Source organism: Coenobita brevimanus, chromosome 33 (genome assembly GCF_032717465.1).
Source record: "Coenobita brevimanus isolate Jiangsu-jjx chromosome 33, ASM3271746v2, whole genome shotgun sequence".
Lineage (NCBI taxonomy): Eukaryota > Metazoa > Arthropoda > Malacostraca > Decapoda > Coenobitidae > Coenobita > Coenobita brevimanus.
Genome location: NC_136986.1, coordinates 11,243,695 through 11,315,783, shown reverse-complemented (window position 1 = coordinate 11,315,783; position 72,089 = coordinate 11,243,695).

Here is a 72,089-nt window from a genome sequence, read left to right as displayed (position 1 = left end):
TTAATTGTTATCATCATGGTTGGAGTTTCAAGCCTCCTCTTTATGCTGGCAATGTTCCTATCATCAACCTGAGTTCTAGAAGGAATAGCGCCAGTCTCTTTAGCTATCTCCATTTTACCTTTAGATTTTTCTTTTTTTAACCTGAAAGCAGTTTCGCCACTCATTAGTCATGCCTTTAGGGTATTTGGGTCATTACCTGGAGGGCTAGCTTTGCTCTGCCTTCAAGGGCACCCTGCATGTCCCTGACTTTGCCCCTGGGCCAAATAATCGAAACAGCTTCTAGGTGGCAGTTTCCTTGGGCACTGAGAACGGAGGTACTTAATACCATCCTGACACCATCTGCACGGTCAGAGCTTGACTTCTGCCCTTTCTGAACTAGCTACCACTTTGTTAACCAGTGCTTTCATAAAGCTTCTGCCACTTTCGAGTTCCGTCAGAAACTCCTCCGTCATGCCCTTACCTTTACAAATTTTGAGCCTAGCTCTAATTGCCTGTGGGACATTATCCAGAATTATCCCCTTCCACATTTTCTCCTCATTTGAGGGTTCTGCCATGGGGAATGCCGCACAGCTGGCCCTATACTTCACCTTGACCTTACTCACAAACTCCCGGGGATCATCCTCCAGAGAATAGGGCAAGTTACTTTATTCCTGAAAGGCTGAACAGCATTTCATGGTGTACTAGACATTGCAACCAAAACCCTATCCAAGTTCTCAAATGTTCCACCATTAGGACATTTCTGGAGCTCCCCTTCAGCAAACATGTTTAGCTCATCATCCATTCTGTTGAAAGCAATATTCTTACATAACACATCATCGGCTCCTCCCAACTGTTTCACCTGTCGTATAAACATCCGGATGGTAGTCTGTGCCTGAATACCATGCAACTTATTAAGAGACAATTCCTTGATGTCACTACAGTTAAAAGAAGATTTGCTAAGACTTACATTAGAGTTAAGTCCAGTTGCAACAGACTGTTGTACTTGAGGATTATTTACCAATACTGTTGTCTTCCCTGGGGTTGAGGTAACAGGTGGCTTAAATGTTACATTAGTAACTTGGGTTGCACTTGAGGCAGTAACTGCCTGTGACATTGAATCTATTTTGTTGGCCATAGCAAGAACTAAGCTTTCTAGCTTCTTCGTGTTCTCACGTGCCTCAGCCTGCTCCTTAAGATCCTGTGCATGCATAATTGTCACATTTTCAGTAAGCTCTTGGATATCATTGTGCAGGCATCTATTTCTGCTCCTACTGGGTCAACCTGGTTTGCTGTGCACTCTTCCTGAACTTAGTCTGTGCCAGGCTCACCTTGACCTTCCTCACTACGATCATTATCCCGCCGCTGCCACCAGTGTAAAGACCCTTCCTTCTTCTTCCTCATCTATAAAAGTTTTAGTCTTAATTCTCCTCTCATCAATCTCTCCTATCTCAGACTTCAGGTCTTACTAATTAAAAGGGGTAATTGTGCAGTGCATGATCATTGTGAGAAGGTAATTATAAAGGAAACTCAAATTAGGGACTTACATTATTAATACTGGAATGGTACACTAAAAAAAAAATGAGAAAAATATAATGAGTACTAAGTATAACATCCACTTATCCTTAATATAGCACCATGAATCATCCACTTATCACAGCAACATCAGTCATTCACTTATCCCTCCTTGCTTGGACCCGGTTCCCTAGGCTGTCCATGGCCTAGAAACCGTCTCTGACCACTCTGGGGGACCAAATCTCGGTAAATCTCCTCCAGGACTCGAACACTCGAACTTTTGAACACTCGAACCCGTTCATAAACTGGTTCCTTTCTTTATTCTCTTATAAAACTGGAGCCTTCATCCTCGTCACAAAAGACCCCTTTGAATATTCCAAGAAACGGACGCGGCCTACACAGCCAGTCTTTACCGCTACCCAGACAAAGAGCCGCTCAAGGTCATCGCAGACCCAAAACAACCTAAGCCATAGTTCTTTCACATTCCGTATTAGGTTTATGTGTTAGAAAAATTACAGATTCCTTAATAAGTAACTCTTGGACATTTTATCACAAACGGTGGGAAAATCTTCTTAGTTGCTAAAATAGAAAAGGTAAACAAACCCGTTATTCTTCTTGTTAAGCGGGGCAACTAAAATATTCTCTCCTCTCCCATACAGTAATAGATTACTGTGAGTACAGTATTTTGGACTTATTTCCTAATGACATCAGTTTCGGACCAGCAATTAGGGAAAACAGTTACACCATGTTTTCTCAGGCGGATTTCAGTCATAATATCAATGAAAAAACCCTTTGGGTCACTACAAGTGGATAAGGTTAGATGTACAGCTTAGAAGGTCATCGATGAATAAAAGGAAGAGAATTGGTGATAGGACAGAGCCCTGAGGAACACCACTGTTGATAGATCTAGGAGAAGAATGATGGCCGTCTACAACAGCAGCTATAGAACGACCAGAAAGGAAGCTATAGATGAAGGCATAGATAGAAGGATAGAAACTGTAAGAGGGCAGTTCGGAAATTAAAGATTTATGCCAGACTCAATCCCAAGCCTTTGAGATGTCAGGTGCAATGGCAAAGGTTTTGCGAAGTCCCGAAAGGAGGATGACCAGGAGTCTGAAACGAAGGTGAGAAGATCGCCAGTGGAACATCCCTGACGGATCCCATACTGACAATCAGAAAAAGGTTGTTATAAGAAAGATACTTTAAAATTTTGCTGTTAAGAATTGACTCGAAAACTTCTGACACACAGGATGTTAAAGCAATTGGACGATAGTAAGAGGGTTGGGAATGGTCACCCTTCTTTGGGACTGGCTGAATGAGAGCAAACTTCCAGCAAGAAGGAAAGGTACAAGTTGACACAGAAAGGCGAAATAGTTTATCTAGGCAGGGTGTAAGCACTGAAGCACAGTTCTGGAGGCCAACCTGAGGGACTCCATCAGGCCCATATGCCTTATTAGTATTGAGGCCAGTGATGGCAGAAAATACATCAGCTGCAGAAATCTTAATGTCAGTCATGAGGAAGTCTGAGGGGGGAAGTGATGGAGGAACAGCACCGGTATTGTCTAAGGTGGAATTGGAGGAGAAAGTCTGAGTGAGATCTGCTTTATCAGTAGAAGAAATAGCTACGGAGCCATCAGAATAGAAAAGAAGAGGGAAGAGTGATGAGGTTAAGTTGTTAGAGAGGTTTCTTGCAAGGTACCAGAAGGAGTGGGAAGAATTTGAGTTGGAGAGTTGAGAGCATTTAATACAGATGAAATCATTTTTAGCAGAGCGAAGAACAGACTTAGCACAATTCCGGTCAGAGATATAAAAAAGATGTGATTCAGGGGTGGGTTGGCTCTGGTACCTTTTATAGGCCCTGTTCTTGTTGCAGACAGCTTTAGAAAAAGCGTGATTAAACCAAGGCTTTCTTGCATTAGTCAAAGGATATGAGAAGGGAATGTTTGCTTCCATGCCCGAGAGAATGACCTCCGTAATGCGCAAGGCACACTCAGATCTCTCCCGGCCATGGAAGCAATAATCATGCCCTGGAAAATCACAGGAGTACTGCCTGAGGGCCTCCCAATCTGCAGCTGCAAAGTGCCACAGACCACGTTTCTTTTGAGGGTCCGCAGGCCGCACCGGAGCGATAGGACTGGTTAAGGTAATAAGGTTGTGATCAAAGGAGCCCAATGGAGAAGAAAGATTAACAGTGTAAGAAGAAAGATTAACTGTACGGAAGAGGTCAAGTATGTTGGAGCTCTCTCCTGTGAAGAGGCATAAGTCTTCATAACTCCAAAATCCATGCACACCTGCACCTCAGGAAGGCATCATGGTACAATTCTGGGGAGCCGATGAGGGTAGACATGCTGGAGAGAAACCTAATTCCTCCATAATCGACCTGACCCAGTACGCAAAGGAATGTGGAGTGCGAGGATGTGACTTTGAACCATCTTTATATACAGGGAGGGTGCCTCTGTGAATAGACAAATGTTCCAAAAATAGCTGATGGCTGATGAAGTGCCATAGAAGAGAGAGAAAATTTAGTATCCTAAAAATCCATGCTTACCTGCGCCTCAGAAAGGTACCATGGTTCAACACCTTGTAGCTGGACGGGACAGACAGGCTATGCAGAAAGACCTAAATTCCCCATAATCTGCCTGACCCTGTACACAAAGGAATATGGAATGCGAGGATGAGAAATGTGATACTGAAAAAATAACCGTCATGATACACAAACAGCAATAAATGACTCTGGAATATATCTTAAACGATTCCAGCAACGAATGATTAGTGACTTGTGCTGTAGATAAAAGGAAGGAACATCAGCCTCCACAACCTAGGAATCGGGTAGGATCTGAAAGCACCTGTGACAAGACACACAACTGCATGATGCAAAGGACTGAGGACACTAAGCTGCAGTACAGTAGAGAAGTAGACCTCACATTCATAGGCAAGATTATATCCCATTAAGGCTTGATACAAGTGAAGGACTGTACTCTGATCAGCATCCCATGATATATTAGATATAGAGACATTACTTTCAACTTATTCATTGCTTGCTTGCATGGCACTCAGAGAAGTTTCAAAGGTAAAACTCAACAAATCTAACAATCAAACGTTAAGTCTCAAAACTTAGCCTTCTCTGTGCACTGTAGCAGGTGACAGCCCCTTTAATCTATACAAATGGTTAGCTACTCCTATGCTTGAAGAATAATGGAAATCTCTCCAGTCTGCTCAGCTGGCGACCCTTTCCAGCACCAGCTGCATCCTCCTCTCAACAGCACACATCTAGGAACCAGCAAACCAAATCAATAGGTCATCCACATAAAAGGAAGAAGACACCCTCTGTGGCAGGGAATCAAGTATGCTATGGCAACAGCAAGTAAAGGAACACTTAGCACACTCCTCCATGGAACACCTTCTACTTGAACTCGTAGAACAGAGTGAGGACAGCACACGGACCTGAAACCTGCTGTTCAACTAGAAGTCACTAAGGAACAATGGCAAGTGGCCATGCAGCCCAAAACTGTGAAGTTAATTCAGAATGCCATGGTGCCATGCCATATCATATGCCGTTTCTAGGTCAAGTAAGAAAGCTGCAAGATGTCCAGATGTAAAAAATTCGCAGACTGCTGACTCAGATCCGATGAGGTAGTCAATGTACATCTCATCCAATGAAACCCACTTTGTGACTGAGAGAAGAAACATCTTTACTGTAGTTGCTGAACTTGCGTCCTGCTAACCATCTTGTCAGTCAGCATAGAGAAGATGTCAAACAAATGGGGTGATAGTTAGACTCATTAAAAATATAGTTTTTAAGTGGCTTAGGAAATGGAAGAACCATACCTATCCCCCAATTAGTGGATACTTTATCTTCATTCCTTATCCTGTTATAAGTTATTAATAAAAACAGAGAATCGTATGGCAAATGGTAAATCATAGCATAAGGAATGTCATTAGGCCCAAGAGCAGAGTCACTACACTGCTGGAGAGCAGCCTTGAGTTCACAGACAACAAAGGAAACATAAGGACTCCATTCAGTATACATAAATCAAACACCTAACCTTTTCTGTTGAAGCCGGAATAAGCTAAATGGCTTGGAGGGCTCTGAACAAAAAACATTGTAAAAATGTTCTGCCAGGGCTGAAGTAAGAAGATCCATGAATTTTAAGCACCAAGGGAGAAGGTGGTTACTTACCCGTTACTTTCATCACCTTCCAGACCATTGGTAATGAAGTGGATAAAGTGGCTGGTGAGATATAGATTCTCCACAAGGTTTGATGCGACTTCTTCAGAACCCAGTGATAACGGCCACAAACTTTCGTAAAATGAATTTAAAAGAAGACATCTATATTTTTCCTATGGGTCCTACAAGAAGCTTTGTGGTCACACCTACCTAAAGCACACTCCTCATCCCATCACGGCACCGGTCACCTGCAAAACTTTCCAGACGTTCGTGGAATTGAGGAAAGGCCAGCCTGATATGCAATAGTTGTGAAATATTGTTCTGCATCATCAGCCTTTTGAAAGTTGGGAACACCACAGTCGAGACTACAGTGTTCTGCAAACTCTCCTCAGTCAGCCGAACCCAAACACCAGGGAGGGACACACTTCACAAGCACAGAGTTGCATTCTTTAACCACAGTTGGGTAATGATCAATACCATTCAAGTAAGACAAAATGTCACATGAAAAGTTCAGCAAAGAATCACAGGATACCAATGTAAGATCAGTAACAGATAGAACAATCGTTTGTGCATGAAATGCATCAGGACTCTCATGCTCAGAGGAACCAGATCTAAATCCTCAACCAAAGATGCCAGGAGATCACCAAAAGCGTCATATACAGTTTCACCCAACGAAGCATGACGCCCATTTACGTCGCTTAGAACAAATGGCCAAGGAAGCTGACGAATGAAGTAGTCAAGGCACAGAGGAGCATGGAGGGGGGGGGGGAGATAAAGAAAATAGAGTATGTAACTCCTCTCCAGGTGTAATTGAACAGCCACAGCCTGAAGGAGAGATTAGACAGAAAAAAAAGTAAATGGAACATCAGTAGAGCAAAGGAGAGGACAGCCACATTGAGAACCACAGTCCATAAGAGCTGGTGAATGGAGAACCGAATATTCTCATGGAGCAGGAAGAGTCTTGTTTCTGACCATAGTCTCCTGAAGGCAAACACAGAAGGTGAAACAGACATAAGCAGTTGAAGTTCCTCCCATTTTTTTTTTTTTTTTATGTGTCCGACTCTGGGCATAGGCTTCACAGCCTGCTCTCGAGGCCCAGTAGTCCTCCTACATACATTCACCTCTCTACATGTCACCACTTCAGCGCTAACACCCACCGTCCATATTGAATACATGCTAGGGCTGTCTCATACAGGACTGGTGTATTGGTATTAGCGGGGGTATTTTTATGACATGTCGGCGGGTCATCTGGTAGATCAGGAAAGTCTGCTTTTATGAAATTCAAATCCTTAAACTGTTCCCTTCCCCAGCTCAACACCTCAACAGTTCTACTGTGGAGCAACTATTACAGGACGAGGCACGGCAGGTTATCTTCAGGCAAATGATAGCAGAATTTTGCTGCCACTTCTAAAGAATGTAACGAAAGATAGGTTTCATAGTCTGCTGCTACACTTTACCCTCCAAAACCCTGAATTGCTGCAGGTGGGATTTTGTGGGGAAGGTTCTTAGCTTACTACCATTCATCTATCAGGTCATAGTCCCAAAGATCATAGGACCCAACCTGGGGTTCCTTCCTTATTTATATTTTCAAAATGTACCAAACATCACCCCAGGGTGACAATGGTTTCTGCTGGGTTAAACTTAGAAATCTCATTGTGAATTCTGTTTAAACGTTTAGTGAAATGAAAAACAAAAGCAAATGCTAATCACCAGCAAAATATCTTGGCTAAGGTACAAGCTACCAACAAACTTAATTTTAAGAAAATATCTCAATCCATTGCTGAGATATTGGCCAAAATGCTGCTTGATGTACAACGGCTGGTATTCGGTCACCGTTGATCAAATCCTAACCAAAAGTTGATCACTTATGCCCATTCACTTAATTGTTGGTTCGTCATGGTTTGGTGAAAATTCTTCCACAACTTTTAGAGAGATTTCGGGAACACACACACACACACACACACACACACACACACACACACACACACACTTGATATACTTTCAAAGGAAGTATATCAAGTTGTCAGAGCTCTGAGGAGTTTGCTGTGTTAGCAGACGACAGGCACCACGTCTGGTAAACAGATGAGCCCTGGATAAATTCCAACACTGACGGAACAAAGATGCTATACTGTAAGTCGAAATTATATTTCTATAAGATGGCGTACTTTCAAGATGTGCAACTAGGTAAGGGGAAGGGAAACAGTAAAAAGCAAAATGATGACTCCACAGACCTGGTGGAACTGGTTACATTTAATAAATTAACAGAGAAAGTGAACAGATTGGAAGAAACTTTCAAACTGGAATTGGATGAAATAAGGAAGGAACTGTACCAACAAAGGGGATAAAATTACGAACTGGTCGAGAAATTTAACAGATTTTTTTTTTTTTTTTTTTGTGCATAATAATCATGGCGGCGCAACTGCCAGGGTCATATGCCGCCGTATAACAAAGAAAAAGTAAAAACAAAAAACAGAGGATAAACCACACAATCAAAAAGGAGAAATTCTAAATATCCTTAAGAAGTCCTGCCGCCTTCACAAACGAGAGGGTTGCCCCTCCCAAGACACAGGCATCCTCCCCAAGCACGGAGGAAAGATGATACACACCACCATCCGTTTGGTGGTCAGAGAGGAACCGATGACGCAAATCCTCAAGACTAGGGCACTCCACCAAAAGGTGCCGAACAGTCAAGGGAACCAGACAATCATCACAGAATGGAGGAGGAGCCCTCTCCATTAAAAAACGTGAAAGAAACGGGTGTGGCCAATGCGGAGGTGGCACAAAGCAGTCTCCCATTGATGAGGGAAGCCCTGGTAACTGAATGAGCCCACCTTCTGGCAAATCGAGCGCAACTTATTGGCACCTACAGCATCCCAATGCTCCTGCCAACAGCACCAAACTCTGAAGGCAATAAAGGAGCACATATCTGCAGCAGGCAGACGATACAGAGGGGACTGTGCAAGAGGGGGACGAGCCGCTGCCGCCTTAGCCAGCTGATCAGCTCGTTCATTCCCTACCACTCCTACATGAGCTGGAACCCAACAGAAATCTACACGACGTCCACGACGCCCTAAAAGGAAAAGCCACTCTGAAATGGATAAAACCAAAGGATGAGAGGGATTAAAAGACTCCATTGCAGAAAGAGCACTTCGTGAGTCACTAAAAACAATTAAAGCAGTGTGGGGGAGAGTGAAGAGAATCTGAAGGGCAAATAAAATAGCAGTCAGCTCAGCCATAAAAACAGAAGCAGTCACATGGAGGCTCCCACCTCGACAGAAGGTGAGAAACACCACACCAAAGCCCACACCTGCATCAGACTTAGATCCATCAGTATAAACTGGTATGGAGTCCCCATGAGAAGAGGCATGCTCTAAAAACAGAGAAAATAAAACCTGAGAAGGAAGGGAAGCCTTACTGGATGAGAAGAAATGACAAAATGTCACCCTAGGGAGAAGCCAGTAGCCCACCCTCGGGACACGGTGGGGAGTGATCGGCACAGAAGGAACAGAGAAGCTAGACATAACTGACTGCACCCTGAAACCAAAGGACTTTGGAAAGGATGACCGAGTGGCAAAAATAGGTGACCGAGAATCTTGAGAGACCTTGACAAAGGGCACAGAGTCTGGGAGACGAGATAAGTGATACCAACATCGCATCAAAAGGGAAGAGTGGAGCAAGTCTAGAGGAAGGACACCAGCATCAGCCAACAAACTCGAAATCGGGGAAGATCGGAATGCCCCAGTGGCGAGACGAACACCAGCATGACGTATGGAATCTAAAATACGAAGCCGGGCTTCTGAGGCAGAAGAATAAACTTCACATCCATAATGAGGTTTGGATAAAATCAGAGACTGATGCAAGAGGAGGAGGGTCTTGCAATCAGCTCCCCAGTATGTGTGCGCTAAAACTTTCAAGAGACCCAATGCTCTGAGACACACAGCTTTTACGTACCTCAAGTGAGGGACCCAAGTCAACCGGCTGTCAAAAATCAGCCCTAAAAACTGGGTTTCCTTTAAACACGAATTACGACGCCCGTCTAAAAAAAGGTTTGGGTCAGGGTGGACTCCACGAATGCGGCAAAAATGCATGGCAACGGTCTTCTTGAAGGAAAATTGAAAACCTCGGTCATCAGCCCAGCTAGAGACACGGTTGAGAGCCATCTGCATCCTCCTTTCTGCCATTGACATCCGTGAGGCAGTGACAGAGATTGATAAATCGTCAACATAGAGAGAGCCACGAACACTATCAGGGAGCACAGAAATAATGCTGTTAATTGCCACTGCGAAAAGGGTAACACTTAGTATGCTCCCTTGTGGCACACCATCCTCAAGGGGACATGCAGTAGACAGCTCACTCCCGACTCGGACCCGAATAATATGATTAGATAAAAACTCCCGGATAAAAGTGGGGAGTCGCCCACGGAGACCAAACTCATAAAGAGATTATAATATACCATGACGCCAGGAAGTGTCATACGCCTTCTCCAAATCAAAGAACACTGTGATATGATGCTGGTTAGTTGCAAAAGCCTGGCAGATGGAAGATTCTAAAGAAAGGAGAGCATCTGTGGTCGACCGCATCGTCCGAAACCCACACTGGACTGGAGACAAGTAACCACCCTTCTCCAAGTACCACATGAGCCGACTATTCACCATTTTTTCAAGGACCTTACAAAGGCAAGATGTCAGCGAGATAGGGCGATAATTAGTGGCCTGCAAGTGATCCTTACCCGGCTTAAGGATGGGGAGAACCACAGCAACACCCCATGAGGCTGGAAACCCACCAGTGCACCAAATTCTGTTATACAGTGACAACAGAAAATGAAGGGCTGCATCAGGCAAGTGGTGTAAGAAGGCATGTGGGACATCATCCAAGCCTGGAGACGAGTCGCAACACTGCGACAATGCCGTCTGAAATTCAGAAACAGAAAAAGCAACATTATACAACTCCGCAGTAGATGGAAAACTAATCTCCAAAGATTCCAGGTGCCGTCGGCGGCGTGCCGACGGGGATGAGGTGTCCTTCCTAGAGACATTAGCAAAATGAGCTGCAAATATCTCGGCAACAGACGAAGAATGAGCCACCACCACATCTGCATGAGATAAAACAGGGCGAGAGGGAACGGGAAATTTCCCTGAAATCTTCCTCAACCCGTTTCCACACTTTCGTGAGAGGAGTCTGTGAAGAAATTGAAGAAACAAATGACGCCCAAGACTTCCTCCTAGCCTCCTTCATAACCCGCCGGGCATGAGCTCGGGCCCTCCTATATGCCAATAAGTAATCAGGGTCACCTCGGTGACGACGAAGTCGGGAGAAAGCAGCACGTTTAGCCCGAATAGCAGAAGCACACTCATCGGTCCACCAGGGAACTGGACGGCAAGGAAAGTGACCAGCTGTTCTCGGCATACTCTGCAGTGCCGCCGAGTGAAGTAAGTCTGTGATATACTCAACAGCAGCATCAGTGCTGACAAAATCCTTCACACATCGGCTCGGGGAACACAGCTCCTCAAAAACTGGCCAGACTGCCCTATCCAAGCGCCAGCGGGGAAGACGACGCCGAGGCTCACTCTGTGTCGATCTTAATAAAATAGGGAAGTGGTCACTGCCATGTAAGTCCGGTAACACAGCCCATGTAAAATTCAGGGCTACCCCTGCAGAGCACAGAGACAAATCAATAGCAGTAAAAATACCCGTTTGACTATGGAAGTAAGTAACTTCACCAGAATTTAAAATGTACAGATCCACATCCTCCACAATGGAGGCTAACATAGTACCTCTAGCATCAGCTGTGGAGCCACCCCACAGGGGATGATGACTGTTCATGTTGGCCAGCAAGAAATAGGGTGAGGGAAGTGCACGAATAAAATTTTCAAGATCAACCCTCTCAATAGTGGCACTAGGAGGGAGGTACAAAGAGCACACAGTAAAACGACAGGGAAGGAAAATCTGGAGAGCAACAGCCTGCAGTGGAGTGTTAAGACTCACAGCAGTGAAAGGTATGTCACTGCATACTAGAATAGCCACACCCCCACCATGACCCTGTCCAGGAAGAGGATTTGAATAAAAAGCTTGGTAACCAGGTGGACTGGGAGGCACAGCATCACCAACCATTGTCTCTTGTAGGCAAACACACACAGGTGAATACTTAGCCAGAAGCCAACAGAGTTCCTCCCAGTTGGCTCGCAAACCACGGCAGTTCCATTGAATAATATTAGCCATTAAAACTATTGAAATAAAAAGGGGCAGGGGAGAGAGACAAACAGAAAACCATAAAAAAATACTAAAAATATTAAAATGGAGGAACTATATACACAAAAGAAAGAGTCACTTAGTGGAATCCACTGAGCGACCCTGGGAGACAATCTTCTTGGGAATGCGGATACGCCCACGAAGGGGCTTGTCACGGGCAGCAGCATGGCTAGAACGAGGGCCTGGGGTCTGCGAAGTGTTGGGAGACTTCACAGACACCCGTCGCTGCCCAGCAGGAGAGGAAGTGCTACTCCGAACCCTGCCCGGGGTCCCCAGTGAACCAAGAGGTCGAGCAGGAGGGGTTGGGGTCCTGGCCTCCAAACGTGGAGGGGGCAGGACAGGATCCTCCGAGGTAACTGGAGGAGGAACATCCGATACCCCGGAGGAAGAGGTGCCAGACTGACCTGACACCCCAGAAGCCCCCAAAGACCCAGAAGCAGGGTCCGAGGACTGTTGCACAGATGGACTAACTACAGAGGGTGTGGACTCCACGACCGACACCTTGCTTGGAGGATCTTCAAGACTCAAAGACTCTGAGGAACCACGATGACGTTTAGCGAATGAAGAATGTGCACCATGACTAACAGGGGATACCATAGATGTAGGGGTCGAGTCTTGAACTGTAGCGGCAACCGTCTCAAGTGCGGGAGATTGTTGCACTGGCATGGAATCAACAGATGAAGGCATAGGAGCTGACACAACAGGAGGAACTCGAGTCTGCTGCTGGACAGGACGATGAGGAGGCTATGACCGGACAAAACTGACGCATAAGACACTCCGTTATGGAAAACAGATGACATGGCTCTACTCCTGGCCTCAGAAAAGCTTATTTTATCACGATTACGGATGAGAAGGATCTCCTTCTCCAAGCAAAACCGGGCACAGTCTTTAGATGAAGCAGGATGTGCCTCGCCACAATGCAAACAACAAACAGGTCCAGGACAGTCCTGTCCTGCATGAGTGGATTTTCCACAACTGACACACACCACTGGAAGGCCCTGTTGCAAACGACGACAGACTCGCCCAATATGCCCGTACATCTGACAGTGGTAGCAGCGTCGTGGATTTGGTACAAAGGGTTTGACCCTAAGGGACAACCAAGCCACCTTGATGGATGAAGGGAGAACAGTACAGTCGAACGTCAGCAACAAGGATGGAGTTGGGGTAAGAACACCATCAACCTTCTTCCGAAACCTCTCCACTTTAACAACCCTGTGGACCTGGAGTTCTTCAAGCAGCTTCTCTTCACTGTAACGAAGTAAGTCTTTGGAGAAAACAACACCTCGACTATGATTGATAAAAGCATGAGGAACACAAGTAAACAGCGCATCCGGGTCCTTACACTGGGCAGCCAGCCGGGAACCCTCTTCAGGGGATGTAACCTCCACTAGGAGGCTACCATCCCTCTGAGGTGAAATCTTCGGCTCTCTCCCACAGATTGACATAATGCGCCGATGAACAGTAAAAATACCCAAATTCCCAATAGGCTGACCATCCAAAGTACGAATGGTGTAGTACCTTGGGAAATCAACCCTCTTAAAGACACCCGGCAGGACCTCACGGGCATGTCCACAATATGTTGTTGTCTGTTGCCGGCTCTTCTTTGTAGTGGCCACTGACCGCAAACAATTGGAACCAGGCAGGTATGGTTCCAGGGTGGCAATATGGGCCTCACCAGCCAGAGGCACAGGTGGCGCACAGGAGGGAGACTGTAAAGGATGGTCAGGGACGGAACCAGGGTCGTCAGCTGCAAAAATTTTATATGAAGCCATATTCAAAAATAACCACCTTCATTCCCCCACCCCTCCACCCACCATGGAGCCCAACAAGGGGAGGCCATATGCCAGGGAAAGCACCACTGGCGACCTCAGAGGTAGTGGGAAAGTATACGCAGGTAACCACCAAGGGACCTGACAAGAGTGACTCCAGGACGATAGGAGCCACCAGGTCCCCCAGTGCCCGCTTGACCCTAAAGCCACTAGGTGACTAGCCTGGATGGCTAGCCAGTGACCAGCCGATTGACCTGGTCGGGCCCAACCAGGCCACCCGACTAGCCAGAATAAGGGACCAAAGAGGTGTATTGCTAGCTGCAGGGCGCACCATGCAGCATCGCTCAACCTCCAGGACTCCCGTCTCCCAGCATTACGGGACGCCACACATGGCAAACACGTGGGGAGGCAACAGTCCCCCCCTAGATGGCAAATGGGCAGGGACTGACATCACCAGTAGGCCTCCTCTACCAGTGATGTAGGGGGTGCTTGGTCCACAAGGCCGACAAATGCCAAACCCTACAAAAGTAGGCTTGCCTCCCAAGTAGGTGGCACTGCCAACCATGCTTCAAGCCCCACCACCACGTCAAGGTGACCCCCTACAGTGGGGAAAATTTAACAGAAAACATGCACTAATAGGTGAGCTACAAGTTGGGATAGACATTCTGAGGAACGAAATGGGAAATACAGTAGTTACCCATGAAAGACTTTTGAAGGTGTACAATGATGATAAAGACAAACTTAGAGAAGCAGGAAATCTGACAGAGCAAAGTAGAGACACTGATGTGAAGATAACTCGGACAAATGAAATGGTGAGAAACTACACAGAGGAAGTACAAAATACATGGGCAGAAGTAACCAAAACAAGTCAAGATCTAAAAAAAACAAGGCTGAAGCATAAGACATGACAAGAGAGGTGAAAAACATCATAAGGAAGAATCCTGAGCTGATAAATGAAACAGCTGGGATTAAGAGATCTATAGTCATCACTGGTAGAGATGAAGAAGGAATAAGGAATAGAATCACCAGAGATAGCAAAGAGATGGTAAACATAATGACCATATTGAATGTAGTATCATACATAATCTGTGAGAAAGATGTAGAGGAAATTAAGAGATTAGGGAAACATGAGAGAAACAGGTCAAGGGCCCTGAAAGTAACATTCCAAATTGTGAACACTACAGAAGAGGTATCATAAAATGCTAACGAACTTAAGGAATCAGAGGAGTACAAAGAAGTGTGGATAAAAACGTGCCTAACTCAAGAGGAATGGGGATTGCTAAAGGAAAAGAGGGAAGAAGCAAAAAGAAAGAATGATGCAAGATCAGGTGAAGAGAGAAATATCTTTTGTGTAAAGTAGTAGGACTGCAAGTAATAAAATGGCAAATAAACAGTAGAGACTAAATAAAAGAAAGATAGTAGACTCAGCTAATGTCAAATATGTGGACAATATGGCTAAGTTAATGTACTCAAATGTAGATGGAATAGTATCCAAATAATTAGAGATGAAAGACTGTATCATAGAAAATGAGCCCTATATTATTTGTCTAACAAAAACCAAATTAACCCCAAGGATATATATAAAAAAAAAAAAAACTCTTTAAATCTGGATGAGTACAATATTTGCCAAAGAGACAGAAATTTACAAAAAGGGGAGGAGTTATGATAGTAACAGAGAAAATACTCCAAGTAAAAGAGATTGAAACAGACATACCTTCACAAGAAGAATTAGTTGCAGTAGATTTAGTACATCAGAAGGGATAACAGCTGTGGCAATTTTATATATATGCCACCCAAGATGAACACAGGGGATAGAGGTGAATATGAAGACCTGGCAGAAAAGACAGTTCAGAGTTTAAGAACCCTACTATACAGAATGGAAGAAAAAAAAGAAAGAATTATATTAACGGGAGATTTTAACACAAATATAAACTGGAATACTGTAGATGTAAAAGCCATGAAAGTTGTTTGAATCAAAAGCATTTGGATCTTATACAGGATTATTTTCTAACCAGAATACCCCTCATTATTAGATCTCATATTTACTACGGGAGAAAATGAAATTTACAATATAATCTGTTACCCCTCATTCGGCAAAAGCAACCATGCAGTACTAGATTAGAGTTTCAAGATAGCATATGGTAGAGGTAATGGAAATTACAAAAAGAGGCTAAACTATAAAAAGGGCAACTATCATGACCTAAAGAAGTACTTCAACGATATTGATTGGGAAAAGGAGCTAAGAGGACAAGATAAAAATGTTATATATAAAAAAATTGTGGATTTTACGAAACAGGAGTCCATAATTATGTCCCATTGCACAAAGACACAGAAATAAAGATAAAGAACTTGTTTAATACTGACTGTAAAAATGCAAAAGAGAAATGAGATTTGCTGTGGATCAGATACAGACGACATAAGAGTGAGAGATCATATAACAACTACAAGCAGGCTAGGAATGATTATACAAGGATAAGGAAAGAAGCTCAAAGGCAGTTTTGGGAAGTTATTTGCAAATTAAAGTGTGAAGCAGCCGAAGTTGTTTTACAGCTACATACGAAGCAAAGCAAAAGTTAAAGATAAAATACAATCCATCATGGATAAGAGGAAAATCTGTATCAGTGAAGATAATTGTGAAGTAAGAAACAAAAATTTCCAGACAGTTTGTGCTAAAGAAAGTAGATTTGTGAGAGATGCAAAACGAACAAGCATGCCTACACATATAAACAGATATACGTTTAAGAAAACAAGAGGTCGAGGAAGAGATGAGGAGATTAGACAAGGGGAAAAGTAAGTGGTCCTGACGAGGTTTTGTGTTTGGTATTACAGGAACTTGCAAAAGAGCTAAGCAGGCCATTACAATTAATATTCAGAGAATCCATAAGCAGAGAAAACTACCCGATATTTGCATGAAAGCAAATATTGTGACCCTTTTCAAGAAAGGGAATGACAAAATCCACTTAACCACCAACCAATATCACTGACCAGAGTCGTAAGCAAGATACTAGAAAAACTGATACGGAGAATTTGGGTAAATCACCTGGAAAAACACAATTTGGTAACAGAAAGACAATTTTGTTTTACAAAGGGAAAATCATGTGTTACCAACCTATTAAGCTACTATGGGAGTTGCAGAAATAATACAGAGGAGATGGCTAGGTAGACAGCATGTACAATATTTGGATTTCAAGAAGGCATTTGATAGAGTACCACACAAAAGCTTTATGGAAACTTTATAATCAAGGAGGAATCCAAGTTACTCTGTACGAGTGGATGCAAGATTTTCTCAGTAAAAGAGAAATGAGAACAGTGCTAAGGAGAAATTACTCGTCATGAAGAGTAGTGACAAGTGAAGTTTCACAGGGCTCGGTGCTGGCACCATTTAGGTTTTTAGTATATATAAATGACATAGACAGCAACATTGGAAATGGAAGCATCCTGAAGATGCAAAAATTCTAAGGGAATTTACAAACACAGACTCTTGTGCAGAGCGACAAGAGGAATTCAATAAGCTTCACGATTGGAGCAATAGATGGCAAATGGAATTCAGTATGGACTAATGTCCTGTAATAAAATTTAGTAAAAGTGAAAAAGACCAGACTTGGACTATAAGTTAGGAAGTTCAAACCCTACACACATCAGAAATGGAAAAGGATTTAAGAGTGATTATCAATAACAGACTATCCCCAGCTGACAACATTAATGAAAAAGTAAGGAACATGTACACACTGCTTGCTAATATGAGGGTAGCATTCAGATATATGAATGAATGAATGAAGACATGCTGAGAAAGATGATAACATCATTTATCAGACCAATTTTGGAGTATGCTTCAGTAGTCTGGAATCCACATCTCAAAAAATACAGTAAGACTGAAATGGTACAAAGGGCCGCTAAAGATGGGCACCAAGTTTAAGGAACCTAAGTTATGAAGAAAGACTCGAAAAATTAAAGCTACCAACATTATAGGAGAGAAGGAAATGAGAAGACATTATGTTACGTAAATGAATCATAGGAAAAGGGAAAATAGACGTAAATGACTTTATAATCTATGGGGAGGCAACATTAAGAGGACACTGTAGAAAACTGTACCAAAAGAGAGGGGATAAAAGAGGTAAGGATATTTCGTTTCCCAAACAAAGCAGTTGATCAGTGGAATGCACTGCCGAACGAAATAGTGTGTGCCAAAAAAAATTATAAATTTAAAGACACGTATGATAAAAATGGTTCAAAACACGGGATGGTACACACTTGACTCATTCCTGAAAAGATACCACTAGGTAAGAACACACACACACACACACACACACACACACACACACACACACACACACACTGTATTGCCTCGCCTTGCTAAAACCGGACGATAAAAGACTCTGTAGCATCCAAGTTCTGTTTATGGGTCTGGTAACAGTGTGTGTTATGAAGAAGTATGAATGTCAACCTCTAATACCATAATTATGTTAAATAACCAGCATGTAATGAGAAAATCATAATGTAAAACGGATATATAACTGTAATGCTGAGTAGAATTTGGCTCGACTTCTCGTTCCAAATCAACTCAACACTGAGCGGGGTCCTCTTTCGAGACCGGAGCTAGTGCAATGAAGAGAGGCAGGACATAAAAACTTTCGGCAACACCATACACGTATATTATTTCAGTTAGACACAAGACATTTCAGTAGACATTACATCACAATATAGAGGAATACAAAACCTTATCTAAAATATTGTGTATCTCGCAGGATACTAGCTTCCTAGATATTAATGACAATACAACAAATCTTAGTACTAGGAGTACAGTAAATACCCGTGCGCGCGGAGCGCGTGAGGGGAGAGAGGGGGGTTTGTGAGTTACCAGGAAGGGGGGGGGAGGTAGGGAGACACGGAGAGTGACTTAGAACGGCGAGGGAGAAGTTATGATAATATTTAATGAGGCCCGATATTAACAAGGGAGTTTAGGTGTTTTCTATTGGCAAGAATTCTTTGATAATTAACTCTGGTTCTTATTTGGACTTTAAGAGCGGGGGTGAGGAGTGGGGAGGGTTTTCAGGGATAGCGTGCGGAACAGGGGAGTACAGTTATCACTCGCGGTCCTCGTAGTTTTGGTAACACTAGATTTCCGTCAGCACAACTTATATACTACACATCTCCCGGGTAGGTTATGTCGACTCGCACTTCCCAACGCGTAACAAAGTCGGAACCCTCGTAAATTCTATTCCACTGTATTACTCAGAGTTTAACCAATAGCACTCCAATAATGTATTATCCTTTCTTTGGGCTCTAGAGAGAAGTCCTTAGTAAACTCGGGATGACACTTGCACGTATCTTCACTTGGGGTCTCCACCCGTATTCTCGCCCGTTAATGTAGCATTATGTCCTGGGTTACCGCAATGGAAATTACATGAAATCACTGCACTAGTCTTATTCTAAGAAAAAAGGAGTCACACTTAACCTACTTCACAATTGCAGGATCCTCGTATCTCTCGTGGAGAGAAACACGGTTACCTCAGTGATGATCCGGTCGGACTGAGGGCGTCGCCAGGGTAGGGCGAGTCGGGAGGGCACGGGGCGACTCACTAGGGCGTCCTCTCACGTCCGGGGGCTTCCGGACTGGGCTCCGGACTGGGGCCGAAGAGGCCTAGGAACCTCTGGGTCAGGTCCCGGCGTCGCGGGGGCGTGGTGAGGTCTCGCCCGGGTGTCCTGGGGCGGGCCGGAAGAGGCGACGGACTGCGGTCTCCTATGGGCAGGGGCGCCGGCAGGGAAGGACTGCGGCAGCGGCTGTCACGGAGGCCCGACAGATGGGTCTTCTCAAGGGCCTCGCGCAGGGAACAGAGGCCGGGGGAGACAGGGAGGTCTTTCCTCCTCACTATACCCTGGGAGCGACCATCGATCGTCTCCACCGGGGTGCTGAGGGAGCGACCGTGGATCGTCTCTACCTGAGCTTTCAGGGAGCGACCATTGATCGTCTCTTCCTGATTTTTGTGTGAGCGACCATAGATCGTCTCTATCTTTTTACCATTGATCGTCTCTACCGGTGTGCTGAGGGAGTGACCGTTGATCGTCTCTACCTTAGCTTTCAGGGAGCGACCATTGATCGTCTCTACCTGATTTTGTTGTGAGCGACCATAGATCGTCTCTGTCTTTTTTTTATGGGAGCGACCATTGATCGTCTCTACCGGGTTGTGGAGGGAGCGACCGTTGATCGTCTCTACCTTGCCACTATTAGAGCGACCATAGATCGTCTCTACCTTAGGGGTGCTGTCTGGAGTACAGTTTCTGACTCCACCCCTAGCTAACTCGGTGATTCCGCCACACGAAGGTAGTGTCTTTTGCCTACGGTGGCGGCGGCGCGGTGGTTGCGTCTCACAAGGGCGCACGGCCCGGGCTGACGTACGCCGCTGTTGCCCGGAGTGGTGGTGGCTGGCGGCGGCTACCCCGGGGAGTCCGAGTGGGGGTGTCGGCATTCTTGAGGGCAGACTCCACTGCTCCTGGTCCGCCTTGATGTCGGGGAGACTGCGGTATTCTCCGGAATATTCTGGAGAATCGATGCGGTCAAAACCACGCATTTCACCACCGTGTTCTTGAAAAAAGTCACGTCCCTGTGGCTGGAGGTGGAACGCTAGAGTGTTGGAGGTGGTGGAGATGGGCTGGAGGTGGCTGAGTGTGTGCTGCCAGGCGGTAGTATAAGAATTCTCCTCTTGTGTTTGGTCATAGGTGAGGAAGAGGGCGGAGGGGGTGGTGGTGTGCTTGAGGATACTTAACAGGTGGTGGGGTCCGCGGAGCCGGTGGTTCTTGGCAAAGGAAGGGGCCCATACAGCTCGCTTAATCCTCATGTTGTTTGGTGTGGTTGTCGGCGTGGTTGGAGGTGGAATGCCGGACAGAGTGGGTGAAGGCCGGGTTTTGTATGGTAGTAATGCGGCGTTAAGTCTCTGGGGAGTACAGATAGGAGGGATTTGGGCCTGATGTAGCTTGACGGTGTGTGTGTATCGGGTGGGTGGGCATAAGAGTCGGCCGGAGGGGGTGGTGGTGGTGGTTCTGAGGGTGGGTGTGGGTGGGGAAGCAGGCGTGCGGGGTGGGCAGGGTCGGTTAGCGCAGGCCGTCGCGCGAGTTGGGGACGCGGAAGAAGGTGAGAGCGTCGGAGTGGGCGTGCGTGGGTGTGGAGCCGATAGGGCGGTGGTAGTGGGTTGTCCTGCGGGGGTGGCGGGGTGGGCGGGGCACGTGGGCTTGGGTGGAAAGGGTGTGGCGGCGGAGGGAAGGGGTGAGGGTGAGCGAGGCGTGGCGGGTGAGATGTCAGGTGTGGTGCAGGGGGTGGTGGAGGCGATGGAGGCTGAGGTGGTAGGGGAGGTGGAGGGGGATGACGAGGAGGAACCATTGCACTCGTATGTGGAAGTGACAGGCGGTGCAGGAGCAGGGGGGGGGTTGGGGTTGTGAGGTCGGTAGTGGTGGTGAGGTGATGGCGGTGGGTGGTGCGGGGTGGGAGGTGGAAGGCAGTAGACGGGGGAAGGTGGTTTTAGGAAGTAGGTTAGGGGAAGATGTGGAGAGGGTCCTAGGAGGCCTGTGAAGAGGGAGGCCGGTTTTGTGTTGCGGGAGTATAGTGGTGTGTGGGGTGGGAAGGTTAGAACTAGGGGCAGGAATAGGGGAAGGTAGAACAGAAGAGATAGTGAGAGGGGGGGAAAAGGAAAGATAACGTTCTCCCCTGTCGTAGACTAGGGGAGAGGTCAGGTGGCCCCCGCCATTACGGTGGGATGCGGGGGCAGGGGGGCCCTTTTTATTTTTCCCTTTTTGTTTTTTTCTTCCCCTGGGGCTTAGGGGAATTTGCGTAAGGTGGGGAGGTTTGTAAGCGCCCTCATGTCATTTGGCTGCACTGGGCAGCTTCTAGCTGCTCACGGATGTCGTGGATCGGACATCCGTGGTAGCACGGAGAAAATTCCCACGGGTTGATGGTGATGAGGTCAACGGGGAATTGATTTCTTTCGCCGATGCGTTGAGGGGTGGCATGGACGGCTAAAAGGCGCCTCATTAAACTGATATCTTTATCCATGTCTCCTGTTGGATCATGGATAGTGAAGTGTTGTCTTACAACACTTGGGAGTACTCTGAGCAGAGTATTAAATGTGTGTTGATCCCGGGTTTCTTCATCTGCCTCCGGGTAGGCAGCAGTAACCAGGCGTCTTGCCTGTAACAGGGTATTATCTAAATCCCCGTCATAAGTAAAGCTATCCAATTTGGATAGAGCCACCACTTTCCCTAATGATGGGGTGATGGCTTGGACTGCAAACTTGGTAAAGTTCTGCCAGGTGAGTTCTGGGACAATTTTTGGCGCAATGTTAGCTGCGGCTTTACCCAGTAGTGGAAGTGTGACTGCAATTTTTTGTTGGTCATTATCGAAGCCAATATCCAATAAGGGTTTAACTATTGCAAGATATGTATGTATGTCATACTGGTCAGGGTCAAACTTGGATAACTGGACGTGCGGTTTAGTTGCCATTTTTCCAAATATTTCCTATTTACCTCTCTTCTACGCTCGGATCTAGAACCACCGCTGGCCACCAGTGTAATGCTGAGTAGAATTTGGCTCGACTTCTCGTTCCAAATCAACTCAACACTGAGCGGGGTCCTCTTTCGAGACCAGAGCTAGTGCAATGAAGAGAGGCAGGACATAAAAACTTTCGGCAACACCATACACATATATTATTTCAGTTAGACACAAGACATTTCAGTAGACATTACATCACAATATAGAGCAATACAAAACCTTATCTAAAATATTGTGTATCTCGCAGGATACTAGCTTCCTAGATATTAATGACAATACAACAAATCTTAGTACTAGGAGTACAGTAAATACCCGTGCGCACGGAGCGCGTGAGGGGAGAGACGGGGGGGGTTTGTGATTTACCAGGAAGGGGAGGGGGAGGTAGGGAGACACGGAGAGTGACTTAGAACCGCGAGGGAGAAGTTATGATAATATTTAATGAGGCCCGATATTAACAAGGGAGTTTAGGTGTTTTCTATTGGCAAGAATTCTTTGATAATTAACTCTGGTTCTTATTTGGACTTTAAGAGCGGGCGTGAGTAGTGGGGAGGGTTTTCAGGGATAGCGTGCGGAACAGGGGAGTACAGTTATCACTCGCGGTCCTTGTAGTTTTGGTAACACTAGATTTCCGTCAGCACAACTTATATACTACACATCTCCCGGGTAGGTTATGTAGACTCGCACTTCCCAACGCGTAACAAAGTCGGAACCCTCGTAAATTCTATTCCACTGTATTACTCAGAGTTTAACCAATAGCACTCCAATAATGTATAATCCTTTCTTTGGGCTCTAGAGAGAAGTCCTTAGTAAACTCGGGATGACACTCGCACGTATCTTCACTTGGGGTCTCTACCTGTATTCTCGCCCGTTAATGTAGCATTATGTCCTGGGTTACCCCAATGGAAATTACATGAAATCACTGCACTAGTCTTATTCTAAGAAAAAAGGAGTCACACTTAACCTACTTCACAATTGCAGGATCCTCATATCTCTCGTGGAGAGAAACACGGTTACCTCAGTGATGATCCGGTCGGACTGAGGGCGTCGCCAGGGTAGGGCGAGTCGGGAGGGCACGGAGCGACTCACTAGGGCGTCCTCTCACGTCCGGGGGCTTCCGGACTGGGCTCCGGACTGGGGCTGAAGAGGGCTAGGAACCTCTGGGTCAGGTCCCGGCGTCGCGGGGGCGTGGTGAGGTCTCGCCCGGGTGTCCTGGGGCGGGCCGGAAGAGGCGACGGACTGCGGTCTCCTATGGGCAGGGGCGCCGGCAGGGAAGGACTGCGGCAGCGGCTGTCATGGGGGCCCGACAGGTGGGTCTTCTCAAGGGCCTCGCGCAGGGAACAGAGGCTGGGGGAGACAGGGAGGTCTTTCCTCCTCACTATACCCTGGGAGCGACCATCGATCGTCTCCACCGGGGTGCTGAGGGAGCGACCGTGGATCGTCTCTACCTGAGTTTTCAGGGAGCGACCATTGATCGTCTCTTCCTGATTTTTGTGTGAGCGACCATAGATCGTCTCTATCTTTTTACCATTGATCGTCTCTACCGGTGTGCTGAGGGAGTGACCGTTGATCGTCTCTACCTTAGCTTTCAGGGAGCGACCATTGATCGTCTCTACCTGATTTTGTTGTGAGCGACCATAGATCGTCTCTGTCTTTTTTTTATGGGAGCGACCATTGATCATCTCTACCAGTGTGCTGAGGGAGCGACCGTTGATCGTCTCTACCTTAGCTTTCAGGGAGCGACCATTGATCGTCTCTACCTGATTTTGTTGTGAGCGACCATAGATCGTCTCTGTCTTTTTTTTATGGGAGCGACCATTGATCGTCTCTACCGGGTTGTGGAGGGAGCGACCATTGATTGTCTCTACCTTGCCACTATTAGAGCGACCATAGATCGTCTCTACCTTAGGGGTGCTGTCTGGAGTACAGTTTCTGACTCCACCCCTAGCTAACTCGGTGATTCCGCCACACGAAGGTAGTGTCTTTTGTCTACGGTGGCGGCGGCGCGGTGGTTGCGTCTCACAAGGGCGCACGGCCCGGGCTGACGTATGCCGCTGTTGCCCGGAGTGGTGGTGGCTGGCGGCGGCTACCCCGGGGAGTCCGAGTGGGGGTGTCGGCATTTTTGAGGGCAGACTCCACTGCTCCTGGTCCGCCTTGATGTCGGGGAGACTGCGGTATTCTCCGGAATATTCCGGAGAATCGATGCGGTCAAAACCACGCATTTCAATAACTGACATATTTATTGTTATTTTCCTCTCAATACTGCCTAGTGGTTAAGTGTCTTTTATTATAATGGCGTTGTTACTCCATTTGAATCGATTGTTGATACCCCTCCGGTGACGATTCCACATGATGCATTAGGCAGTTTTTTTTTTTTTTTGCGTATAAGATCTGTTGTATCTGGAAATATCTACCAGTACAGGGAGTTGACATTTCGTTGACAGAGCAGTTCAGGGTTATGCCAGACCTGACTTTATGGTAGATTGAATATTTCTACCAATTTCATAGCCTATCTTTCTTCCCTCTGGTTAGGTGTCCTTCCTTTCACGTGCTCGTTTCGCTGGTGGAGGGGGTGGGTGGAGAGAGCCTTCATCTCTGCTCTACTTTCCTCTCACTAGTTGAGTAACAACTTGTTTCTGGTAAATTCATTCATAGTACCTCTGAGGTACAGATTGCAAGACCTTCTAAAGTACTCCTCCTTGGAAAGCCCTCCCCTCTCTCCCCACTGAGAGGGGTCACCTTGACGCTGTGGGTGGGCTTGAAGCGTGACTGACAATGCCTCCTGCTCTGGAGGAATGCCTAGCTTTGTAGGGTTCGGCATCTGTTGGCCTCGTGGACCAAGCACCCCCTACATCACTAATGGAGGAGGCCTGCTGGTGATGTTAGTCCCTGCCCATTTGCCATCTAGGGCGGGACTGTTGCCTCCCCACGTGTTTGCCGTGCGTGGCGTCCCTTAACCCCTAAATCGCGGGGTTGTTTTGGTGCTCCTTGCGTGTCCCGCGAGGATATTCGGGCTCCGACGGACTTTGTAAAAAATATTTGCCAAAAATTAGTTATTAGTCCTAAAATATTATAATTACATTTGCTTATGGCACATACCATCAGCTTTCTCCTGGGATGTTTGCTGAGCCTTCGTCGAGTACCATAGGACTTGTGGAGACTTCTGAAGTTGGGTAACGAAGTCTCCACTTTACGCTTCCCGACACCCCGTAATATGATTACCACAGCCTGATATTATCACTAGAAACAATATTCTATGATTTTCAAATAGTTTGGAATCCATACTCCCCCCAAAAAAAACACACTCTGAAAGCAATGAAAATTACAAGCGCATACAAGCTTCCCACCTGCGCTCGTTCCCCGCTGGTGTTCTGTTATTTATTATTCATAAAAACACTCACACTTTATATTTCTATTACTATATAACACTTATATATAACTGCAGTCTTTATCCATAAGTTTCCTTCAGTAATAGTAGTTTATTGTCACTGTAGGCATTCAATATCTCTTTCAGTAAAATACGTAGCATTCACTTTCTCGTCCTGTATACTAGCGTGGAGAACGAATCTGTCACTTTCACTTTCATAACTCCCAGTATTCATACATGCTAGAGTGAAACTTTCACTTTCATTACTTCTAGTATATATACTCGTATTCTTATATTAACACTCATTTACATTTCTATTTACATTCTCTATAATTATTATTTACATTATTTACATTTCTATTTTATTTACACTATGTTTTGCTCTGTCATTTGCAGTAACTTATAAAACTATTTTCTACTGTTCAGTTATATTTACATTCATTGCTTTCACTTGCTGTTTACACATTATTTACACATTATTTACATTTCGACTTGCACTGTTTTAGAGTCACCAGAAAGATCGTAGTCACTGTCCATCATTATCATTGATAAATTAGCCAGTTGACACTCCACAGTAGTCACTTAGCCCTTTACCCCTTTCCACACGAGGTTTAGTAGGGGTAGACGTCACAGGGCCCTTTGGATGGGGCTATAAAGCGGCGGAATTGGACAGGCGCGAATCGGACGAGGTTTTGCCTTGAAAGACGACAGTAAACTGAATGCTGTTGCCTAGGGGCAGTGAAGGGCTGCCAATGCCAGCTTGGTGACAGCTGCTAATATATACGCTATGAAATGATTGGCAGGAAATCTAGACAATACATAATAAATTAAGTAGTTCCAGGTGAATGTAAATATCACTTAGGCTTCTCCCTTCCTTCCTTATATATAATTTTATTATGAGAACTGGTCATATGGCATATTTCAAGGGTAAATAAACAGGGAAAATTAGCGAACGTGTGTTCGTGAGGTGTTGCCAGGTGATAATTGGCCCATTCCAGAAGTATGGTGGTATCAATTACCTTTTCTCTTTCTTTTATATATTATTTTGTATAAGAATAGGGCAAAGGGCACATTTCACTGGATAAAATGAGTGGAATAATCTGTCCAGTATTTGTGTAGAGCAACACAGGTGGTCAGGTGGGAGGAGAGGGTAATGGAGGGGAGGTAAGGAGGGGGGGAGTCAGGGACAGGAGAAAAATGGCTAAATTGTCAACAGTGGATGGGAGTACAAGTGACATTAGCAGAACTGAGTATAGCTGGACACGGGTAGTACTGATAGGTGATACAAGCCACCACTTGAAAGCCCGGGCGAATTCAAAATAACACAGAATCACAAATGTGATGCCCCGCAGTATGATCCCTTGGTCTCGAGTGTCACGAAAGTGACACCCCACGGTTAAGGGGTTAATGATGGGAGACAGGAGTCCTGGGAGTTGAGTGATGCTGCACGATGCACTTTGCAGCTGGCAATACGCCTCTTTGGTTCCCTGTTCAGGTGGCCTAGTTGGGCCCGAGCAGGTCGGTCAGCTGATCACGCATTGGCTAGGGTCAAGTGGACACTGCAGTCCTGATGGCTCCAACCATCCTGGAGTCACCCTTGCCCAGGTCCCCCAGGTGGTTACCCAAGTATACTCTCCTGCTGCCTCTGGGGTTGCCAGTGGTGTTGTCACTGACATAAGACCTTCTCTTGCTGGGCTCCATGGTGAATGGAAGAGTGGGGGAAGGAAGTTTTTTTGGTAATACACTTGGATTCCTTAAATAAAAATGTTGTTGATGACACGGTCTCTGTCCCTGGACTTTCTTTAGGATCCTCCACTCTCATAGCCACTCTGGAGCCTTGCCAGACCCCTGGAGACTTTTCTCCTTTGCCACAGTGTCCTACTGGGACTAGGAGGGGGTCACGTCAGGTTGATTTGGCTCTGGGGTTCTGCCCAAAAGACAAGGTGGCAGAATCCTATGCAAAGTATCTGATAATGAAGAACCATGTGGGTGGCTCAATACTAGATATTGACATTTTCCATCTCCACTGTGGTATAGTCTCAGCTTGCGATAGGGAACCCAAGATCTGTTCCCGAGGGGATGGAAGCATCCTCACTGAGGTGTCCTCCCCAGAAGAGAGTGCCTGTTTACAAGCTTTGACTTCAGTTTCTGGTGCCACAGTTGCCTGTGCTCCGCATCCAGTTTTTAACAGATGCAAAAGTGTAGCTTTTTCACGTGACCTTTCCTACCCAGAGGCACAGCTTTTGGAGGAACTGAGATCTTCTGGTGTGGTAGTTGTTGAGCACCTGCAGAAGAAAATTGACGGTGTCCTGACCCTGACTCCTACGTTGTTCCTAACTTTCGACAGTTTGACCTTACCTACCTTTGTGAAGCTGGCTTGGCTGTCTCTTCCTGTGAAGCCATACGTGCACACCCTAAAGAGATGTTTCCACTGTAAAGGATATGGACATGTCTGCCAATTTTGCCGCCATGCACAGGCTGGCCTTCCTGGTGTCTGTGTCTCCTGTGGCGGACCACGCCATACCAGTGACTGTCCAGGACCCCTTAAATGCTATCACAGTGAGGGTCCTCATGCTGTAAGTGCTAGAAACTGTCCTTGCTACTGCCTGGAAAAGGAGACTTTGTTAATTCGAACACTTGAAAGTGTTTCATTTCCTGAGGCTAAAAAAAGAGCTCAGACTCGCCTTTTCCAGCCCAGGGTTACTTATGCTGCTGTCCATTCTGGAATGCCAGTGGACTGCCCTGTGTCTCACACACGGCCACAATCCAATGTAGTGACCACTCATCACCTGGTGCTTTGTGGGATGCTGTCCCCATGGCTGGTACTCTTTGTGAAACTGATGTTTGCCTGCCTGCTACTCCAACTGCTTCCGCTCCCATTTCGGTGACTGACGGTTTCTGCACTCCCGTGTGGTACATGTTGACGGGACTCCTTCTGCCTTGTACCATATTGCTGAGGCTCCATCTGTATCCAGGAAATGTCACTGTGGCTCTTCACAGTCCTTTGAGCCTGAAGACCAGCCACCAAAGGTCTCTGCCGTAGAACCTTGTGCTGACCTCTCTTCTGTTCCCTCTGTCCTGGAGGTGGAGGGGTCTAGCCAGGTGGAAGCTGCACCTGATTGTTTGATCTCCATTGTTGAACATTGTCTCGACCTCTTTCCTGTTCCCTCTGCCCTGGAGGCTCAGGGGTCTAGCCAGGTGGAAGCTGAAGCTTCCTGTGGTCAGGTCCCCACCTGGGAATGGTGTTGGGCAAACAATTGGTGCTTCAGTTCTGAAACATACAATGTCATTCATACAGGGTTCTAATCCTGTGGACACTCCTTCCACTTCTGGGGCTTCTGATGTTGGCACTGGCCATCCTACATCACCCAGGGCGGCTTCCAAGCCACTTTCCAAGCCAAGTATTATTCCACCTCAGAGGAAGAGTATTGTAAAACTTTCGTCTTCTTCGTCCTCGCGTTTTTCCATGGATGTTCAACATAGAGTGCGGTTTCCTGTTGCTGGACAGTCTCTTCCCAACAGCCTTCCTAACCATCAATCCAAACCCACTCCCTTGTCAGGTGTACAGTTCCGCAGTTAATCATCATCCCTCCACTATGGATTCTATTGTCCAGTGGAACTGTTGGGGTTTACATGCTAGGCATGAGGAACTGTGTCATCTTGTTTCTCAATTTACTCTTCTGTTCATGTGCATCCAGGAGACCATGGTAGGAGATGCTGGTCCTTCCGGTCCTTCTGGCTACCATGATTTTTATTCTGATCCTGTGCCAGGCCAAGGTCATCATGGATATGTTGCTACCTTCCTTTGCTAGGATATTCCATACAGTCATCTGGACATCTGCTCTCCCCTGCAGGCTGTTGCTGTCTGGATGTTTTTATATCGGCAGTACACAGTTTGCAGTCATTATCTTCCTCTTAGTGCTACTATTGAAAGGACGGGTCTGGAATGCCTTATTCATGGCTTTCCTTCTTCCTTTCTGTTACTAGGACATATGAATGGCCACCATCCACTATGGGGAAACATCGAGGCCAACCCTTGGGGTATTATGTTGGCCTCTTTAGTGGATAATGAGGAGTTGGGCATTTTAAACTTCAATAAAATGACTTGTTTCCATTGCTAGACTAGAAATTTTGCTGCCATTGATTTGTCCATATGTTCAACAGATGCTGTTTTAGATTTTACCTGGGATGTTGCCAGACCTGTATGGCAGCAACCATTTTCCAATACTCTTGACTGCTAGTGCAGGAGAACCTCAGCCTCTTCTTCCTCACTGGCTTCTGGTTAAGGCTGACTGGCCACATTTCAGGGAATTAGGTTCCATTGCCCTTTTTGTCAATGAGTTTTGCTGTCTTACTGAGGCGGTGTCATATTTCACTTACGTGTTGCACTCAGCAGGCCTATCATCTCTTCCAAGAATGAGTGGTCAATTTCCTGATTGTAGTTCTGCAGTGACAGCCAGACGAGTCGCCTTCTTTCAACTTTGTCATCACTGTGGGGATCCTCAGTGTTTGGTGGCGTATCAGAGGGCATGGCTCATATGATGCAGGTTTTAAAGGAATCCAGGCATTCATCCTAGAAGGAGTGTTTCCTCTATCAGTTCTAGGACTTCCCTCACTCAGGTGTGGAACTGGGTAAGGAAAATTTCAGGAGAATTTACTGTTCCCTCCCATCCTGTTCTGTCTGCAGCAGATGGAACAGTGCCTGATCATTTGCTGCTGCGGAGTTGTTTGTTGATCATTTTGCTAGTGTGTCAGAGAAGGATGCAGATACGCCTTCAGCTTGCCACCATCAGGTCTTGAGTCTCGTGGCCACAGCTTTGCCTCTTCTGGGGAAGTCTTATAATGTTCCCTAATCTGTTCCTGAACTCCAGGTGGCTCTGTTGCAGTGGCATGATTCCTCTCCTGGTTGTGATGATATTCCTTATGCCTTTTTACATCAGCTCTCTGATGGATCCCTTTCGTTTTTGCTTTTATTATTTAATAAGATCTGGTGTTCTGGTGAGTTTCTGGCTTGGTGGGGTGTTGTAGTCATCCCCATCCCCAGACCAGGTAAGGACCACCTACAGGCAACGAATTACTGGCCTATTTCTCTGACTTCTTGTATAGGTAATGTTATGGAAAAGATGTTCAATATAAGGCATGTGTGGTTATTGGAGAGAGGTGACTTCTTATCCCTGCCCAGTATGGCTTTCGAAAAATGCATTCTACCTCTGATGCACTACTGTCCTTAGAATCTGTCTGTGAGGCTTTCTCCACTTACCAACACCAGTTCAACTTAATCCTGCATCATCCTTGAACATGCTTGGGGTCTCATTTACTCGGGACTTATCTTGGAAAGATCATATTACATCTCTTGTAAAATCTGCTTCCAAAAGATTGGATGTGCTAAGCCGACTCCATTGACTCTATACACGGGTTTTATTCCCCCCTGTGTGGAGTACAACTCTCATGTGTGGGGAGGTTCCCCACATACAGCTCTTCTCAATAGGGTGGAGTCAAAGACTTTTCGTCTCATTAACTCTCCTCTTCTTACTGACTCCCTACAACCTCTGTCTCTTTACCACACTGTTGCATCTTTATCTCTTTTATATTGCTACTTCAATGGTTACTGCTCCTCTGAACTGTCTGCATGCATTTCTCCACCTCTTCAACGAGCGCGTAGCACCCGTCTAGCAGCAAACTCTCATCCCTTTTCTGTCCAACTCTTTAATGCAAGAGTTAACTGTTACTCCCAGTCCTTCATTTATGCAACAGATCAACTCTGGAACTTTCTCCCTCTGTCTGTATTTCCTGCTTCCTATGATCTCCAGTCTTTCAAACGCAGTGCGTCTGGGCGTCTCGAAATGAGCGGATCTTGAATTTGGCTCTCTCTTGTATTTTGTTTTTCTTTTGGAAGGAACAGTAATGCGGGCTTGTGGCCTTTGGTTCATTCTTCTTTGCATAAAAAAAGTTCACATTCTTCTTCGTTCTGGAGAAGGCATATGACATTGCCTGGCGTAATGGCATTTTATTTTCCCATTATGACTTTGGTCTTCGAGGGCACTTGACTATTTTTATTCAGCAGGTTTTGAGGGTCTGAGTGGGAGGAGTGCTTTCTAATGCCTGTGCACTAGAAGATGGAGTACCACAAGGGAGTATCCTTGGTGTTGTTCTCTTTGCTGTGGCCATCAACAACATAATCATTGTACTTCCTGATGATGTACATGGCTCACTACATGTCAGTGCCCTCTCAGTTTCCTTCACTGCATCTATAATGTCTCTGATAAAGAGAAAGTTGCAGCTGGGTGTTAATAGAATTTCTGACTGGGCAGAGCCTCATGGCTTCCATTTGTCTTTAACCCCTTAACCATGGGGCATCACATTCGTGATGTTTATGAGAAAGGGATCATACCGCGGGGCATCACTTTTGTGATTCTGTGTTATTTTAAATTCGCCAGGGCTTTCAAAAGGTGGCTTGTATCATCTATCTGTACTGCCAATATCCAACACTAGTCAGCACTCCTAATCTCATCTGTACTCCCATCCATTGTTGACAATTTAGCCATTTCTCCCTGTTCTTGACTCCCCTCCCTACCTCCCCTCCATTACCCTCTCCTCTCGCCTGCCCAGCCGTGCTATGCTAAGTAAATCTTCCCTGGAATTTTCCACTGATTTCATCCATTGAAATAAGCCCTATGCCCTATTCTTATACCAAATAATATATACAAAAAAGAAATAAGGTAAGTGATAGTGCCATACACCTGGAACTGGATAATTATCACCCGACAACACCTCACGTGCACTCGTTTGCTAATTTTCATTGTTTATTTACCCTTGAAATATGCCGTATAATCTATTCTCATAATAAAGATATATATAAGAAAGGAAGGGAGAAGCATAAGCGATATTTACATTCACCTGGAACCACCTAATTTATTATGTATTGTCTAGATTTCCTGCCAATCATTTCATAGCGTATATATTAGCAGCTGTCACCACGCTGAGATTGGCAGCATTGCACTCCCCCTAGGCAGGCCACCACACTGCATTCAGTTTACTGTAGTCTTTCAAGGTGAGAGCACGTTGGATTCGCGCCTGTCCAATTCCGCCGCTTTCTAGCCCCATGCAAAGGTCCTTGAGACCTCTACCCCCTACTAAACCTCGTGTGGAAAGAGGTAAAGGGCTAAGTGACTGCTGTGGAACGTCAACTGGCCAATTTGTCAATGAAAATGATAGACAGTGACTACAATCTTTCTGGTGAGTAAAACAGTGCAAGTGGAAATGTAAATAATGTGTAAAAAATGTGTAAACAGCAAGTGAAAGCAATGAATGTAAATATAAGTGAACAATGGAAAATAGTTTTATAAGTTACTGCAAGTGACAGTGCATAACACAGTGTAAATAAAATAGAAATGTAAATAACGTAAATAAAATAGAGAATGTAAATAGAAATGTAAATGAGTAGTAATATAAGAATACGAGTATATATACTAGGAGTAATGAAAGTGAAAGTTTAACCCTAGCATGTATGAATACTATGAGTTATGAAAGTGGAAGTGAAAGTGACTGATTCACTCTCAACGCTAGTATACAGGACGAGAAAGTGAATGCTACGTGTTTTACTGAAAAAGAAACTGAATGCCTACAGTGACAATAAACTACTATTACTGAAGGAAACTTATGGATAAAGACTGTAGATATATATAAGTTTTATACAGTAATAGAAATATAAAGTGTGAGTGTTTTTATGAATAATAAATGACAGAACACCAGCGGCGAACGATCGCAAGTCGGAAGGTCATACGCGCTCGTAATTTTCATTGCTTTCACAGTGGTTTTTTTTTTTTTTTGGAGTATGGATTCCAAACTATTTGAGAATCATAGAATTGTGTTTCTAGTGATAATATCAAGCTGTGGTAATCATAATATGGGTTGTCGAGAAGTGTAAAGTGGAGACTTCGTTACCCAACTTCAGAACTCGACGAAGGCTCAACAAACATACCAGGAGAAAGCTGAAGGTATGTGCCATAAGCATATGTAATTGTAATATTCTAGGACTTATAACTGACTTTTGGCAAATATTTTTAGAGAGTCTGTCAGAGCGCGAATATGCCCGCGAGACATGCAAGTCAAGCAAAAACAACCCCGCGGTTTAGGGGTTAACTAAGACAGTGGCTATGCATTTCTGTCATCTTCAGGGGGTTCACCCAGACTCTAACTTGTATCTCTATGATCGGAGAATATCCTGTGTATAAGAGAGACAGCTTCTGGGTCTTCTTTTTGACAGACAACTAACTGGGATTGTCATAAAGACTTTGTAGAACTGAAGCTAACCTTGTAGTCTCGGTTGCTTTTGTAGAAATTTGCTTTTAATTCGGAGACGATGTCCGCAGATTTGCTGGTTTGTCGTTAAGCTACTTGCAAGGCGTCGAGTGATCTCTTGACCTCTGCATCAGCGTAATGATCTGGGAGACGGAGGGGGCAGGAGCTGATATTGTTGGTTGTTGTCAATCTTGATATTTTGTAGGAATTTAATGTTGATTCGTAGACGAGGTTCGTATACGTTCGCTGCTACCAAATGTCATAAAGACTTTGTAGTTACTTGTAGAGAAGTATATTTTAGACTTGTGGTCGAGCGGCTTTTATATCTTGTAGTAGTTTCCCCACCAGATGTCATGTAGTGACGGGAGAGGTAAAGAATAGTATGGGACTATTTTTATTTGTCTTGGAAATATTAAACAGGTATAATAGTATAAGTCCTGGGTAGCTACCTCCCTGTCTCGCTATCTCTCTCTCTCTCTCTGTTCTAAAGCTAATCTCCGTCTCGACCTCTCTATAGGGTCGCTTGTCTCCTTCTAAACTCTCTTTCCTCACATCTCGTGTAGTAGGGTGTGTGTGTCACGTATCTTCCTCATGGCAACAGAACTTTCTCACGAGAGGACTGCTGACAGCTAACTGAATCATCTCCTTACTGGCCGCTGTCGTCAGCTTTCCCCCGTGTAAGCGTTTAGCGCTGCTCGCTTCTCGCAAACACAACACCTTCTCATCATTTGACTTCCTGCTTCTATCTGTCTCTCTATCTATCTATTTATCTATCTATCTATTATGTAGTCCTATAGGATTCCTCACATTCATTCAGTTAAGGCAGCTTATCTTAACCCGCCGCGTCCCGGAGACGTGAATTCACGTCCTCACATGATGTGCACTCATATCCCGGAGACGTGAATTAACACGGCAACATTGCTAGGTCCCTAATTTGCACAATTTTCAATTTTCGCGAGTGATTTCGCGAGTGATTTTTGGCACGTATACACGGGACACCTTCCTCTATTCCTCTACAAGATGCCAAGCAGGGACAATGCCTTACACTGCATAACCACTCCCCCCCCCCCTGCACGCCATTGTCTTGGCAATTCACCTGTTACCAGTGACCTGGCCAATAAAGACATTCAGGGCCAGGGTGATTTCCCAATCGATGACAATGTGGAGGACAAAGTTTACATAGCATAAGAGGAAGAAACAGTCAGAAATGATGATCAGGTAATGTGGGAAAAAAAATGTCATGAATGATGATCAGTTAGTGACTGAAACAATGTTTATAATGCCTATATTACTGTTTGAAAACCAATATACTCTTGTACTACATAAAATTTGTACCAAGTAAATAAATAAATACTGTTTATGAGTGGATAAAATAGTTACCCTCCCATAAAACTCATTTTCTTTGGTGCCAGCCTGTTAGAAAACCCAGTCAGGTAAGGAGGTACTCGTACCTAGATCGAGTATTTTAAACCTCAGGTGAGCGATTTCTCTATGAATTTTCGATGTTTCTCACCAAAAGCGGATGTTTGAGCCAAAAAAAAAAAAAGTCCAAAAATGTCGGGACTGGGGCGTACCACTGCCCAGAAAACGTCGGGATGGGGCGGGTTAAAGCTTTGAGTCTTTTGAGGGTTTTGGCTTATACCCCTTGGGGCGCTGATCGTCAGACCCTCCTCCTCTTGCATAGGTCTCTTTTTCTTCCTAAACTTGAATATGGGTGTGAGGTCTACTCCTCTGCAACAGATGCCTGTGACAGGTTGTTAAATTCTGTGCATCAAGCTGGTATATATCTGGCAACTGGGGCATTCAGGTCATCCCCGATTTCAACTTTGTGGATGGATGCTTGTGTACTCCTCTTGGATTTGCGACACCAGTCATTGATGATGAGGTGTTGGTATCGTCTTCACCGCATTCCAGACTCAATTTCTTGTGCCATCGTCTCCCAGGATTCACGATCTTCTGTTTATGACATCTTGTCCTAGATTCCCGAAGCCCTTTGGTTTCAGGGTCTGGTCTGTTATGTTAGTCTTCTCTGTTCCAAGACTTGCAGTTTGTCCCCACTGGATCCCAAGGGTGGGTTTTTGGCTATTCCTTTCTGTGACATTTTGTAGGTTCATTGTTGGTAAAAAAAAAAAGCTCAATTTTTTCTCAGGTGTCCCTCTCTCTCTTTGTAGAACATGCCTCCACTCATCAGGGTTCTGTCCTTGTCTATACTGACAGATCTAAGACCGATACTGGAGTAGACTTTGGTGTTGTCTTCCTTTCCTTTAGTAGGGGCAGTAGCCTTCCTGGTATTACTTCAGTGTATACGGCAGAACTGAGTGGGATTTTATATGCTTTCAAAATCGTTTTTACTCTCTCTCAATCTGTTTTTGTGATTTTTAGTGACTCCTGTAGTGCTTTCTTTGTACTCGAGTCTTTCAGTGCATCCCATCCATTGGTTTTATCAATTTTAGAGTGGCCTTTTCTTCTTGGCCGTCGTGGCCGTCATGTGGACTTCCGTTAAGTTCCCACACTTGTTGATGTGGTGGGCAATGAGAGGGCAGATACATTAGCCAAAGCTGCATCTTCTCAACAGCCCCCAACCGAGTACCCTCTTCCTGCTTCTGATGTAACACCTTACTTGCTGTACACGATTCGTACATGTTGGTAGAGACACTGGGATGGTGTTGTTCATAATAAGCTAAAAGAAATTTTCCAGAGAGTGGTTGTGCCAAGGGTTCTTCCCTCCATGCCTCAGCAATTTGATGTGGCTCTTGCCAGTCTTCGCATTGGGCACTCTCGGCTTATACATGGGTTCCTGATGAGTGGTGGGACCCAACCGTTCTGTAATGATTGCCTTGTTCCCCTTACTGCCCATCACTTGCTGGTCGAGTGTCCAAGTCTGGAGGACCTCCGTCAGAGATTCCTCCATAGGTATAAGAGGGCAGATGGTGCCTACTGTCTGTCCTTGATGCTTGGGGAAGCCTCCAGCGATTTTACTGATGTTATTAATTTTCTTCTGGAGGCGGGCCTCCTTCGACTTTTATAAGTAAATGATATTTTATACTTTTGTTATTTTCAGTGTTTTATTCCTACTAATGGATATTAACTTTAATTTGAATATGCACATTTTATTTCCGGTGTATTTTACGTTGTTGTCGTGCGGCATATGACCCTGGCAGTTGTGCCGACAGATTTTAATTATATTCAGTCAGTCAAGGAAACAACCTTCCCCCCGCCCCTCTCTCTCTCTCTTTTGTGTTATCCATGGGATCTATAGACGAAAATCGGTGAAATCTGATTATACGATGACTATATTTGGGAGGCAAAACAGGTGGAGTTGAAATTTATTCATTTGTAATGCACAGGCATTTGTAATGCTTTATATAGGCATTTTATTGCCATAAACCAACAAATGACGAATTTTTCAGGAAGTATTGACAGATTGTTCTGGTGGCTGTTCATGTGACCATAAGTGCAGGTTTGTAAACCGACAATTTTGTCAGTCTGTGGCAGGTGGCCCTTGAATACTTGACATATATTTCAAATGCAGGACAAACGTCTTAGTCATTGAAATTTATACCTGAATCCCCCCAGTAACAGTGGAGATATATAGGAACATATCAGACGGCTCTATAAATCACATTAGTCCTCTATTGGCCTATGTACCAAAGAAGGAACATTAGCAAAAGTTCAGAACATGAAAATGCTTAAAATTTAAAGCTTATTAAGAATTTTGATGATTGTTAGCATTTACTTGTATACAGGTAATGTGATTCGGTTCATGCTTGAACCAAAGCTGTATGACTTAAACGCGATAATCTGTTCAAAAGAAGACTCCGTTAAGCGATTAAACACCAGTGTGTTACATATTTTTAGTGAATGTAACTTGAAAATATATTAGCATTCATAATTTTAAAAAGTGCTTATTCATATTTTCACCTTGAAACAAAGCAGCAAACATTCTTTTCAGATGCATTATACAGTATCTAATGTAGAATTTTGCATAATTAAAAACTATTGGCCCCCATTTCATTGCACGTGACTAAGATATCCTTTTTGTTTTTGCGAAATACTGTGCTAATTAGCGTATTTATACGATTCACATGCACTATACCATTTTCCAGAGTATAAAAAGGATAAATTGGGGACGAAGAGTACGTTCCTAATAATAAAATAAAGAAGTAATTCTTGACGGTGCGGCCTGACTATGCTACATAGGGACAAGTAGCGACCACAATGTTTTAGGCCACGTTATGGTATATCAAAATAGTCTAAACAGCCCGATAAAATGTGGTGATGGTACTGTATCTCTGAGTATGAGGGGGCGGCACAGTATTCTTAGCTGTTGCCTAAACTATAGCCCACTCAACCACTTTACTTTGAATGAGATACAGGAGAGATCAGCCTAGACTGATGCTTCATTTATGATGATTTTGCTTTATCAGAGTTGTAGAACACATTGTTAAATGAGGCTTAACATGTTGTATTGTCATTATACACTGTGCATGTATCGCTATGCATATAACGGGTGACTATGCATAAATTCAGTATGTCCAATGCATTAGAATACAGAAGAGTAAATATAAATGTTATAACACTATTGCTTAAGAGATTCCTACAAGGTTTGCATAAAAACTAGAACGTTTACTACATATGGGCCTGACGAAGTTTAAGTTCCTCCACGACTCACTACAGCAACTTTCTGTTTTCAGGCTGGTCTGTATGAGCAGTGGAAAAAGGAAACACTGGAAGCCGCTGCACGTGAGAGTCAAATGAAACAGAGGGAAGAAGTAAAACAGCAGGGACAGGATGGAGCAGAACACAGCCAAACTAACTTCAGGAGTCTGTCTGTTATCCATATACAGGGACCTCTGCTGCTTCTCCTGGTAGGCATCACCCTGGGCAGTGTGGCCTTTGTAGTGGAGAGGCTGCTGGTGTCGGAGCCTCACCCTTCACCTACACCGGGACCTAAGACTAACATTAGCCTGATTAATCTTCCATATGACTCCCGCAGGAAGATTACTTAAAAACTAATATAAAACTGGACCATGATAGCTTAGTAATTGACCTCTTCAGCCTTAGGGCAACATTACTGTTGCATTGATACCATTAGTAATCATTTGGAGGAAACATGAATAATGTAGAAAATGCGTCCAGGGGTACTCAGTGTATTAATATTGTATTTTTTGCTCAGTGGAAAAAAAGAATAGTTCATAAGTTCTTATAGACTACTCTTATGGGCTGTATGTAAAGTCAGATTCAGAAAAATAATAAAAACGAAGTAATTAACATTTTTTAAAAGTCTGTAACAGCTTGTAACAGAAAGGTGTTATCATTAACTCTTCTTGCTACTCTTAGGCAATGAATATGCTGTAAAGTGAAAGTGATATAACCCTAATTCTTAACGCAGTTTTTACCATTTTATTTATAGCAGAAAATACGAATGCGTTTTTTTTTTCTTCTTCACCCTTCATGCATTGAATTGGTGACAGTACAGCAAGTCAGAAATGTGTTGTTGGCATAAAAGTCAATTATCAATAGAGGTATTAAAGAAGGAAGCCTTCACGATGTGGCATCGATGTAAATGGGCAGTTTCATTGTCTTCCTATAAACGTCCCTTAACACCCTGTCCCCCGAAATGACAATGCTGGATCGCAAGAAAAGAACAGCTTTAAAATTCAGTCTATTGAGTTCATATTCTGATGAACCTGCGGCAACAAAAACAGCAACAACAACAAAATCATCACCACCACTATCAACCACCACCACCATCATCATCATCATCATCAACAACAGCAACAACAACAGTATCAATGAAGCAGATGGTTCAGATAGACATCAAGTATTTCAGAATCTTTAATTCAACTCTTAAACATAGATGTAACTAGGACCACTGTGGCTGACGACGACACAAGAGGAAACCTACCTACAGTACTTAACAAGTACAAATGTACAGAAACATATGGACTATACGGGATTTTGCTAAAGTCAGGTACCACATAGGGATTTCCGTGACTTAAAAATCTGCATGATAAATCCTTTGGGAGGTACACTGAAACATCAAATGGGGCATAATAAAGATAAGCTCCTTGCGTATGAAAATCCTTAGTCAATATAATGAAGCATTATATGAGGCTTCGTTAGAATGAATCGCCTTGAGTCTGAAAATCCTTAGTGGTGTCTCGGTGACTACAGTAGATAGTCCAGTAAGCTTAAAACCTGTAGCAACAATCATCTATCTGTATACCTAAGCTACTTCCCACAAAGAAAGGGGGATAACTTAGACAGGACGACACACTCCCAATTTACTCATCAACACACACACACACACACACACACACACACACACACACACACACACACACACACACACACACACACACACACACACACATTTACTCGTATCCTAACCCAAAGGGGAGAAGGGACAGATCCTCACCATACCACACCACATGAAGGACAACTGCACAGCGCAATCAGCGACATCCGCAGCAGGGCCTGACAGCAGAGCTGGTTTACCCCTGCCACATCATAACGGACCCATCCCCTTACCCACCTGACCTGATCAGCTGATCAGACCAAATGCGGGAGAATATCCCCTTGCAGCTGTGTCAAAATGTGTTCATTCACAATTTCTCTCCGGTCGTCCCTGTCATGCGCAGCCACTCTTCCTTGCTCTACAGAAATCCCTCTTGCATCTACCACTCTTTTCACACTGTCCATCCATCGTATTCGTCATCTCTCTCTCAGCTTTACACTTCTCACATGCGATTCAGTTATCTTTTTCACCAATTGCCCTTCATCCATTCTCTCCATATGCACAAACCATCGCAACACCTCTGTCTCAACTCGATCAGCCATCGCCTGCATAACTCCGGTTCTCCTTCGCACTTCATCTTTTCTCACTCGATCCATATGCGTCACTCCACACATATCCTCAAACACCTCATCTCCATTACATTCAAACTCTTGCTCTTTTCTACACCCAAAATCCAAGTTTCAGCCGCATATAATGCAACTGGTACCAGTACACCCTCATACAGCCCTCTTTTTACATTCGTTTTGTTTTTCTCATAGAGGGAACAGTTATTGCAGGCTCGTGGCCTTTGGTTCCTCCTTACTGAAAAAAAAAAAAAATCATTCAAAACTTCACCTCTACATCTATTCTTCCATCCACAGCAACATGTGACCCTAAATACTTAAAACACTACCTCCTCAAGCAACTCACCGTTCAAAACTACATTCATCCTCCTACCATCTACCAACCTCGTACACCTCATCATTTTACACTTATTCTCATTTACTTTCAATTTCCCCCTTTCAAACACCCTTCCAAATTCCTCTACCAACTGTCTCAGTCTCTCCTCCGAATCAGCTACCAGTCCCGTATCTTCTGCAAACAGGTGATTCAGATTCCGCTCTTTACCATCAGCATTCACCAGACTCAAACCTCCACCTAACACTCTCGCATTCACCTCCCTTACAACACCATCCATATGAATAGCAAACAATAAAGGCGACATCACACATCCCTGCCGCAACCCCACTCTTATGGGAAGCCAATCGCTAACAGTACAGTATTTCCCCTTCTCTCACACACTCTACTATTTACATAAAAACTTTTCACTCCTTGTAACAATCTACCATCAAGCCCACACAATTTCAAAATAGTCCACAAAGCCTTCTTATCAATTCTATATTATGCAATCTCTAAATCCATGAACTCCCAAAAGACAACCTTACTTTTCGCCAAATACTTTCCACACACTTTCTAACAGCAAACACCTGATCCATGCATTCCCTCCCTCTCCTGAAGTCACACTGCTCATCACCAATGACACCCTTTGTACCCTCTCTAACTCTTAAACAACACTCTACCAAAAACCTTACCTACAACACTCAGCAGACTCTACCCCTAAAACTGGTACATTCATGCTTCTCATCCTAACTTTCATACAGCGGAACCACACATGCACATGCTCAGTCAATCGGCACCATACCACTCACAAAACACATATTCGCCAATCTTATTAACCACTCAGCAATAGTTGGTCCACCATCTTTCAGACATTCCACAGTACACCCATCCACACCTGCAGCTTCCCCTGCTTTCAGCTCCTTAACTGCCTCCTGCACTTTCTCAGTTGTGATCAAAGAATCATTCAACTCTCCTGACACATTTATTCCTTGCACACTTCCATCTGCTACAATCTCAGCCTCCCTTTCCTCCTTTACATTTAACAGTCTTTCAGAATACTCTGCCCATCTCTTCCTTACTGCATCCATCTCAGTTAACATCCTTCCATCCTCTGCTTTTACTCGATCTTCCTTCCCAGACTTTCCTTTCGCACTTTCTTCACCTCCTTTGAAAACATTTTCTTTTTCTGTTCAAAATTCTCTCACCCGCCTGCGCCACCTCTTATCTGCTGCCACTTTAGCATCATGCACAGCCCTTCCTGCCCTATTGCTCTTTTACTTTTATCTCTCATATGACACCTCATCATTCCTCTACAGTCACACTTCATTTGCACGTCTCGTCTCAGCTACAGCCTTACATGCTTCCTCGCACCACCACTCACTTCCCTACCTACTCGTCTCACACAATACACATCTTCTGCATACCCAATAACAGCACAGTGAAACAACTGCCATACCTGCTCCACACCGCCATTTTCCTGATCTTTCACTGCGTTCCACTCATCTTTCAACTTTTCCTGATACTCTATAATTTTCTCTCGTCTATCCAACTCACTTGCAAAACCTCCACACCTAACTCTCCTAGACCTCACCCATCTCATACCTACTCTCATCTTTCCCTCCACCAGGTATTGATCAGACATACCTCCACCCTCCCCCAGAGGCGTACCTAGAGATTTGGGGGCTCGGGGGGCTAGGTTTTTTGCGGGGCCCCCCTCCAACACCTAATGAGATTTGATGAAAAAGATTTGCAATGAACAAACATGCTCCACCACTTAGTTGATAAAAAAGCCAAAGCTGACCCACTAGATTAAGAATCAGCATTCAGCTCTATGCACAACTGAGTTAAGATATAAGCAGATCGGGTTACATTAACAGTGTTTTAATTAGGGAGGTGTGTACAATTATTTTTCAAGTTGCCAGATATCTCATTCTCAAAACTTATCTATTATCTCAGCCGGGATTGTCGGGATGATAAATATATTTTTAAATATATATAAAAAAGCTTATAAATTTTTAAGGCTTTGAGGGGCCCCTCTCAACTGGGAGCCCAGGGGGCAATTTCAAACAGCCCCCTCGCCCCCCTCAGGTACGCCACTGCCCTCCCCTCTCAAAACTCTCACATCCAACAATCTTTCTCTTACTTTCCTTGACACAACCAGTTAGTTCATCAAAGCTCTATCAACAATTCTTCCCCCCTCCTGTCTCACCCCTTTCCTGTATACTTACAAATATCTCTCTTCCCGAACAGGGTACTTTCAATCGCTATCTCTCGCTCAACAGACATTCCAATCATACTTTCCCCATTATCATTTACTCCAGGCACACCATGCATACCAACGAAACCTTCAACTGCTACATTTCCCACTCTAGCACTCAGATCTTCCATCATTACTACATTCACCTTTGCTCCAAAACTCTGCAGACACTCATTAACATCATTCCAGAAAGACTTTCATTTCTTCATCCCTTTCACTACCAGGCCCATATGCACTCATGGATACCCACAACTCACGTCCAAATTTCGCTTTCACCCTCATCAGTCTCGAAGACACCTCCCATTCAGTCACACACTGCTGCACTTCCGGGCTCACTATCAAGGCCTCTCCTTCTCTCACTCTTCCTCCATGAACACCTGACATTCTTCCAGTCACACTTCCAAGCTTAGAGTCACCCTTCTGTTTCACCTTTGTTTCACTCAAAGTTAACACATCCAACTTTTTTCTCACGAACAATCTCCCAATCTCATCCCTTTTAGCCTCAATTGTACTACATCCACGCACATTCGTAGCCCCAGTCTTCAGGGTGCGGTATAACTCAGTCCACTCTCTCTCTCTTTCTATGCCCTGTCTCATTGTAGGAACTAGAAATACAGAGGAGAGGGTCCCTAGTCCCCTCACCCCGTCCCTTTTAGTCGCCTTTTACGACACGCAGGGAATACGATGGCAGAATTCTTCCTAACACAACCTGGGCACAGAATCGTGGTACCACACCATCGGGCGGCCAGACTGTGTCCCCTACGCCACAGGGAGAGACACATTCATGAATAATAATAAACAAAGAGGGAGAATGCCAATAGTCTGCCACTCAAGGGCAGGTTAATCGCCCACGTCCACCTACCCCCACCCCACACACACAGAAACACCTTACCCCCACCAAAGCACATGTCTGCAAAATGGATGAGTTGGAGATCTAAAGCTTCTCTCTCTCTCTCTCTCTCTCTCTCTCTCTCTCTCTCTCTCTCTCTCTCTCTCTCTCTCTCATGTAATAATAGTTTCATTTACCCCATTAGGTTTATTATTACATGCATAGATGCAGCTTCGCTTCCATGTGAAGGAATTATTATGAAGTTTTACAGATAGCAGGATTCTGTAAAATGACCCAAGTGTACCATATATAATCAAATATTTGTCCATCGTCTTCTAAACGATATGCTAAAATCCAAGTAAGAGAGACATAATTATATGATTACTAGCGGTATAAGTCCAGCTTCTGCCTTGTTATCTAGGGAGCCACATATCTACCTACCCACTCATCCACCCACTCACTCACCCCACCAAACACAACCCCACCTTGGCAGCTTTTTTGTGTGTTTTTTCTTCGGAAGCACTCATTTATTCAGTCATATTGGCAACATTGGAGTGAGTTCAGTGTGCATGATTCGGCAACGTCGCATCTTCCAAAATATCCTATATATACTCATATTTTGTTGGTCTTACACTTGACAGACGATTACAATCAATTTAGAACTTCCTACTGGACAAGTTAGTGAGGGCTATGTCCAACTTCTCGAGTTGAATGGTCTCTTTAAGGTAAATGAAGGTGTTGGAGAGGGACGCCTTAATGTAGGGGCATCGATATAACTGAGCTGCTCCACTGTCCGGTTATATAAACATCTCTCGGCCCCCTCATCCCCTGAAGGAAGAAAGTTAATTGCAGGAAAATAATCTTAAGCCTGCTGTCCTCTGCTCGCATTTCAGATGCACCCGGTGCCACTTCTAATTCAAGGTAAATAATTTTGCTCTGAAAAATAATACAAACAGAAAAGGACGTCATAATATCAGAAAGAAGACTTAGTATTTATGCCTGCCGACTCCACGAGGATCATTAAGGAAGACAATTAATGTTTTACTAAGTTTAAAATTTCCCTTATATAGTACTCTGTTACTGGCCACTGCCCGGCCGCTAGTCTGGAGTTTAGCCAGTTGAAGTTACCATGTGAAGACACAGAGTCAAGTTACCTTCACTATTGACTCAACAGCAAGCTCGTTTGGAGCACGGCGTATCATCTATAATAAGGATCAACTTATGTCGAATTACAGAGATAGAAAGCAGGTGGAGCCGAACCCAAGTGATGAGGGCCGCCCATATAGAATGCAGTAGCCAGTTCCAGCTGAAAAACCTGGTGGTACCAACCTCTTTAAGAACTGCTGGAAACATAATGCTGCTGCTTCGATAGGTCAGTGAAAGAAAAGAGGCATGGCTACTGGGATAGATGAACAGTGGCTTGATGCTGAAGAGCGCCTGACTTTCGATTCCAGCCACCTCTAAATCCTTCTCATAATTGATGATTTAGTGTAAGATGTACTCCTTGACATCGAGTCGTTAGTTTTTGTAAGAATTTGTGATCAACCTATACACAGCAGCCTAGTAATGTCACTGTTCCCATTTAGTAAACTGTTAGCTGAAGTGTAGATGGATTATACCTGGGTAGGTTTGTAAGTGATTCTGATTAAGTTAGAAGTGTCCCATGGTGCATCTTTTATTATGAAAAAGAACCTAATTCTGTTTTGGGTTGTACAGATATTTTGTACGTAAAGTAACGTAAATTTGTTTAAGTGTAATTGCCTTTGGTTTGGCCATAAGAGCTAGAAATCTCCTTGTACAGTCCGTTGCAGAATGAAAATGGCGACCTCTGCCAGGATAGCCCAATGATTTTTGACGAATTTTTGACGAATTTTGGTGATGTTAGAGCATGTTTGGAAACTGACCTTTGACAATATGAAGCAGAAAATCTTGCTAAAATTGAGCTTAAGCCGACTACTCAGGACTCAGGAGTGAAACTTCTCAGTAATAATAACCTTAATTTAATTAGTTGGATACACTGGGTTCTGAAGAAGCATTGGGGGAGTGATAGACTAGACAGATATATTTTGTAATACATAAATAATTTAGTTTATACAGTGAATGATCAAAATTAGTTTCAGTGAAGTTCAAAACAATGTCAACTGAAATTCAGATTTGATATAACAACAGGTGCCACCATTCTTCCGCTAGTCTGTGAGGAGATGGTAAACTGGAGAACAAAATAAGGATATTTCTGTAAAGGAAGAGATTTGGGATTCTGTGAGGAACACCGCTAGAGGGGATACTAATTGAAGAGAAAAGTGAACTGAATTAAAATTGGTACTAATACCATGGATACTGGTGAAGTATAGGGCCAAACCTGCGTTTCTTTATGAAGAGGATGAACTGTATTTGCAATAGTCGCTGCCAGCACAGTCGCTTGATAGCAACCAGGAGAACCCTGTGCTGCCAGTCCTACCCTGGCGGTGATGGCAATCCGAGATACTACTGCGTTTGCTGATATTAATGCAGCGGCCATAGCTAAGGCTGAATAGAAGTAAGTGTGATAATATGCATGTAGTCTGCTGTAGACAATTGAAGGTAGAAGTATTACGAGAGTATGCTGGCCTACTCTCCGTGTAAGTGACAGCACTGAAAATGTTCAGCAGAGGGAGATGGTCAGGACAAGCTCCTGGGCTGGTGAAACGTTCTTCCTATCACCAGCTTGCCATCCACCTCGGGAGTACCGCCTTGTTCGACTGGTGCTACAGTCTGCTCCCATTCAAGATTTTGATCAGTGGCAGAACTCTAAAAGAAATTGATAAGGATTTCACTAAGCTGAGAGAACTTGTAATCCTGGAGAACTTCACAAGGAATACGAGTATTGCCAAATATGTTGGCACTCACCAGGTTAGGAAGGAGGTGGATAATTTGGCTGAGTCGGCTATTGTGGCAGATAATTATAGTATTATCCACATATTTGATTCTAAGGTTGTGTATGTAACGCCAAGGATTTTTTTTTTTTATTCCACCGTTGTGGTTCTGTTTAACATACTTGTTGATAATACAATGGGTACTCAACTTAGTCTCCCCTCAATGACTGATAAAGTATTCACCTAAGGAAAAACAAAGGGGGGGGGAGCAACTTCAACTTTGAATGATGAAGGTTAATTGCTTAAAGGCTATTTTTGGTAGCGTTTGTATTTTTTTTTCGGCGGAGTCGAGAATGAGTTAGTACCACGTGTGTTAGTCGTTCCCAAAGTGGAGGAATCTTGAACTGGAAGGGGAGTGAGTCATGCGTGAGAGGACATAATTCCCTTGGTTGGATATCAAAGTTGCATATACTTTACTTTAAAAATTCTATACTCGTTAAACAACAGACATTTTTGAATTACATGACCTTTAATAATATGAAAAGAGTTGTAAACTAAGTAATAGTTTGCGCGATAGTAATACAGTACTGTTACCAATTGAAACAATTTGAATATTTAACAGTGACTCCTGAGTTCATCACATTACGTTCTCGATTATCAGTTATTCTTTGGCTCGTCAATAGCCTCAAGACTGGGACATTTAATGACATGAACTGTCTTTTCGGGCTGGCATAGCCTCGAACCAAAAATATTCACTCATGTACTATTACGTCGGGCCAGTCTAAACTCATCACACAGTTCACTAATATTTCATAATCACTCGGGCTTGCTTAGCCTCGAGGAACAACTCAGAATTACATATCCTTACAACCACTAAATTCACTTCAACACTCCCAATATTTCTAACCAAATAATAAAGAAGAAGAAAAAAAAAAAACGGTTGATGAGTTTAAATTCGCTTTTCCGTTACATGATCACATCAACTTTCAAAATTCTGTACCTTATCTACTATCAAAAAAAAGGTTCACCTGATTGATTCATAATTCAATTGCTACTACATTCAGTTATAAATCTATTGGTGGGTAGTGTAAGCATGTGTGTACGTCAAGTCAATGGGCAAGTTCACATGATGGCCTCGTGCACGCCCCAAAGTCACGGTGTCTGTGAACTGAAACAACGTCTGTTATCCACAACGTCTGGATAGCCAATGTCTACGTTAAGCTTTTAACAACATTACTTCATATTGTTCACGACAAGCAAGAATTAAAACAAGCAAGGGGGGGGAGAAAGGAGGAATGTGTACAGCTCACCTGAAACAACGTCTGTTATCCGCAACGTCTGGTTAGCCAATGTGGCTTAGCTGGGCACATAGGGACGCTACTGCTAGATCAAATGAGACTGTGTTTTTGCGATATGGTGGGTTTTTATTTCTCTTCACTATTTATATAGTAGAGTACACATGACGTTAGGACTTTTGATTGAATTGGGGAAAATTTGGGATTCATCCTTACTACATTTAAAAACTGAATTCACTGCCATCCCGCCCTGAGTTTGGGGCAGCTCATGACATCTAGTGACGGCTAAGGCAAGCGGAACTACTTGGTCCTCACAAATTACATTATCTTTGCCTTTTTTTACTATTAATTTCACATATTTGGATTCTAGCAGCTTCATTAGTAAGCATTTCACAACAATGATACGGAAAGAATTGCATACCCATTATTATTCTGTTTAAGGTTTAAACTTGGCGCCCAACAACGATGAACCACAAGCAAGGGGAATGTTGCCCGCATCTGTTATTCGTTAACAACCAAATGGGGGAACTCCTATAGCTCAACACTCTCAGTTACACTACCTATGCATAGATACAGAGATATATACATATAAAAATAAAGTTGTCCCTACATCGATCACTAACACATGAACTACTACTTAGAACAGGAGCCTTATAGACTAGTATTCAGATTACACTCTATCTAACTTAGAAATTACAGTACCTCTAAACATATACATGAATACTAAATTTGTGGCATTACACGGTTCCCATGTTCAGAAGACAAATTTTACCCAAGTCAATCATCTATGACATATGCATGGATGGAATGTTGTTACTCCTATAACTGCTTTTAACACTTTGAATTGGAACATTTTTTTCCCCACAATCGGTGGCACCTGTCGGTCCACATTAAACACCTAATGCGTACCTCGGAAGGTCGCTTACTCACTTCATTAGGAGGTATGATCACTCCTTACACTTGATGTGATGAGGGAATTTATGCCCCAGTCAGCCTCAGGTTTTGGAGGATAGCTTGTCACTCACCGGAGCTTGACAAGGTCTCTCGAGAGTGAGATCACCACGGGGGCGCTTCCTTCCACTGTTCCATTCGCATTCACTCGGTTCTTTTGTTTCCAGCATTCTGCCCGCAAGAAGGTGAGGGCTCATTCTGTCCTGAAGACTCCACTACCTCACAAACCGTGCTAACTGTAAGGTGAGGGGATTGATCACTCCCGTCAAAGTAAGGCACTTCACGGTTCCAACCGGAACACTTTTCTCTCTTTTTTATTTTCTTTTTACACCCTCTCCTCGGGGATGAGTCCACCCGGAACACAACCTCAGGCAGTTATGTTTCACAACATTCGTCTCGTGCACTTATCTCTCCTTTTCTGTTTAACACTCCTCTATGAGCCTCCGAGGGGCATTCCTCACTCGCGTTGGTAATCGCTCATCTTCGGGCTCCGGGACAAGCTCGTGTTGCAACGGTTCTAAGAGCCATTCCTCGGTACCGTAATATGGTTTTACCTTTTCAGCAGCCCTTTGTATTCTCTTGCCACTAAATACATTTTCAATTATATAAACACTTCCATCTAGCAACACTTCAATCACTTTATACGGGCCGTCCCATTTGGCATTCAGTTTCCTACAGGTACCCGGCTGTATGGTTTCCTTTATCGCCCAAACCAAGCTATTGACCCCAACCTTCTGCGCTCTCCTCCGCCTGTTGGCCACTTCCCGGTATCGCCTGGTCATCTTTTGGTGGGTTTTCTTAATAAGGGTGTGTGCTGTCGCTAGGTTGTCCTCCTCTGCGTCCACGGAAGGCAATGAGGTACCAATGAGTCGAGGGGGATGGCGTGAGAAGAAGGCATAATAGGGCTGCTGTCCCGTGCTCGAGTGCACCGCTTGATTTATGATGGTTTGGCACTACTGCAGCAGCTGAGGCCAACGCAAGGGGTGCCCGTTGCAGAGGGATGCTAGGATACTTTTCATAGTCCTATGCATCCTTTCGGTGGTGGAATTTCCCTGGGGATGATAAGGGGTGACGTAGAACAATTCCACCTGGTTCTTCCGGCAGAACTTCTTGAATTCTCCAATCGTGAACTCTCCGCCATTGTCCAGGACGATACCTCATGGTGTCCCAAAGTCGGTGAAGTATTGCCCAAGACAGTGTATGATGTGTTGTGTATGTTTGTCTCTGAGAGGGTAATATTTCACAAACCTACTGTAGTGATCTATCACAGTAAGGACATATCGGTAGCCCTGAGCTCCAGCAACCATATCGGTCAAGTCGATCCCGATACGTTCCAATGGTTTACTTACAGGCGGGAAACCTTTCCAAGGTTGCTGTAACCCAGTTTCACCTTTGAATCTTTGACAAGTGGGACACTGTTTCACATACTCGCATACATCTACTTTTAGATTTGGCCAATAGAATAGCTCTTCTGCCTTTTTGATTTTTTTTTTTTTACCTAGATGTCCTGAGAGTTCATGAGCGTGTTTTATAGCTTCTTTTCTTAATGACTTAGGAATCACCACACAATATTGGATGCTACCATCATTTGTTTCCTGAGCAAAATATAATAGTTCGTCAATCAACGCAAACTGGCTCAACATGGCTTTCGGTAGTCTTTTAGTAGGGAGCTTCTCACTACGCAAGTACTTAGCTAACTCATCCCACATGGGTTCTTCTCGCTGCTTATCTCTCACTTCGTCTTGGCTAAATCCAAGCCAGTTGGTTTCTGAATGGTGGAAAATCACTCTGACAGGTCTAGAAAGCTGATCGGCGACTACATTATATTTACCCTTGACATATTGCACGTTGTAGTTGTACTCGCGCATCTCGAGAATCCATTGGTTCATACGTGGGGATTTTGTTTTTCGCTTAAAAATGCTGGTAAGCGGTTGATGGTCTGTCAAGATAGTAAAGTGGGAACCCCACAAGTAATGGTGGAAGTTGCGGCATGTGAGAACGACTGCCAATGCTTCTTTGTCAGTTGCGGAATATTTTCTCTCACAGGGATTGAGCTTTTTGGAAAAGTAACCAATAGGTAAGTTGGAGTTGTCTGGTTGTATCTGGCTCAATACGCCACCAATATGGGTGTTGCTTGCGTCGGTGGTTACAATGAATGGTTGAGTCACACAGGCTCTTACCAATACTGGCGCATTCATTAAACACGACTTCAATCGAACAAACGTGGATTGGCACTCGTCTAACCATTCGAACGCTACTCCGGATCTTGTTAAGTTAGTAAGGGGAGCTGCTATTTTCGCGAACGGAGGTACGTGTTTTCGGTAGAACCCGCACATCCCAAGGAATCTCCGGACTTCTTTGACTTTTGTGGGTCTTTTCATTTTGGTCATAGCCTCTATGTTTTTTGGGTCCTGTGTACTCCCGGCCGCGGAGATTTTATGGCCAAGAAAGGTTACTTCTTTTAATCCAAAAGTATATTTGCTTAAATTTAGCTTGCCCCCATTCTGTGTCAGTAAAGTGAATAGTTGCTGTAAGCGACTCAACAACATGGGGAAGTCATCAGCCCAAATTATTAAATCGTCCAAATAATTCTTTACCCAGACTTGTTTCAACAATGGAGTAAGAATGTCTTGCATCCATCAGGAAAATATGGCTGGTGAACATTTTAGTCCAAATGGTAAGCGCCTAAATCTGTAAAAGGTGACTCCATCACTGAATGTGGTTAAATCACGGCTCTCCTCGTCCAACATGATTTGAAAATATGCCTCACGCATATCAAGAGTCACATAGTAATTATGACCTGCTGCCTGCTCAACTAATTCTTCTAGTCTGGGCAGTGGATAGATATCCGTGGCTAGATGTTGATTCACGTGACGATAATCTAAACACATGCGCTTGTTGCCATCTGGTTTGTTAACTAATACAATAGGAGATAACCAGGCAGCTGTTGATCTTTCAATAATTTCTCTCTCTTCCATGTCTTGCAACATTTCAGTGATCACCTGTTTAGCTTGTTCAGGATATCGATAGATCGGTCCACGGCTGGGCTGTGGGTCTGCTACTTTAATGTGAACGAGGGGACTGCTGATGGTTCCTAGTTCTCCTTTTTCCAAAATGAAGAGGGGGATCGTGTTGCAGAATTACGTTAGCTAGTTCTTCTTGTTGAGCTAAAGCTAAGTGAGGCCATGTCTGTTCGTCAATTAGCTTTCGGAGTCGTTCAACACGAGTTCTGCTTTCATCAGTTCAATCACTGGTAGGGATCAGATCATTATGAATTTTGGTAACTGAGCTGACTGTACTTTCAGGAGGGTCATCAATAATTTCATATGAGCCTAGAATGGTACACCCGGCAACAGTTCCGCCTGGGCCCCCCAATAGCGAAATATAGTAGATGTGGCAGAAGTGTGTGTGTTTGTTCGTCTGTACATGCTCGTAAAATGTTCGGATCGTCAACTATTTCACTCCATTGTGAACGTGATTCGGCCTTTGAGTTCACTCCATAGATGGCGGTGTGCGGTTATGGGGGAGAGACGGGAGGTCACGACGGTAGGTGGGTCGGAGTTGTGGGGGACGAACAGATAGGTTGTTTGTATTGGACATGATAATAGTTTTCCCAGTCATTATTGTGGATCGTTTCAGGCTACTGACACTTTGTATTCCTAACAACAATAAAAAAAAATGAAATATTGTTGCATTGCTACCCGTTACAATATATTCCATGATGATTGGATATCCTCCATAACTTATTCCCCCCCCCTCTCTCTCTCTCTCTCTCTCTCTCTCTCTCTCTCTCAGGTCATTAAGTAATCAGTATATAGCATTATCAGCACAGATTAAAGTAGATTTGTCTTTTAATTAATACTGCTGACAAAGGATGATTCACGTTCACAATGGAGTGAGAGAGTTGACGATCCGAACATTTTTCGAGCATGTACAAACGAACAAACACACACACTCCTGCCACATCTACTATATCTCGGTACTGGGGGGCCCAGGCGGAACTGTTGCCGGGTGTACCTTTCCGAGACAGTTTATCTTGTTTAGCTCCATTATTGAGGGGTAAGTAGACTAAACCCTCTGAATTCACTTGTAATATGTAAGGGTGACTATTATGACTGAAACGCGCTTGTGGGTAGAACAGTAAAGTGGTTTTAGGCTCCTCACTAACTGGCACGGCTATGAATCTGGTTTGATATGGGGTAAGCCTCTCTACTGTTAAGAGATTAATCTGTTTCAACTGTTGAGGGTTCCTGACGGCCCTGATAGGTGTGGCCTGGACTCGCTCAACTTTTTCTTTCCGCCGTGGAACATAGTTTATGACGTACGGGGCTCCTCTCCACAACAGTGCTCGTTGCGCACCATTCCAGATCAACGGAGATTGTCCGAGGACATCACATCCCAACAACATTTCAGTAGTCAAGTAGGCGTTCGGGACGACTGGGCACCACTGTTGATGAACTTTTTCATCTCCCATTCTGGTCTCTACTTTGACCATACCCAGGATACGGAGCGGCGCTCCTGTGACTCCCTGTAATCTCGGTGGATTTCTCCTCGTGTTTATTTCTGTTCCTAACTGCTTCATGGTGGCCTCTTTGAGTAAGGTGTAACCACTCCCTGTATCAACTACGGCTTCCACTACTTTATTATTCACACTGACACTTATCGTGGGTGATGTTATGCCTGCGTTTAGTCAAATAGACTGATGGGGGAACCTTGTTTGGTTGGCGGTCTGGCTCGCATTTGGACTGGGTCAGCGAAATCTGTTATTGCTCCGCGTCGCTGCGCTGTGGTTTATGCGACCTGGGCAATCATGACTGCCTCTATGACATCCCAACCTACGGCAATCAAAACAGTGGCCTGGTGGTGGTTTTGCCCAACATTCTTGCAACGTGTGTGAACTCTTCAAACAATAACTACAGTATTTTCGCCTCGGTGTTACAGGAGGAGTAGATTGTTTTTGGTTGAGTTGTTCTAAATTTGTTTTCAAGTCCTTAATTGAGTTTTCAGTTCAGTCACTTCCTTGTCTGACTCGGGTTGACAGTTATCATGGGATGGTCTTGGTGGAGTATCCACTACATTTGTATTTGAGGGAACTTCACTTTTATTGTCCCTATCCGGCATTGCATTAACTCGGGTGGTGTATCTCTCTTCGAGAAGCTGCCTCTCATTTTCGATCCTGTCAATGAATTTACGGAGTGGATATCTGTCATCAAGGTAACCTTCCAATTTTTCCCTGGACTCGAGCGGAAGACCATACCACAATTTCTTCTTAATTCGTTTATCTCGCGAGGGAAACTTTTCTTTTGGAAACTTCGTTTCAAGAGCCACATGCTTACACATGAATCTATGTACAAACGCCTGGGGTGATTCTTCCCAGTCATAAGTCATACTTTCTAGCTCTTGCCATGCTCGATCTACCCTCAATTCAATGGCAAACTCCGCGCTCAAGAACTTTTTTAGTTCGGGCCATGACAGTGAAACATGTTTCTTTTGGTAATTGTGGATGAAAGTGGCCAGTTCGGAACCCATTCGACTTTTGGCAACTTGCATTCTGATCGCATTACTGGTATCAACTTGCTCAACCGCCTCACAAAACATTTCGAGGTGAGATGTGGCCTCTATCCCTTGAACCTGATTTAATTCCAAAATTGGAATATCGCCCGGTTTTGTGAGAGAGATCCGTGAAGTCATGGTGTGCGAACAAGGGGTCGAGTGTGAAGGTAACGTTCTATTCGCAGTACCGAATTGCTCATCTGCCTCATCTGATTGGATAGTTACATGATCTCTCATTGCTTGGGACGGACGATCAGCTTTCGGCTGCGACTGTCCAAATAATTGTCCATACGGAGACATGGTGACCCTGATTTTCTCTTTTACTCAGAAAATTAGATTTTGGAATGCTTTCTCTCTTTTGCTGTTTCTAAAAGAATTGTGGATTTTGTTTGTGAACACCTTCATTACCTCTGAGTAGGTCCAGTCACTTACATCGTCTCTGTAGGCCTCAATAATTTTGATAAATTTTGCGTCCACTCGCTCTCTATCTGCGCCTCTCCAGTGTACTCCATCATCTAGATTATTACTATAGTAAGCCCAGTTAAATTGCAGGTTTTGATTAGGCAAGCGTCGGTGAATTTTCTTATTGACAGAGTTCCTTACGGTTTTATAGTCCTCGGATGAAATAGGGGCACTTGCTCCGTGGTACACTCTTGGTTCTACTTGACAAACAATCACCCTGGCACGGCATTGTTTTTTCTAGCTCCCTGGTAACAGTCTTTATTCTGTGAAAAATTTCTTGAGGGGTAGTATTTTGGTCAATATCATTACTTCCAATCCACAAAAATACAAGGTCACATTCCCACTCCAATGCAGAATTTAATCGGGGGTCCTGAAAGAAACTCCTAACCTTGCCCCCATTTGCCCGAAAGATTCTAATCTCCACATCCTGAACATAGAGTTGCGGAGGTATTTGGGAGTGACCAGCCAATGCTACCCTTGACATTCTCACTCTCTTTGCTATTCACTTCCCTTCACTTTCTCACCAACGCCACTAACTGGGGAACGATGAATCCCACCGCTATTGCCACCAGTGTAACGCCAAGGATTTTTTTTTATCCCACCGTTGTGGTTCTGTTTAACTTACTCGTTGATAATACAATGGGTACTCAACTTAGTTTCCCCTCAATGACTGATAAAGTATTCACCTAAGGAAAAACAAAGGGGGGGGGAGCAACTTCAACTTTGAATGATGAAGGTTAATTGCTTAAAGGCTATTTTTGGTAGCGTTTGTATTTTTTTTTCGGCGGAGTCGAGAATGAGTTAGTACCACGTGTGTTAGTCGTTCCCAAAGTGGAGGAATCTTGAACTGGAAGGGGAGTGAATCATGCTTGAGAGGACATAATTCCCTTGGTTGGATATCAAAATTGCATATACTTTACTTAAAAAATTCTATACTCGTTAAACAACAGACATTTTTGAATTACATGACCTTTAATAATATGAAAAGAGTTGTAAACTAAGTAATAGTTTGGGCGATAGTAATACAGTACTGTTACCAAGCGAAACAATTTGAATATTTAACAGTGACTCCTGAGTTCATCACATTACATTCTCGATTATCAGTTTTTCTTGGGCTCGTCAATAGCCTCAAGACTGGGACATTTAATGACATGAACTGTCTTTTCGGGCTGCCATAGCCTCGAACCAAAAATATTCACTCATGTACTATTGCGTCGGGCCAGTCTAAACTCATCACACAATTCACTAATATTTCATAATCACTCGGGCTTGCTTAGCCTCGAGGAACAACTCAGAATTACATATCCTTACACCCACTAAATTAACTTTAACACTCCCAATATTTCTAACCAATTAATAAAGAAGAGAAAAAAAAAACGGTTGAGTTTAAATTCACTTTTCCGTTACATGATCACATCAACTTTCAAAATTCTGTACCTTATCTACTATCAAAAAAAAGGTTCACCTGATTGATTCATAATTCAATTGCTACTACATTCAGTTATGAATCTATTCGTGGGTAGTGTAAGCGTGTGTGTACGTCAAGTCTATGGGCAAGTTCACATGATGGCCTCGTGCACGCCCCAAAGTCACGGTGTCTGTGAACTGAAACAACGTCTGTTATCCGCAACGTCTGGATAGCCAATGTCTACGTTAAGCTTTTAACAACATTACTTCATATTGTTCACGACAAGCAAGAATTAAAACAAGCAAGGGGGGGAGAAAGGAGGAATGTGTACAGCTCACCTGAAACAACGTCTGTTATCCGCAACGTCTGGATAGCCAATGTGGCTTAGCTGGGCACATAGGGACGCTACTGCTAGATCAAATGAGACTGTGTTTTTGCGATATGGTGGGTTTTTATTTCTCTTCACTATTTATATAGTAGAGTACACATGACGTTAGGACTTTTGATTGAATTGGGGAAAATTTGGGATTCATCCTTACTACATTTAAACACTGAATTCACTGCCATCCCGCCCTGAGTTTGGGGCAGCTCATGACATCTAGTGACGGCTAAGGCAAGCGGAACTACTTGGTCCTCACAAATTACATTATCTTTGCCTTTTTTTACTATTTCACATATTTGGATTCTTGCAGCTTCATTAGTAAGCATTTCACAACAATGATACGGAAAGAATTGCATACCCATTATTATTCTGTTTAAGGTTTAAACTTGGCGCCCGGCAACGACGCACCACAAGCAAGGGGAATGTTGCCCGCATCTGTTATTCGTTAACAACCAGATGGGGGGAACTCCTATAGCTCAACACTCTCAGTTACACTACCTATGCATAGATACAGAGATATATACATATAAAAATAAAGTTGTCCCTACATCGATCATTAACACATGAACTACTACTTAGAACAGGAGCCTTATAGACTAGTATTCAGATTACACTCTATCTAACTTAGAAATTTCAGTACCTCCAAACATATACATGAATACTAAATTTGTGGCATTACAGTGTAGATCAGATATTCATTCTTAAATCTTTAGTGGAAAAGTTTCTAGAGAAGGGAAAGAAGTTATATCCGGCATTCATGGATTTGGAGAAAGCATATGTCGGGGTGGATAGACAAGGATTGTGGAAAGTATTAAGAATATATGGAGTAGATGGGAAGTTGTTGAATCATGTGAAGAGTATGTATGATGGTGCTAAGGCTGCAATGCATGTGGATGGTGAACTGAGTGAATTTTTCCTTTGAAGGTTGGGTTGAAACAGGGATGGGTCATGTCTCCATGGTTGTTCAGTCTGCACATTGATGGGGTAATAAAAGATACAAGGTAGGGCAGTGGATGTTAGTGTGGACCTAGTGAGAGAGGGTAGTGTTTGGTAACTCCCTGTACTGTTATTTGCAGATGATACTGTATTGTTAAGTGAAGATGAAGGGGAGCTGCAAGCATTTTGGTGGATGAGTTTGGGAGAGTGTGTAAGAAACGGAATATAAAGGTGAATGTAGGGAAGAGTAAAGTGATGGTCTTTGAGAGAGGTGAAGTCAGCGAATGTACAGTGAGGTTGGATGGTGAGGAAATGGAAAATGTGAGTACGTTTAAGGACTTGGGGAATGTTATGAGTAAGGATGGAAGTCTGGAGGGTGAAGTGCTTGAAAGGGTACAACAAGGAAGAAAGGTTGCTGGTTCCTTGAAAGCAGTGATAAGAAACAGGGAAGTGAGCATGGAAGTGAAAAAGTTACTGCATGACAGTATTGTGATACCAACTCTTAACGAACGGAAGTGATGCTTGGACGTTGTTGGAAGGACACAAGTGAAGAGTGAGAGCAGTGGAAATGAGTTATTTAAGAGGAGCCTGTGGAGTCACATGGAAAGACAGGCTGACAAAAAAGGATATAAAGGAACGTTGTGGTGTGGATGTGGATGTGATAGGAAGCGTTAGGAGGAAAACACTGAGGTGGTTTGGTCATGTGGAGAGGATGGAGGATGAGAGACTGACGAGGAGAGCGTATGCGAGAGAGGTGGAGGGGGGGAGAGGGAAAGGGAGGCCGAGGATGAGAGGGAGGGATAGAGTGGAGAGGTATATGAGAGAGGGGGGGGTGAGTTGGGAGCAGGGAAGTGAAATGGCGGGGGACAGGGCGAAGTGGAGGCGATTTGTTTGTGGCCACCCCGTACGGAATTAAGGCGCCTGGGAATAGATAGATAGATGATTCTAAGCCTCGTTCATTTGGTAGATATAGGTGAGTGGATCAATTAAACCCAATAAATCCATCCTCTTTCAAAGCAGTTAAGATTAATGTACATGACTTCCACTGGAAAAAAACTGAGACCCCGAAGCATGTTAGTTCGACTACAGAGAATGGGAACATTTTTGTTAATGGATTAGTAAGAAATTCCAAGTTTTGTCAGTTTCTTAATAGGAAGAGTCTTGTAGAAAAATGAAAGGATGTCACAGAACTAAATCTATTGCTCTGATAAATACTTGGGGGATTGCTAATGCTGAAATGAGCAACCACATTACACAGACCAAATAGTAGTCATACACATTTCCTGTAGTGTTTAGCCAGAGTGGAGCAGTCAGCTGTTGATAGTCAAAGTTCTGAAGAGCCATACTGAACATTAGTGAAACTGGGATAGTACAGTCGTCAGCATAAATTCGCTGCAAGTCTACTCGTGTGATGTGAGTCCTTTTGTCTGGCAACAGTGTAAGGGGACTAGTTGCCACGTAGCCTTTTATACACTTTAACGACGTGCTTTTTAAAAATGGTACTAGAGGCTGGCTAGAGTACAATATTATGTATACCGTATTTAATCAGTATAAAAAAAAGTGCAAAAGCTGACAGAATGTTATGAAACGACGTACGAGCGTAATACTCTGACATTCCTCATAACCGTGTCTAAACTCCCTTCCACTCTCTCCCCCTTTCTCCTCGCGATGTCCCCGCACCCCTCCTTCCCCCTCCTACTCCCCACTCACGTTCATGCCTCTCCACTTTCTCCTCTCCTCACTCTCTTTACCTTCATTCATTTATCCACGGCACTAACCCGACTGGTGCATCACAATTCTCTCGACTGTTTACCAAACCAATATTGTCCTGTTCTCGATTGCTCGAAAAGCTTTAATAAAATGTATCCAAGGCTAATTACCAATATTCCTTCCTGTTCTAATCCTATTCTCCCCCTCCCCCTCTGATTCCCACTCTTTTTATTCCAGTTGTCATTCTTTTCTCCATCCTTTGTCACTACCAACAGCCGCTAGATACAGAAACGTTTGAGGTCTCGTTCTTGTGATGTATTATTCCTTACTGTGTGTGTGTGTGTGTGTGTGTGTGTGTGTTTAGTGAGCCTGGCAGTTGGTGGCTATTATTTCAGTAGGCGAAATTAAACAAACATTTGTGCCCATTCCTCCTACTTCCTCTCTCTCCTTCTCTCTGGGGGGGCGCGGTAGCACAGAGGTAGCGCGCTGAGCTTGAGATCGGGAGGTCGCAAGTTCGAGCCTCGCCCGGGCTACCGTTGCCGGGAGGGGTAGCTCCCTCCTGTAACCCCAGCGGGGCTATATGGCCTTAGTTGCCTAGCTCGGGGAATTCATTTCTCCATTTTTTTTTTTTCTCTCTCTCTGTCTCAGTCTCTGTCTGTCTGTCTATCTCTCTCGTTTCAAGGAAAATGTTCCCATCCTCCTCATACTGTTCACTGATTCATGAAGGGGGGTCAGAACCCATCATGTTTCGAACTACTGCATCACGTTTGAAGTAAAGAGTGGGTGAAAAAGACTGAGGCATGGGAAGATACTCTCGAATGTAAGGAGCTAAAAGATTACAGGAATAGACAAGAAATGGAGAAGAGTGCAGTTCATTACGTAGATCTGCGCCGTGGTTAAGGTAGAAAGGGTGCTGAGAGGGGAGTGGAAATGAAGGAGCATGGGGGGGGGGGAGTTGAGAGGTAGGGTGGGGAGGGACTTGGGGTGGGTACGAGGGAGAGAGCAGAAGTTTCATCACTCTACAACATTTTTCTGTCGTCTTTTGCTCACTTTTATGCTAATCAGATATAAAGACCATTGCATTCTGGGCGATTTATGGCACTAATTCTTACAAACACGTCTTTAAAGCGTATAAAAGCCTGTGTGGCAACTACAGTAGTTCCTATACACTGTTGCCAGACAAAACAACCACATCACACGAGCAGGCTTGCAGCGAATTTCTGCTGACGACTGTACATCCATCAGGAATTAATGAAGACGGAAGTCTCCATCAGAGCAACCTTCCTCAAACAGTAAGGAAATTACTCCACCAAAGACACCCTGTTTGCTAGTTTCATTCCTAAATGACTAGTGATAGTTGATAATGGAAATGCTAAGGAAGTCACAATTTCCCGAAGCAGGTGCTTCGCTATGCTGATAATGAGAGACTAATGAGGAGACTGTATACGAATGCGGTGGAGGGGGGAGAGGGAGGGGGAGGCCGAGGATGAGATAGAGGGATGGGGAGGAGAGGTATGTGAGAGAAGGGGATGTGAGTTGGGAGCAGGGCTGTGAAATGGCGAGGGACAGGGCGACGTGGAGGCGATTTGTTTGTGGCCACCTCGAATGGAATTGAGGCGTCTGGCAATAGACAGATAGATAGACTTGATTATGTGTCTGTTCCCTTGGCTGAAGTGGAGCTTCAGTCAGAATTAGTTTCAGGTCTAGTATGTGTGGTCATCGTTAAAAGTTTCCCGTAAAATGTATCCTTTTCCTTTTGGGTAATGACTTAGCAGGGCAAGTGAGTGCAGTTCCCTATGTCTCAGAAAGTCCCATAAGCGAGGAGGGGACAAAAGCACTGGAGGTAGAATGCCTATCACTGCGCCCTGCCTGTCCTGTTACCAGAGCCATGACTGCAAAGTTACGTCTTGATAGTGATAATACTTAATACTAATGGTTGCCTGACTCTACAGTAAGTGAGGAAGAACGTGAGGCTGAGTTGTCCAAGTGTTTCTATCTATGAGTAAATGGTATGTTGATGCATCGTTGGAGACTTCCCCGCACTGCTCATAATGATGAGTGGGAGAATATACATCAAAATGGGTTGTTCCAAAGGTATGGAGGAAAGGGATTCTAGAAATTGCTCATTATTCTACTTTGGCAGGTCACTTGGGACAGAGGAAGACGGTTACTCCCGTCTTGCAAAATTTCTACTGGCCTGGAATTCGTTGAGACTTTTCCCAATATTGTAGCTCCTGCCACACTGCCGGCTGGTCGGTAAGAGTAACAAGCCTGTTCTTGTAGTGCCACTGGTTCCTCCTCCTGTCATTGATGTCCCATTCACTAGAGTTCTAGATATTGTTGGCTCTACCAAGGACCTCATCAGGCCACCAATACATTTTAACTATGTTAGACATGGCCACTACGAATGCTGAAGCCATCCCCTTGCGAAACACTTCAGCTAAAGCAGTGATGAGGGAGAAAATTTATGTTTCACTAAGTTTAATCTTCCAAGTTTTGTGCACTCAGATCAGAGGAACAGTTCCATGTCAAAATTATGCAAACCAACCCTTAAAGAGTTTGTGATCTCCCATATTACCTCAGCCTACCATCCTCAGAGTCAGGGAGCATTAGAGAGATATCAACTCAACCTCAAACAAATGTTAAAGAAATATTGTATTCTTCATAAGAAGGATTGGGACAAAGGTCTTCCCTTCCTGTTCTTTGCAACTAAAGAGACATAAATTGAGTCCATAGGTTACTCCCGATTTGGGCTTATTCTTGGTCACACGATGAGAAGTCCATTAAAACTGTGAAAGGAACGTTGGGTCAGCGATGATGGTCATGTTATTCTGATAACCTACAGTATGTCTCATATTTCAAATAAAGACTAGCCAAGAGTTCTGAAGTACTTTAGGCAAATTTGAAGTCCGCTCTAAATATGTCAAAGGGTTGGTGCGATAAAAGCTAGTGTGATAAAAGCAAGCAGGATAGGAGCAGAGTGTTTCACCTAGTAGACAAAACTCCTGTTCATGGACAGCCATTAGAGGCAAGTTTCTCAGGCTTTTATTTAGTTAAGAAGAGGGTAGGTGATGTTAACTATGTTAAACAGACCAAAGACTGGAGGACACGAAGGTTGTGCCATGTTAAAATGCAGAAGGATTACTCTGAGCGAGAGGATGCAGGAACCCCTAGCGCTGCATGTGTTGTGTCAGCTACTGAGATAATGGATGAGCCAGACTGCCCCTTGACTTTGGGCCAGACTGTCAGTTGGAGAGAGAACCAGGAGGCTTGGAAGGAGAAATGGAAACTCTCACTTAACACCTGAACGACGTGATAGCCTGACTCTCCTTCTAGGGAAGTCTCCTTATGTTTTCCTGAACTCCCCTGGGCTGATGGATGCTACACGACACAGTGTCGATGTTGGACACGTCTGTCATGTAAAGCAACCTCACAACCGTGTGAGTTCACATAGGCAGTACATTATCCAGCAGGAGCTGATCCTCATGTAACTGGGATAGATCGAACCATGCGAAATCGGGTGTTGCTCCCTAGTCATCTTAGTTTAAAAATTCCAGAGTCCTGACGTTTTTGTACAGATTACTGTAGGGCCATTTCCCTCACTAAGTCTGACACCTATCCACTTTGTAGAGAACATGAATGAATTGACAATATAGACAGCACAAAGTTCATTACCAAAATTTATTTACTTAAGAGATATTGGCAAGTCTTACTTACTGAAAGGGTCCAAGAAACTTCCTGTTTTGTGGCTGATGGTCATACTGGCAAATGCAAAGACATGCCATGTGGTATGAAAAATTCTCCAGACACTTTCCAGAGGCTAATGAACAAACTTACTGGTGATATCAAAGGATGTGCCACATAAAGTAATTATTTGTTTATGTTCAGCAACTCCTGGGATGAACACCTGATCCGGCTAGATTCCTTGCTGCAAGGACTACCATCTACTGTCTAAGTAACCAGTGTAGGGAAGTGCGACTGTGTAAAGGCCCAGGTTCAATACTTAGGTTATATGGTAGGATTGGGTAACTGAAGTCTGCCTATTGGCAAACTTGAGGCTATTGTTAATTTCACACAACCCAAGAATGAAAAGGAATTGCAAAGATTCGTGGGTGTGGTGGGTTGGTATCGGAGATTTGTTGTAAATTTTCCCTCATGTAGCTCCCCGCACGCATTTATGAAACAAAGGAGTCAAAGATGGGTGGAAGGAAGAGTATGAAGAAAAGTTAAGGTGATTTTGTCTAGTCAACCTTTGCTCCAAGCCCCTAATTTCAGCAAGTCTTATAAATTAGCTATTGATTGTAACGGTGTTGGTGCCTACAAGATGGTGATCATGGTGTTGAACAACCTGCTTCTGACCTTAGCAAAAAGTTGGATCTTGCTGCTTCACTATTGAAAATGAACTCCATGCACTCATGCTTACCCAGCAACATTTCTCAGAGCATGTTGGTTAACGTTCAATGCCTGTTGCTGTGTATGGAGACCATCACGTACTTGTCCTTATACTTATAAGCAAAATTTTGAGATAAGAATCAACGCTTAACCCACCGGACTTTTCCTCCAAGAGTATACTCTGAATGTCCACCATGTCAAGGGGGAAAGGAATGTTTTGGCAGACTGTTTGTCGAGGATGTACCCTTGTGAAATGTACAGAAATTTCTCCCTCCTCCAAGTCCCTCTCTCGGTTTAGTGATGTAGTGTTAGAAGTACTCCAAGAAATCGAGTTGTAAGTTATGAATTTGTATTTAACCTGTACGTAGCAACATAGTAATGTAACTGTTCCCATTAAGTTTTGTTTCTTGAAGTGTATGATTATGTTTGAGTAGATTTGTGATTCTAACTTAGTAAGACGTGTCCTAGCTCCTGTTTGTTATTATAAAAGAGTCTAATTCTGTGATGTGGTATGCAGAAATTTTGTAAGAAACGTAAGATTAATTTGTTTAAGCGTTACTGCCTTTGATTTGACCCTCAGAGTCGCAAATCTCCCTGCATGGTCTGTAACAAGTTTAACTTGGCCATGATTTTAATCCTTTGCAGCTAAATTCACGTAACTCAGTGACACAAAAAGACAATACTATGACCCAACATCCTCCCCATAACACCTAATGACTAGCAAGATATTCTAGTGTTAACCTATTGCTACCATTCAGCTTTCAAGACAGAGACAACAGTTTTGGGCCAAGTTATGGTGGAAAAAAATTATAAGTTTCGTAATAGCCGAAGTTACACTCCTATCTCCATTTGTACTGGTAGGGGAACATGGAGGGAGGGAAACAAACTGTGAACTGCTCTGAACATTTTGACCGACCAAAAAATCAAGCAAGCACTGTGTATATTTCCCATCGTGAGTTGGATGTACGATCGCCCAAGTAAGTGATGACTCACTTTCTACCCCTAGGCGCCGTTCCACGTCATATGACGTGTTGGTAGAGGCCTACGCTCCACGTCATATGACGTTTTAATTTTTCGCGGGCATGTTTGAACTTAGTAGCTCGCCATATGGACTCAGAGTATTGTCCCGGCATGGCTGGTGCGCGGGGTAAGGCTGGCTGGCCGGGGGAGTGGGCGGGGTTGTGGGGGAGCGGAGGACAGCCCAGCAGTGAGGAGGGCTGTGGTGGAGGGTGGTGGCAGGCTTGCGTAGCGAGACTGTGGCCTTGGAACCAGCTGATACTGGTTCAGGGTTGGGGTAGGGTGGTATGGGGTGAGGTGGGGTGGTGGAGAGGGCTACTAGGGGGCCCCTGAGGGGTGTGGGGGAGAGTGTATGAAGAGTATCATACTGTCAAGAGTTACTAAAAACAGTGAAATAATGTGTAAAGAGAGTGTAAATAATAGAGAATAAATAGACATAAATTTGTTAGAAAAAAAGTATCATGGAAAACATAAAATAAGCCAGTCTTTATCAGTTACTTTCTTGTGTTATTTTGTTATTTTAGTTGTAATATGGCATTGTGAATTAGTGACAGAAACAAATACACACTCAATACTTACTTTGGCGTGAGGTGATCATCCGTCTTCCCTCCACTAATACCGCCAACACACCACTGTGACCTTGAACATGCTCAGCCCAGCTGCAACACACCGGCTTCCTCACACCACACCACAGCCTGCAAATCGCCAACAGAGAATAAGTACGCGCATTTTATGTGTTTTTTGTCATTTGTGATTGATTTGTAATGAAAAAAATATTTTGGGGAAAATCGATTATCCTGAAAATAACTCGGTTCTGGGACATGGATAGGTAAACCCATGCTTGTCGCCTAGGGGTTAAATTTCGGACAAGCGCCCTGGGTCTAGCAACGTTCACTTCAATGAGAGTTAGGAGATGGAAGCAATCTTTCCTTTCCGTGTAAACATTATCTATGGTGTAAAAAAACTAATCTTGCAATAATATTATATAAGTTTAGCATTTATTTATTTTTAGGCCAATAACAATAATTAAGTAAAAAGCGACATCTGGCACGTTTCCACTCGTTGTCACAATTCAAGCCAGCAGTGTTATTTAATGTAGCAATTTTCCCGCTGAATTTAAAGGTTTTAAAAGCAATCTAGCTGGTTAAAATTTTAATATTTTCTGTGTATCTGGCATTCTTTTTAAGTCCTGTCTAGCACTGTTTTCTTGAATTTCTCTCAGTCTGACGGATTTTTACTACTTCTGAGACCAATCAAGCGGATAATATGGTTTTCCTTTGGCAACGCTCCTCAGAAGGCCTTACGACACGTTAGTCGGTGTCATGTTATGGGAGCGGGTGGATGTCTCGGTCTTTGTCACCCCCCTTTTTCTACAAACCTTTTCGTCTGAAGTTCTCTTCATTGTCGCACTCTTGGTGTTTACTATAATCCTCTCCCTATTTAATTCTTTCGTGAATCTGCTCAACGTATTTTATTACATGTTGGATTTTCATCGTGTGAATGAACTGACCAGTTTTCCTCCAGTAATTGCATTGGTTTTACTAACTGAATACTAGCAGATTAAATTGCTTCTTGATAGCGACACAGGTGGTTAGGGGTTGTTCTTGGGCACATGCAATAATTTTCTGTCTTGGTTTTGTGTTGCGCTAGAAGGGGCTCATTTTGGCAAATTTTCTAAGTTAATCTCCCTATATCGCTTATCTATCCGTTCACTGTCCTTCTTGATGCTGTTGCCGGGATATCTGTCTTGCTGGAATATTTGCTAAATAAAGGGCAATAATCTCCTTGCGCTGACAGGCTATAGCACGATATATAGACGAACAGAGGATCGTGCTGACAATCCGTCTTGCTACAGCACTCAACGGTTCTCGTGCGTAAACAACATCCCGCATAGAGAATCAAATGTGGAAAATATATTTTTAGATGTTTATTTTTCTGAGTTGATGGCGCTCGTGATATCGACATTAACATTATCTACATGATTTGTTGTGGGATAGTATTTTCCTTCAATATTGTTGCTTAAGGTGGAAAATGAGCTGATGAATGCGCTTTTGAAACCTTTTAATGTGGCTTGGGATAATGGTGGAATTCCAGAAGAGTGGAAAAATGGAGTGATTATAAAAATGCCAAAAAAGGGAAATTTAAGTGTGTGTGGTAATTGGAAGAGAATAACTTTGACACCTGTAGTTGCAAAAGTCTTTTCCAAAATCTTGTTGAACAGATTAGAGCCAGTAATTGATAAAATTTTAAGAGAAGAACAAGCGGGATTTAGAAAGGGTCGAGGTTGTAATGATCAGATTTTTATTGTAAGGCATCTAATGCAACAAGCTAATGAGATGAAAATGCCACTTAGTATGTGTTTTGTGGATTTTGAAAAGGCGTTTGATAGTTTTTCACTTGGAGCTATGTTGAACATTATGAGATTCTATGGTATACCAGAAAAGTTTGTAAATATTAATAGAAGCCTGCATGAAGGTACTTTTTGTAAGGTAATGGTGGGAGGTTCTTTGATCCATTTGAAGTTAGGTCAGGAGTGATTCAAGGAGGAATTCTTTCGCCATTGCTGTTTGTTTTGGTTATGGATTATGTTATGAGAAAGGTTGTAAGGTGAATACGTGCAGGAATTAATTGGAAAGAAAGTAAGCACATGATGGATTTGCACTATGGTGATGATATTGTACTGATTTGCGGAAGTATTTACGAGATGCAGACGGTGCTTGATTGTCTGGTGGAGGAAGGAGAAAAAGTGGGATTGGTAATAAATTGTGGAAAGACTGAATTTATTAATATGAACGTGAAGAACCAAATCGATTGTGTAATTGGGAATAATGTGGTGAAGAATGTAGAAAATTTTAAATATCTGGGAACGATTGTATCATCTAATGGATCATTAAACAATGAAATTGAGGAGAGGATTAGACTGGGTTAGCGAGCTGTTGGAATGTTGAAATCTGTTTGGAATAATAATATGCTTTCCGTACATACTAAAGTAAAAATTTACAAGTCCATGGTTAGACGAATTTTAATTTATGGGCATGAGTCATGGTACAGTACAATTGCAACAGATCAGAAAGTATTAGGATTTGAGAATGAAATACTGAGAAGGATTCTTGGGGTAAAGTGGCAAGACAAAGTTACAAATGAAAGAGTAAGAGATATTACGAGAGTGGAACCAGTTGATGATTATGAGAGACTATCTCGGTGGAAGTGTCTGGGGTACATTTATAGAAAAGAAGGCAGTTTAATATAGGATGTGCCAGAGTGGTCTGCTAGAGGAAGAAGAGGTAGAGGTAGGCCGACGGAAACCTGGTTGGGGACGATGAAAAGAGAAGCAGGAGAGGAGTGTTGGTGGGACCTGAAAGAGATGGCAAGAGACAAATATTGGAGGAGAGTGTTCATCGAGGCCCTATGCATCCCGTGGGATGCCACAGGAAATGATTGATTGATTGATTGTTGATTCAGGATGTAAAATAAGTATTATGTGAGTTTTTCCGCATTTTAACCCTGAAAGGTTTGAGCGATAGGCTGTGCATTTCACATTCTTTTGTACTGCTGAGCCTCAACTTTTGTATATTGTGGTTTCCTCTCCGTAATGCGAGATATACACGTTAAAATTGCTTATATATTGTTTTTTGGAGTTGCCTACCTAAATAATGCTCTTTCCGGTGTGCAATATAGGAAATATAACTAGGCCGCGGCAGTTGCCAGATACCACTTTCTGAGCGATAGGTACTGGGAATCGGGTCATCACTTCTTTGGGCGTTTGTATTCACCAATAAGCCGTCAGCTTCCCTTGCAGTAGTAGTAATAGGTGGAATCCCAGGCTCTCTAAATATGAACCAAACACACTGCAGGCTGAAGTTGCCCTCCTCCTGCAATATGCCAACCTCCTTTTGGAAAGTGTGAGGGAGTTGAGTGACGTTTGTATAACCCGGCAGCAGAGACGACCGATTGTATCAGTGCCACAGCGAGAAGGCGTCTTTCGCCAGTACTGGCTTCCATTGTAGAAGGAGTATTATAAAAATAATACATTTTCGTGTTGAAAAGTGGAATATATACCAAAAAATATATATATCTGTGTTCATGCAGTCTTTACTGCTCCAGCTGCTGCTGGAGAAGGATGGTTTCACGTAGTAGCACTGATATGACTGGGCAATATAAATGCCTGATTTTACAAACATCTCATACTCCCTTCCCTATCCCTCCCCCAGAAAAGGATGGTGGACTGCAGGGAAATGGAACTTCATCCTGCAAACCATCGGGTTCACATCCAGATGAACATATAATTTCAACTACAACAGCCCCATCAGTAGCGTATGAACTCATGGTTAAAGACTTAGTCCAGGACAGTAATGGGGAGGGTGACCAACTATACTGTTTTTTTCTTTTACTCTAACTTAGCCTAAAACTGCCATTTTCCCACTTTCTGTACTGAGGTTTAACAACAGACTGACACAAGACTCTGAGGCTACTCACAAAGAAGCGTAATGGAAAGCATATAGAGACGCTGTGTTGTCTTTTTCTACGACTCAGGTGCAAAAAGACAAAAAAATTAAAACTAATGTAGCCAAAAAACTAATTTTATACCACAACAGGAGGCGTGCGCACATCAGGTTTTTGGTAAACACCCAACTGATCGTCCCCAAGCACTTTGGAAGCTTGGACGGAACCAGGTCCTTGTATCTGGGTAAGCAGTGTTTACAGGAAACACTTTTTGCCTGGAAACTACCCGCTAATGCCCCATTCAAGCCAGCACTGGATGATGTTCTGAGAATTGTAACACAAGTGAGGATTATAACACAGTTAATGATTATAGAATAGCTGAGGCTTATAACGCAGGTGAGGGTTTAACGCACAAAAGGCTTATAACGTAAGTAAGGATACTAATACAGTTTGTGATTATAACAGTCATGAGGATTATTACACTAGTGAGGATTATAACACAGTGAGGATTATAACACAGTGAGGATTATAACACAGTGAGGATTATAACACAGTAAGGATTATAACACAGTGAGGATTATAACACAGTGAGGATTATAACACAGTGAGGATTATAACACAGTGAGGATTATAACACAGTGAGGATTATAACACTGAGGGTTATACCACAGGTAATAATTATAACAGGTGAGAATTACATTATAGGTGAGGATAATAAAAATAGCAGAGGATTATAATGCAGAAGAGGGTTATAAAACAGGTGAGAATTACTGTATTGGCGAGGATTATAAAACACCTAAGGATTTTAACACATGTTGGGATTATAACACAGGTGGAGATCATAACAAGCAAGTATTATAACACTGGTGAGAATATTATAACACAGATGAGGATTATAAGCACAGGGAGAATTATAACACATGATTATAACACTAGTGAGTATTATGACACTGGTATGATTTATAACACAAGTGGGGAGTATAACACAGCTGAGGATTACAACACAGCTGAGGATTATGATACAGGTGAGGATCATAATACAGGTGAGGACTATTACACATGGTTATAACACTAGTGAGGATTATAAATCTAATGAGGAATATAACACACGAGAGGTTTACAACACAGGTGAGGATTAAAATACTAGTGAGTTATAACACAGGTGAGCATTATAACACGTGATTATAACACAGGTGATGATTATAACATGTGAAGATTATAACAGGTGAGGATTACAACAGTATTAATAATTATAATATAGGTGGGGATTACAACACAGGTGTGAGGTATAACAGATGAGGAATATAACACAGCTAATAATTATAACTTTGCTAAATATTTCAATGCAGGTTATTAGTACAACGCAGGTGAGGAGTATAACACAGGTGAGGAGTATAACACAGGTGAGGAGTATAACACAGGCGAGTATAACACAGGTGAGGAGTATAACACAGGCGAGTATAACACAGGTGAGGAGTATAACACAGGTGAGGATGTGGAGTATGACTTAGATGAGGACTATAAGAGCTGAAGATCACCACACAGATGAGTCTACTGATACGTCCAAGTACATCCTAAGTTTCAGAGGAAAATATCTGGTTTATCAGTGTGTAAGGAAATTAGTTTATTATCTCTAGCTATGTATTGCGTACAAAGAGAGAGAGAGAGAGAGAGAGAGAGAGATGAATGGATGGATAGACAGATAGATAGTTAAATAGACAAACAGATACATAGACTGACAGACAGACAAATGAACAGATAGGGTTACTGGCCATAAGGCAACATTTCAAGGAATCATATACCGCACCGACAATAGCAATAACAATATCAAGAACAAAAACAACAACAACCATCATCATCATCACCATTATCATTCTCACCATCGTCATCATCATATCAATCACACCAACAACAATAACAGTAACTCGAATAAGAATAACAATAATAAAAAACAACAAAAACAAAAACAATAATAACAATTATAAAAACAAGAGTAACAAAAATAAAAACAATAACATCAGCAGCAGAAGCAATAACAGCATTAATTAGAGCAATACTAAAAGCAACAGCCAAACAACTAGACTAATAATAATAATAATAATAATAAGAAGAAGAAGACGAATAATATGAGTATCATGATGACGATGACGTTGACGATGACGAGGATGATGAATACGACGACAACCATTTCAAACACCAGGTGGGTTTGTACGAACAGTGGACGAAAGAATCACTAGAGGCTGCTGCTTTTGGGCGCTGGATACAGCAGCGGGAGAAGCACAGGAGACGGTAGGAACATGACGGCATCTCAGACAACCCCGCCCCCACTGCCACACTGAGGAGTCTGACTATCACACACATTCAGGATCCTCTATTGCTCTTAGCGTTGGGTCTTGTCCTTGGATTAGTAGCCTTTGCCTTAGGGAAGCTGCTATGTCAGTCACCAGCTTCTCTTTCAAGGCAGGATACTGCCAACTAACATGTGGGTAAAAGGATATTTGTTCTCCTTTTCTGGTTGAACCCAAAGTATATTCTGCGACT